The sequence below is a fragment of the Carcharhinus amblyrhynchos genome, chromosome 4 (genome assembly GCF_965287045.1).
Source record: "Carcharhinus amblyrhynchos chromosome 4, sCarAmb.v2.hapA, whole genome shotgun sequence".
NCBI classification, from domain to species: domain Eukaryota; kingdom Metazoa; phylum Chordata; class Chondrichthyes; order Carcharhiniformes; family Carcharhinidae; genus Carcharhinus; species Carcharhinus amblyrhynchos.
The window spans coordinates 96,087,111-96,152,276 of NC_137327.1; the positions used below are offsets into that span (position 1 = coordinate 96,087,111).

Sequence of the window (65,166 nt, forward strand, 5' to 3'; positions counted from 1 at the left end):
TAATCCCCTCTCTTATCAAAAACCCATCAACCCGCGTTTTAAAAATACCCAGCAGTTTAACGTCTGCAGCTACGAATTGAAACAGCCACTGAGTCCGGTTAACAAAATGAAGCCTAATTCGACCTCAAAAGCTCCCTCCATTTAAATGGGGTGTTTTTCTGATCACAAATTTCACTTTGACTGTTGTTTACAACTGTTTAACATTCTAATCCACACTGATATGATGATTGTTGTTGGTATCGCAATTTATATACATGTTACATAAACCCTGATCTTCCACAATTTGCCAACCTGGCCAGTCCCTGTCGCCATGGTTACTGCTCCTCTCAGATCCGCTTTACAACACTCCGCCTGCGCCGGGGAGACTTTGCGACGGTCCGCCGTTAACCGGAAGTGCCACTTGACGGCAGTGACGTTGCCCGGGATCCATGTGGAGGAGCTGAGAGATGGCGGGGAAGATGGAGCTGGGGAAGGAGAAGGGGCTGAGCAGGTGAGGAGGAGCATGTCCCTGTACCCGGGCTCGGTGTGCGCTGACAGCCGCAGGTCACAGCCATTAAAACTGAAAAACTCGGTGAAGCCACATCACCCGGTGATTCAGACGGACTGAGGAGGCCAAAGCGTGCTGCAGAATGGCTCCACTTTCTGGGATAGAAGTCGGACGCTTCATTTAGTTAGTTTATTCATCAGTTACAAGTAGGCTTACATTAACACTGCAATGAAGTTACTGTGAAAGTCCCCTCGGCGCCACACTCCGGTGCTTGTTTGGGTACACTGAGGGAGAATTTAGCATGGCCAATTCCCCTAACCAGCACATCTTTTGGATTGTGGGAGGAAACAGGAGGACTGGAGGAAACCCATGGGGAGAATGTGCAAACTCTGCGCAGATAGTGACCCAAGCCAGGAATCAGATCTGGGTCCCTGGTGCTGTGAGCTGGTAGTGCTAACAGCTGCTGCCCTGTGCCACTGTGCTCCCTTGTGCCTATGTGCTGGCTACTCCTTTATCTGTGAAATCACTGACTGTGATTATCTTCACAAAGAAAATTACACCTGCTGCAGCCTGGGAACAGAATCTGATTCTCCAACCCCACAATCAAAAAGTTAACCTTCCTTTCTGACTCTTGGTGAAGGGACAGGCTGTCCCGAAAGCTTGCGGCGTTAGCTACAAATAAACCTGTTTGGACTTTGAACTGGTGTTGTGGGATTTCTTTGTGTTTTATCTCAGTCCAACGCTGGCATCTCCACATCATTTCTGATTCTTGACAGAGTCAATGTTTAGTTTAAAAGTTTGTTTATTAGTATCACAAGTAGGTATTAATACAGGTAGGTATTACAGTATTAATACTGTAATGAAGTTACTGTGAAAAATCTCCTAGTCACCACACTCCAGTGCCTGATCGGGCACAGAAGTAAAGTACTGCAGATGCTGGAATCTGAAACAAAATCAGCAAATACTGGAAAATCATAGCAGGTCTGACAGCATGTGTGGGGAGAGAATAGAGCCAAAGTTTTGAGTCTAGATGACCGTTCATCAGAGTTGGAGAATTTAGCATGGTAAGAAGTCTCACAACACCAGGTTAAAGTCCAACAGGTTTATTTGGTAGCAAAAGCCACTAGCTTTCAGAATTTAGCATGGCCAGTGCACCTAACCAGCATGACTGTTTAACTGTGGGAAAAAACTGGAACATCTGCAGGAAGCCTACATAGACACAGAGAATGTGCAGACTCTGCGCAGTGATCCAAACTGGTAATCAAACCTGGGTCTCTGGCCCTGTGAGACAGCAATCCCAGGCACTCTGCCCCTTTATCTACAGCAGTTTCATTGTATTTTCCCAGATTTTGAAAAACATATTTTTGAGAGAGTTAAGTGAATAAATAGGCTGGCATATGTTTAGTACTGCTGTCTCACAGCACTGGGGACCTGGGTTCAATTCCAGCCTTGGGTCACTGTGTGGAGTTTGCATGTTCTCCCTTTGTCTATGTGGTTTTCCTCCCGTAGTTCAAAAATGTGTTGGTTAGATTGATTGGCCATGTTAATTTGCCCCTTTTTGTCAGGGGTGGGGGAGCTAGTGATGGTAAATATTGGTGTTACGGGAGTAGGAATTGTGGTCAGTGTAGGCTCAGTGAGTTGAATGGCCTCTTCTGCACTGTAGGGATTCGACGAACAAGTTGCCACAGTCAGCCCAGGAGTGGGGACAGGACTGACAAGATACTCTATTTTGAGATCGGTCCTGTGTTCACCTACTGCCTGCATGCATGTGTTATATTCCAATTGTGAGATCCAAAAGTAGTACAGTCTCCTGTATTGTACAATTCTGTGTTTAACTTCCATCTATCGTTTCACTTAAAAAAGAAAGTAAGATATTGTGATTTCGTTTAGGGTTGCTACCTGTCTGCTTTCAAATAGGATAATATGGTTTTTGAATAGGCAATTCAGAACATTCTCAATGCTATATCGACAGTAAAGGTCTGTTTATGAAATAGTAGTTGGTATTGCATTTATTTCTGTGGGTCTTCTGTTTTACAGAAAATAAATGGCAGTTGTTGCAACAGTTTTGGCCTACTTAAATCTCTTGAACTCTAATTGTGAATTATGTTGTGGATCATTTGCTGTGTTTTTCTTTAAGATGCTAAGCATACATCTGCGAAGCAATATGAAATGGACTTGTTGAGGGTGCTGTCCCTTTGATAAGCAAGCCAGTGTATGTTAACATCATATTGCACAATTGGGTGAAGTGCAGGTGTTCTTTGTGTGCTCTCATTAAGATTGTTCCTTCAATAATTACCACCAGAAAACAAGCCTTCAAGTTATTTGCCGGGACAGAATTGCTGTATTTCTTGCTTTTATGGTAAAAAGTATCAGCCATGGTGCCTCTAGTGTGGAAAATATTTTGTTACTGGCTTATTGAAGATTTCAAACTAAATTGATTACTAACGACTGCTTATAGAATAAACTCATCGTAAGATGTGTGTTATTTACATGCTTATACTACTGTATTTCTGCCCGTTAGTTGAGTTCACCCATTCAAAAGTCTAGAACGTTCAAGGTGCACCCTATTAACTATTGTAATTAATATACCACAATAGCAGGACTGAGTATATGAGAATGACAAGGCGGTACCTGTCTTTCACTGTCATTCATTCACCTGATCACTTCATGAACTTCTGCCTCCATAATGATTGCGTTCTTTTCATTATATACGTGCAGTCAGATTAATAGTGAATACCCTCAGATACCAGCAGAAGCAGTTTTGCTGTGTTATCTAGTTCCCTTGCTGTATTGTCGGCTTGATTTGATGACCAGTTGCAGCACCTAAACTACTGTGCTGCACTTGTAATTCTTTGATTACTGCCTGGGTGGGAAAACCAAAGCTCACAGATTTTCCTGTGTTTCTTTCAATCTTCCTTTAGTAAAGATAGGAGAATAGATGTATAGCACTTGAGTATCCAGAGGTCAAGGCAAGGGATTTCTTGCAAGTCATGGAGTTGTTTAAGTAGATATGGGGGAAATGGTGACATAGTGGTATTACCACTAGAGATCTAGGGTAATGCATGGGACTAGTTTGAATTTGGTGGCTTTTTAAGTCATTAAAAGTCTACAGGTAGCCGTGAAAGAGTTCTTGATTCTGGTGGGAAATCTGCTGGACTGGCCTACGTGTGACCCTCTGAAATGATCTAGCAATCCAACCAAGGCACAGGAAATGACAACAACAATCCCAGCCCTGCAAAGTCCTCCTTATTAACATCAATTGGAAGAGCTGTCACAAGGACTAGTCCAGCAACAACCTGACATATGTTCTCACAGTCATATCTTGCAAATAATGTCTCATCACCATGTCTGAGTATATCCTGTACGACTGATAGGACAGATCCAGTAGAGGTGGCAGCACAGTAGCACACAGTTGGGAGGTATTTGTCCAGAGAGTACTTAATTTTGATTCCGTGAAGTCACATCAAACATGAACAAGGAAATTTCCTGCTGCATGATGGCACAGTGGTTGGCACTATTGCCTCAAAGCTCCCAGGATCCGGGTTCAATTCTGGCTTTGGGTGACTGTCTGCATGGAGTTTGCAGTTTTTCCCTGTGTTTGTGTGGGTCTCCTTCGGGTGCTGTGGTTTCCTCCCATAGTCCAAAGATGTGCAGGTTAGGTGGATTAGCTATGCTAAAATTGCCCCTTAGGTTAGATGGATTAATTATGAGAAAGATGTGGTGTTATGGGACCAGAGCAGAGAGGGCCTGGATAAGATGCTGTGTCAGAGTCAGTGTAGCCCAGATGGGCCATATGGACTCTTCTGCGCTGTAAAGATTCTATGATTTCGCCCCCACCCTCTTCAGCTGGTGATTCACTGCCATGTTGAACACCACTTAGAGAAAACACTGAGGGTGGTAAGGGTACTTTGCGTTGGGGCTTCTGTGTTCATCGCCAAAGGTGACTAGGTTGGACCACCATAGACTGAGCTGGCTGAGTCCTGAAGGACTGCTAGACTGGGCAGATGATGAGGGAAAAACATATTTGCTCTCATCCTCATCAACCTGCTTGTTGCATATGTATCTGTGACAGTATTGGTAGGATTGACTACTGCACAGTTCTTGTGGAGGCAAAGTCTCATCTTCACGTTGAGGACGATCTCCATTGTTGTGTGGCACTAATACAGTGCTAAATGGGAATGATTTCAAACATATCTAGTAACTCAGGACTGAGCATCCATGAGGCGCTATGGGACAACAGCAAAATCCTCAACTCCCACAAACGCAGGATTCAATGAAAATTCAGGAGCGCATGCTAGGAGCAACACCAGACAAACACAAAAAAAAGCGTCAACAAGATGAAGGTACAACACAGGACGACTTGCATACCAGACAGCATAAGCAGCGTACAATAAGAGCTGAGCAATTTCTCAACTAACAGATCAGATCTAATCTCTACAGTCCTGCCACATCCAGTTGTGAATGGTGATGGACAATTAAACAACTCACTGGATGAGGAGGCTCCACAAATAACTCCAAGTCCAACACATCAGTGTAAAAAATAAGGCTGAATTGTTCACAGCTATCTTTAGCCAGAAGTGCCGAGTGGATTATCTACCTCGGCCTCCCCTGGAGGGACCCAGCATTCTAGATGCGAGTCTTCAGCCAATTTGATTCACTCCAAGTGATATCAAGAAATGGCTAAAGGTACTGGATACTGCAAAGACTTTGGACCCTGACAATGTTCACACAACGGTGCTGAAGACATGCTTCAGAGCTTGCTACGTCCCTGGCCAAGTTGTTCCAGTACAGATACAACATTGGTATCCACCCGGCAATTTTACAAATTGTCCAGGTATATCCCACACACAAGAAACAGAACAAATCCAACCTGGCCAATTACCACTATTCAGTCTACTCGCAATCAGTAAAGTGGTGGAAGAGGTCATCAACAGTGCTATCAAGCAGCACTTGCTTAGCAACAACCTGCTCAATGCTGCTCAGTTATGAATTTTGCCAGGGTCACTCATCTTATGATCTAATTTGCTCTGGCTCAAACTTGGACAAAAGAGCTAAACACCAGAGTTGAGAGCAACGTTTGACTGAGTATGGCAAAACTGGAGTCAGTGGGAATCGGGGAAATTGGTTGAAGTCATACCTTGCACAAAGGAAGATGGTTGTGGTATTTGGAAATCAATCACTATTCCACAACATCACTCAGAAGTTGCCCTCAGCCCAACCACGTTCAGCTGCTACTTCATAAAAGATGTTCTTCCGTCATAGGGTGAGAAGTGGAGATGTTCCCTGATGATTGCAAATTATTCACCATTCACAGCTCTTCAGATGCTGTCGGAATGCAACAGGACCTGGATGAAATCCAGGTATGTGCTGACAAGTGGCAAGTAACATTTGCACCACACAGGTGTCAAGCAATGACCACCTCCAATAAGAGAGAACGTAACTGTCAGCCCTTAATATTCAATGGCATTACCACCACTGAATCCCTCACTACCAACATCCTGGACATTACCATTGACCAGAAACTGAACTAGCCCTATAAATACTGTGGTTGCAAGAGGTCAGTGGCTAGAAATCCTGTGGTGACTAACTTGCCTCCTGATTTCCCAAAGCCTGTCCACCATCTACAAGGCATAAGTCAGGAGTGTGATGGAATACTCTCTGCTTGACTGGATCAATGCAGCTCCAAGAACACACAAGTTTGACACTATCCAGGGCAAGTAGCCTGCTTGATTGCTGACCCTGCCACAAACATTCACTTCCTCCACTTCCAGCAAACAGTGGTAGCTGTGTGTACCATCTTCTAAACCCACAATTGCTATCATCTAGGAGAAAGGAAGCAGAACGTCATTACTTGGAAGTTCCCCTCCAAGTCACTCACCATCCTTACCATTTCATCACTGTTGCCTGGTCAAAATCCTGGAACTCGCTCCCTAACAGCTCTGTAGCTATAGGGACTGCAGCACTTCAAGAAAGCAGCTCACCACCATGTTTTTTGGCAGTTAGAGATGGGCAATAAATGCTGGCCTAGCCAGTGACACCCACATTCTGTAAAAAGATTTTTAAAAATTGGGCAATAAAAGGTGAATCATTGGTCTGTTTAGGAGAGTGACAGGTGGCTCTGTGCTCAGGAATATTTTCCCCTATTTTGCATTGCCATCCAGTGTTGTTCTTTATTAGATGTTGCAATTCTGTCAATTATGTCAGACTCTGCTGTCACCTGAACACGTTTATGTGCAAATTATATTTATTCTGCAGCAAACAGTGGAGGATTTGTCTCAGCCACACTTTTATAATGTAGGATATTTATTAGAGGTGGCCTGTTCAGGATAGCACTATTGTATGTTTTGCTGGTTTGTCTGCGTTAGCTTCGAGCTGCGTTTGTAGTACAACAAAATGACTGCCAACTTTCAATGTTTGTTCCTTCAAAATGGTGTTTCCCTGCCTCTGGAAGTAGTACCATAGTGTAACAAAAGTGGGGTCAGAAATGAAGTCCTCTTCTTGGTCTGCTTACATTCAAAACTTCTCAGTTGATTGGCATAAGTTCAATTGCCTTTTTCAACTAATTTAATTGAGCTCGGTCAATGTTACCCAGCTTTTGTCCGAACAGTCAGTTCTTTCACAAAATAATATTGCTTTGGATTATTTAAATCTGTGTGAATTGTGGCTGACCTTGTATATTTCTGATTTTCAGTGATTTACTTTCCTTTGGAATGGAAGAAGAGGATTTATTTCAGACTGAACATACCTTGACTGTCAGTGAGGATGAGGTAACATCTTGTTTCTTGCAAGCTGTTCTTTTAGAATAATTGCTTTTGTTATTTCAAAGCAAAGAAATTGTGCCCCAAAGATCCTATTCATGCTAGGAGCTTCAGAAATCTGGACAGTAAAGCTCATATAACTCATTTCCATTTATGTTCCTGTTTATTACTCATGAGTTTGCCTTGTTGAATTTTGTGAGCCTGGAGGTGTGGGAAGAACTGTTCTTAGTGCTGTTCCCTCACTGGTGGTAAACCATAAATCAGAACAAGATCTGTCAACATCAGCAACTTGATAATGCAGGTTGATAGGTGCCTTGTTTTCTCAATAATCATAAAAATATTCTACAACAAGGTCTCCAGATCACCGAATTAGATAAATCAGGAATTAATGAACATGATACATTTTCTGATGGAAATCCCTAAATACTCAGAAGACCTGCAAAAGCAGCAGATATTAGTCCTATCTGTTATTAAATGTCTTTATTATGCAGTTATTGAATAACTTGATGTGCATGTTTATCAAAAATTGAAACGAAAATCTCATCTTGCTGTTTCTCTTTCAGTAGTTGTTACTGGCTCTAGGCTAAGGGGTATTTGGGTTTAGGTTCAGATTAGTATATTTTGACAAAGCTTTGATGAGCACAGAATTAAATGATGCAAAGCTTAGATTCCAAAAGCTTGAACATTTTCAAAAGGCATTGAATCCATAGAAACAATCGAGTGATTATTTTAGGTGAGACAAAAATAATTTACAATGAATCTTCCGCAACACCTTTCGTCTTCTCAAGTTATTTATGTCTGAAAAAAAACAGAAATGGGATTGAGCTGTACTGAATGAGTCATAGATTATGTAATAGTAATGACAATTCCTGGTGGACAAAAATGCCTCAGATTAGAGCGATTGAAATACTTGAATCTGCACCTGTAGTATTGGCTATTTAATCTATTATTAGAATCTTGTTTTTGTGGAGACATTGATTCATTTTTAAAATTTTCCATTTTGCAGAATGAAAGTGATGATGAGAGGAAACACCAAAAATTGCTGGAGGCGATTGGTTCCCTCGGCGACAAGAAAAAGTAATGATATCCATGGTCTTAACAAGGCACAGTGAGAAATGACATGGATTTTTGTGTATATCACATGGAGCAGTGTTTTTAAATTGCTAAACAATTACTGGTCCCAACAGGCAACCAGCAATTATATTTATGGTTGGGAAGCATTTTGTGAGAAAAATATTACATACAATTGTTAATTAATTGTGCACAAATTAATCTTTTGCAGTAGGATTGCAGAGTTTTAAAGTGTATTTTGAAATACCGAGGAATGCATTTGCATAATTCCCTTTCATAATGTTTAGATAGGGAATAATTATCTTGTTCTGTATGTCTGCTTTTACATTATAATTAATATATGAACAATTATCCAAATTTATCCTTTCTCTGAGTAGTGCTTTCTGAATCCAGGTAAACACTTCCTTACTATAATGAACAATTATACTATGTTTCTCATTTTCAGGAAGAAATTGGCAGAGAGGACAGAGGCCAGCTTGCAGGTGTCAGAATTCGCTGTCAGTTCAGAAGGTACAAGACTTCAGACAATTTCTGTACAAATAACCCATAAAGTCAGGATGAATATACGTAACATTGGTCTTGTATGATGCACTCTAACTTCTGTTTTTCTTTGTTGATCTCCTTTGTCTGTCTTTCAGTCATTTTCCTTACTTGTCCAACAGCTTTCCTTAGCTTCGATCAATAACAAAATATCGATACATTCTTCTATAATCCACTTTTTCCCTTAAGGCCTTGCTGTACATGAGCATTCTTTAGTACGGAAGCCATTACAAAAGCTGCTCCAGTTCCCTAGGATGTAGGTGAGACTGGCCTAGATTTATTAACCTATCAATTTTGTGAAGTCAAGTTGAATAAGGGCGGCACAGTGCTGCCTCACAGCACCAGGCACCCGGGTTCGATTCCTGGCTTGGGTCGCTGTGCGGGGTCTGAATGGGTTTGCTCTGGGTGCTCCAGTTTCCTCCCACAGTCCAAAAGATGTGCTACTTAGGTGCATTGGCCATGCTAAATTCTCCCTCAGTGTACCTGAATAGGTGCTAGAGTATGGCAACAAGAGGATTTTCACAGTAACCTCATTGTAATACTAATGTAAGCCTACCTTTGACTAACAAATAAACTTTATTTTTAAGAATATACAGAATTTTCATTATACACTTGCCTCTTTGTACAAATGTGATGAGAACATTGGTGTCAACATATCATGGCCAGATTTTTACTTCCTCTGATAAGGTTATGCATCTCAATCTGCATTTGACTACATTTGCCACAAGAAATCATTTACATATCAATTTATAGAGCAGCACAGTGGTTTGCACTACTGCCTCATAGTGCCAGGGATGCAGATTCAATTTCAGCTTTGGATGGCTGTCTGTGTGGAACTTGCACATTCTCCCTTTGTCTGCATGGGTTTCCTCTGGGTGATCCGGCTTGCTCCCACAGCGCAAAGATTTGTGGGTTAGGTTGATTGGCCAAGTTAAATTGCTCCTTAGTATCAGGGAGATTAGCAGACTAAAAACATAGTGTTATTGGGGTAGGGCCTGGGTGGGGTTGTTGTCGGTGCAGGCTCAATGACCTCTTTCTGCACTATCTAGATTCTGCGATTTTAAATCATAACTTTGGAATATTATGCTTCATCGATGTTGGCAGCCCCACTTATTAGCTAGATCTAAAAGTTATTGGCCTTCATTCTGCAGTCTGTGATAAATGGACACTCCACGATTCATTACACTTCAACTTGACCACTAACAAGGGCAACACTTTGAGGTTTTGCTGTGGAACTTAATTGGCAACCCAAACAGTGTGGTGCCCTTTTCAGAGGGCCTGGAATTTGTGAACAGGGCAAGCTGCTGTGCAGTTAGTTAAATCAGATTTAAGACTCCTTGCTGAGGCATGCAGAGTCAGAATTAAGTGTAGATTTGTTCATTCTCTGTGCTAATACAATGGCAAACCACGTACAGGAAGCAAAACAAAAAGAAAGAATGATAGGATGAACATCCATTTCTGTAAAACTTAATTTTTAAGTGCCAAGGAGATTGTTTGTTTGTGCCTGATTAAGGCTTAACATGACCGAATAGACAAGCCATAAGTTTTTTGGTGTGTTCAGTGGGCGTGTATCAGAAAAACATCACAACATCATGCCATTGTTTGTTTTTGCATACCAAGTCTCTCGATAAGATAGTATTGTGCAGCTTCTGGAGAAACAAAGCAACTTTGACAGTAGCTGCTGATTTTCAAATTTAACTGCGCAAGTGTAATAACGAGAGGTTACTGCTCAATTTGTTGTTTAGTAACAGTGGGCATTGAGTCTTAATTTTGCCTTAAACCCCAGATTATTATTTCTGAATCATGCCATTATTAACATTCTAAAATTAGCTGTTTTGATCTCAAGCCAAAATGCTCACCAAATTGATTGTTGTGATTTGTGATTTTGCTTTCTGTGGAACTGCTATTAAAACACTGTAAATTGCAGACCCCACAATAGCTCAGGTTTATCATTGAGTCGCTGAGCTATAGGAAAATCTGCCGAGTTAGCTTAATTTTTTACGTCTTTAAGTGTTGCAGTTGGCCTCAATGCCCTTGAGCTGAGGAGAAAAAGACAGCTACATTTGTTTTACCATTTGTTATCCAGATGCTGTTGGCATGGCCCAATTTATTACCCGTTTGTAGAAACCCAAGAAGATAGTAATGTGCCTTCTTTTTGAATAATTATAGTATTGTGGTGATGTTGCTCCCATTCAAGTGTTAGGTAGAGAACTTTGACCTAGCAATTGTGACAGTATATGTTCCAAGTTGACATGTGACTTGAAGATGGCATCACTGCTCTTGTTGAGTAGCTAGCATTGCCTGCTGGAGTGGAATGCTTAAGTAGCCTGCTGATGGTTGTCAAGGTGTGAAGCCAAAGAGCATCTGAAATGCTAATGCAGCAAGAAGTGCATACTCACATGAGGAGCAGGGTACAAAATTTACAACATAAGTTGTTGTAAATTGAGGAGAAGTTTTCTGTATTTTTAGAATAGAATATAAATCAATAAATGAAGCATAATGTGCTGCATCATTCCATTCTGGCTGGCTAATTGACAGGTTAGGTTAGTCAATTATTTACTGTTTAAATTTCTGTCATTGAAGATTTTTAATTGATTTAATCACCTCCCACGCTTCATTCTAGGTGCTAATGAGAAGATTGAACTATCAGATCTGCTGGGAACCATTAAACCATCCGCTTCCTCACTGAAAAAACAGCTGAAGATACTTGAGAAGACAAACAAAACCCTAGATTTACCTATCAGTAAAGAACAACGTGAAAAGGTTGACATAATGCCTGGATAGAGCGCTGGCTGTCGCATTCTGAATTGAGAGTTTTGTGTTGTAACCAGAATTGCTGACCGCTTGGACTAGAAAGAAATCAAACTACTAAATGGAAGCAAAAAATTAAAATATTTCACATAAACTGGTCTAATTGGTATATCAATGATTCCCCTCAAACTTTGTGAAAGTGAAATCATTTGAATTCTGATTCATTAATTAAAATATAACAACAAAAGTATTGATGTCGTTCAATTCCCTTTTATGATACCTTTTTCAAATTGGCTACCAGCAGGTTCCATCTAAATTTTTTAATAACGCACAGCTTACTCATTCCAATGTGTGGGCCCTTCGTTTTTTTTTTGTATGGCTGTACAGTGCATTAATTTGAAGGGATTGATTTGTGCTCAGCCCTGTGGGGGAGCCACACGGTTTAGAGGTAACATTAGCTCATAGTTTGATGTGCTGCTCAGTTCTGCTGTTGTACAGGTAGCACATCAGATCTGTTTGATGGACGTAATAAAAACTTAATGTTCTGAAATCGCAGTCAATATCTGAAAGAACAGAAAAGGTTAAAATTTCAGATTGAAGCCATTTTTCAGTTTTGATAGGCAATGTATATAGAAATTCTGATCCACAGTTTTTCATAGTAGCAATGAATGGTAATTGTCAAGTAAACTGTGTATCCTGATAAGACTGAAATAGATGCAGCTTCATGTCAATTTGTTAATAATAGTTGATTATTTGAACATTTTAAAACAGTTTATTTCTATCAAAAGATTCAAAGAACATTGGCATACGAGAAAGCTTCAAAGGAGGTTACAAAATGGAATCAGACTGTGAGACAGAACCGGAAAGCAGAGCAGCTCAAATTTCCTCTAAATGAGGAACCATTTACTGTCAAACCAATGGAACAAAGAATGGCAGGCTGGAAGGTATGATGCGGCTCATTGTACTTGGAGGATACTTTTGGGAAGAGTTAGTTCGCTGTGTTTATTACCTCGTCAAATCAAAAATGTAACTTCCCGTAGTCAGCCCTTAATAATAGACTGGGCACAGGTGGAATGGTTATCTCCCTTTCCTAACTCCAAAGTCAGCATTATACAATTCCTGTGGATGGGTACCAAGTTTTCATTCTTCTGTTGACTTCCTACTGATGCAGATCTTAAGTTAGTAGATGCAAAGTCTTTTTACACAATCCTGAGTGAAAAATCAACGTTGGTGATGCAGTCTGTGTTACTTAGAAGCACCAAAGGCTGAACTGAATTATAAGGGTCTGTGTCAGAAAACGTATCTCCTAGGAATTGTCTGGAAATGCTGGAGAAAAATTCGCTGCTGCGTGAGGCTGTGCTCTCCATGTCAGTGTCTTCTGAAATAGCATAGAATGTAATAAAATATAGAGCCAAGTATTATTCAAACCAGGAATTCAGCATGCAGGAAATTATTGCCATCAGCCGATGTCCAGTCTTTTCATGAAACTTCGTCTTTTGTATATATCCTTTCTCTGCAATAAATGCATTACAGTTGAGTACAAATACGATTTGTGGGTCAAGTTAAGGCAGCAAATGGCTGAGCCGTACAGATCAAGAAGGCTCTGGTTTTAATGTTTGATGCTGACTTTAGTTTATCTCTCTCCACAGCTAATGGACAGAATGTTACAATTGATTTCAATGGCTCAAGCTGAAAAGAGGGAACTAGTGTTTAATTTGTAATGGGTTTCCTATGACCTCTCTGTTCTTGCTGCAAAGTGCATATATAAATTTTGAGTGAAAACAGTTTTGGTCTTCTCTGTGTTACCTGTGCTGTGGAGCACCAACAAGACAGAGTATCAGAATAGCATGTATAGAGAGGTAGTCACCACAGGCTCAGACTCCACAGCCAGGATGGGAATGGGTGATCACCAGACAGAGCAAGAGGACTAAATAGACTGTATGGCTATTTCCCCTTCAAAACAGATTTCCCATTTTGGTTACTGTTGAGGAGAATGGCTTCATGGAATGTGGAGGTGGGGGGGGGGGGGAGAGGTGGCGGTATACATATATATAGGATGAGGGAACTAAACGCAATATCTCCAAATTTGCAGATGTCTCAAAGCTAGGTGAGAGGGTGAGCTGTGAGGAGGATGCAGAGATGCTTCAAGTTTGATTTTGGCAGGCTGAGTGAGTAAGCAAATGCACAGTAGATGCAATATAATATGGATAGATGTGACGTTATCCACTTTGGTAGCAAAAACAGGAAGGTAGATTATTATCTGTGGCTATAAATTGAAAGGGGGAATGTGCAACGAGATCTAGGCGTCCTTGTACACCAGTCGCTGAAGGTATGCGTGCAGTTGCAACAGGTGGTAAAGAAGGCAAATGGTACGTTGGCTGTCACAATGAGAGGATTTGAATACCGGAGCAGAAATGTCTTGCTCCAATTATTTAGGATCTTGGTGAAACTAGATAGGAGGCAGAGAGTGGGGGTCAATGGGTGCTATTCGGATTGGTGGATGGTGACTAGTGGAGTGCCCCAGGGGTCGGTGCTGGGGCCTCAGCTATTTACCATTTATATAGATGATCTGGAGGAGGGAACCGAGTGTAGGGTGTCGAAATTTGCTGATGACACCAAAATTGGTGGAAAGGCAAATTGTGCGGAGGGTGGTGAGAGTCTACAGAAGGATCTAGATAGGCTGGGCGAATGGGCCAGGAAATGGCAAATGGAATTTAATGTTGGCAAGTGTGAGGTGGTCCACTTTAGTAGGAATAATGGTAGGAAGGATTATTACTTACGTGGAGAAAAACTGCAGCAGGCAACGGTGCAGAGGGACCTCGGGGTCCTTGTGCATGAGTCGCAAAAACCCAGCTTGCAGGTGCAGCAGGTGGTCAGGAAGGCGAATGGGATGCTGGCCTTCATCGTGACGGGGATTGAATATAAAAGTAGGGAGGTCTTGCTGCAGCTGTATAGGGCATTGGTGAGGCCGCAGCTGGAGTACTGTGTGCAGTTTTGGGCGCCGTACTTACGCAAGGATATTTTGGCCTTGGAGGGAGTGCAGAGGAGGTTTACTAGGCTGATGCTGGAGTTGAGGGGGTTGAGCTGTGAGGAGAGGCTGAATAAACTAGGCTTGTACTCGTTAGAGTTTAGAAGAATATGGGGAGATCTCATTGAGACGTATAAGATGATGAATGGGATGGATAGGATAGAGGTGGAGAGACTCTTCCCGCTCAGAAAGGATAGTAGGACTAGGGGGCACAGCCTCAAGATAAAGGGGGTGCGGTTTAGAACGGAGTTGAGGAGGAACTTCTTCACTCAAAGGGTGGTGAATCTCTGGAATTTTCTGTCCGTTGAAGTGGTGGAGGCTACCTCGCTAAATATTTTTAAGACGCGGGTTGATGGGTTTTTGATAAGAGAGGGGATTAAAGGTTATGGGGAGAGGGCGGGAATGTGGAACTGAGCCACGACAGATCAGCCATGATCTTATTGAATGGCGGGGCAGGCTCGAACGGCTAGTTGGCCTACTCCTGCTCCTATTTCTTATGTTCTTATGTAACTGCACTTGGAATATTGTGTGCAGTTTTGCTCGTGTTATCTAAGAAAGGATGTTCTTGCTATAGAAGGACTGCAGCAATGGTTTACCAGACTGATTCCTGTGATAGTGGGTCTGATGTATGAGGAGAGATTGAGTCAGTTGGGCTTATATTTGTTGGAGTTCAGAAGAATGAGGGGGGGATCTCGTAGATACCAATAAAATTCTAACAGGATTAGACCTGGGTGGATACAGGAATGATGTTCCCTATGGTGGGCGAGTCCAGAGCCAGGGGTCATCATCCAAGAATAAGCAGTAAGCCCTTTAGGACCTGAGTTGAGAAATTTCTTCACCCAGAGAGTGGTGAGCCTGTGGAATTTGCTACCACAGAAAACAGTTGAGGTCAAAATATCACCTGTTTTCAAGAAGGAGTTTGATTTCATCTTCGGGCAAAAAGGATCAAAGGATATGGAGGGAAAGGTGGGATCAGCCGTGATCATACTAAATGGTGAAGTAGGCTCAAAGGACCAAATGGCCTACTCCTGCTCTGATTTTCTATGTTTCTATTTCAAATAGCCTGTTGTCACTCACTTTCTGGACTTGTGCATAAATAGCAGTCATATGAAGAATTATAAACTGTTAGCACCGTAATGAACCATTTGTCAGCATTGATATTTTACTCCTACCCTATTCTCAGGCACGATTCCCTGGTGATAGTCCTTTTTTAAGTTGCCTTCCAATTTCTTCTTATTGTTTTTAATTTTTCAGCAGTCTGTAGCAAGCAAATACACATTCTAACCATGCTAACTATGGACATGTTTCTGGCTCATTTTTTACTATCTTAAATGATCTCCATTGTGCTATCTATGGAAACAAGCCGTTATTGTTTACCTTATTGTAATAATTTTGAATAATCTTTGAGATTAAAAAAATCCTATCCTGACAAGTCTCTCCATGATTAACTTTCATCCCTGTTAAAATCCTGGTGAATTTACTTTTTCTTTCCAGTTGCTTTTACATAGCTCTTATATCCAATTATAATAACTATATGCAATTCTCCAACAGCAAACTACCCAACATATTACTTTTATATGCCATGTGAGATATAAACACAAGGATTTCAACCATCTTTTTTTTTGATATTATTTACTTACATGTCACCTTTAAACACGGCACTGTGGTTAGCACTACTGTGCTGCCTCACTGTTCCAGGGACTCTGGTATCTGGGCCTTGGGTGACTGTGTGAAGTTTGCATGTTTTCCCCGTGTCTGTGTGGGTTTCCTCCAGGTGCTCCAGTTTCCTCCCATCGTCCAAAAATGTGCAGGATGGGTCAATGGGCCATAATAAATTTTGCTCCTCTGTCCAGGAGGATTAGTATTAGGGTATATGAAAGCTTCTCTTGCCTTATTTAAAATCTTGCCATCAGAGTTTATTTCCTTTCCTTATTCTTTAATATTTTACTACTTATTTCTCTACATTTGAACAGTATTTATTAAGCTCATTGCTAATCTTCATCCTCCTGTAGTGTTTTTCATAACCCTTAATACAATCTGACACGGCTGTATTGTGTATCATCGTTCCTTCAATTCCTATGCTTGAAATTCAATTTGTATCTACACTGAATAAAGATTAACCTTAACAGCGATCCTCTGGAACGTAGCATGTTTCCAATCTGGGAACTTCATCTAACAAACTTTTTTGCTCTCTCACCTCTCATTACATCCAAGCAAATTTCTTAAATGTCACTAACGAAGTGTCATATTTACTAATACATGTGACATTACACCATTATGAGTCACTGCTTGCCGCAACACAGGAGAGAAATTGCTAAATAATCTCTGCAATGTGATTTGTCCATGATTTAGTTTGTTTATTCCAGGCACGAACACCCTTGGAACACGAGATTTTTAACTTGCTTCAGAAGAATAAGCAGCCCCTGATTTCACCTGTACTGACAGCTCGAGAACAGGCTTCCCTCCGAGCTATGAGTCTAGAGGAGGTATGCTTCACATTTAAGCATGCACGTGTTACTTTATAGAAGTTATATCAGTAACCTACATATGTTGAGTAACTGATTCAGTAGGCTACTCAGACACTGCTCTTTTGTCTTTGGAAGTTGAGTGCATATTAGTCTGATGGAGGGGATGCAAGTGTTCTCTGCTAGTTAGAAATTAACTGGGATATTTTCAATCCGATACCCAGTAGATTAGAACCACAGTATCATATTACGTTTCACGTTATTACAAAGGAAGGATAGAAGGTATGAGTAAAAGGAAATGTTACTCTGGTGCAATGGGAGGTGATCTTTAAGTTTTGCAAAGCTTACAAGAAGTTATATTCTGTATTGATATAGAGATGCTAAACAAAAGGTGCTTTACTGGAAAAATTTTCAGTGCTAACATCTCCCACCTTGAAAAGACTGAAGATTCACAAAAAGTGATTTACTTTAAATGGACCTGTCCAGATGATGTCAGTCAACTCTGACAGTACTGTATATACTTGCACCACATGGACTGCAGTCATTCAAGAAGGCAGCTCATCACCACCTTCTCCAGGGCCAATAGGGATGAACAACAAATATTGGCTCGGCCAGCATTGCCCACATCTCATGAAAGAATAAATGAATGTATGTTTTCTTGTTTTATTTAAGGCACGAGAACGTCGAGCTGAGCTGCAGAAAGCAAGGTACCTTCAGTCATATTATGAAGCTAGAGCAAGAAGAGCCAGGAGAATCAAGAGCAAAAAGTAAGACTTTCAGCATTGGAATTGACATTTTACTTGAGAAAATCTACTGTTCTGTTGACAGGATTGTGGGCTGAATCTTGCGGCAGTCCTTGTCCTAAATCCTTCAACTTGATGTTTTTGTGTCGTAACCTGGTAAAAGTGTGAGCTGGTAATGGTGCAGAAAGGGCAACGGGACATCTGGTTGGAGCTAGCAGTAAATTTGATTTGAAGATTAAGAAAGATGCTGGAATCACTGGATTGTGAATGAAGTCAAATCAGGAGCAAAAATGAGAAAGATGGGCAGAAAGATTAGATTGAGGGAAAGGAAGAGGGACAAGAAAAGCATAAATATTTGACATTGGACATTTTTAAAAATTCTCATAATTTATTACCTAAAGGAATTAAACTCTACAGTTTGCTCAATTTCTGAACTGGAGAGGTTGATTGGCATTTATTCACAATTATCATGTCATTAAAGTGATACTTATACTGTTAATTACTAGACATAACTTTTTGTCTGTAACAAAATTAATGGGCAATTAATGGGCAATTAATGTGTAATTAAGAGCCAAGTTCTTAAAACAACAGGAGGTAAGGGCAAGTTGATTCTTGTGTAATGGAAACTGGATAAATTGACCTGAAAGTTCTGGAGATGCTATCCCCTCAATTTGTCTATCTCTTGGGCAATGACACCATTCAGGGCAAAACACCCAGCTTGATTGGCATGCTACCATCTTAAACATTTAGTCCAGCACAGGGACACCATTTACAAGATGCACTCCAGCAACTTAGCAAAGTTCCTCTGACAGCATCTTCCAAATCCCTAGCCTCTGTCGCCTGAAAGAGCAAGGCAATAGGCAGAAGCAAGTTCCCCAACAATTCACTCTCCATCTCTAGTTCAAAATACTTAAAAGCACTGTGGGTGTACCCACATCACATGCACTGCAGTGGTCCAAGAAGGGAGGTCAGCTCCTTCTCAAGAGAAGTTAAGGATGAACAATGAATGTGAGTGGCGTTGTTAGGAATACTCACTTCCAAATATGGCTTAATTTAGCTAAAAAGTGTTGGTGGCATGAAAGAGTTTGGTTTAAAAATAAAGTAGAACCACTTATATATTGACCAATGTGAAGTATGTAATGGCCCTGGTATAGAGACTAATCGTGAATTTGTGTATAACGTAATCCTTTAATTGCTATGAGTGCCTATAAGTAGTTTATTACTTGGTGAACATTGAAAATTGCAGATTCCACAAAATGATGAAGAAGGTACGACAAAAGGAGATTTTGAAAGAGTTTGAAAAATTAAGGAAGACTAATCCTGAGGCAGCTCTTGAAGAACTGAAGAAAATGGAGCAAGCACGAATGGAGGTGAGAAATAACATCCCATTTAACGTACCATTATTTTTCCAACTAGTGGAACGCCACAGTACATGCATTATTGTCAATATTTAATACATCCAAAAGCCAATGAACAATTACAATACATACTTAAAGTACTTTAAAAATATACAAAATCATTCTTAATTGGCACATGTCGGAGAAACAAATTGGTTAAAAGGTGGTCAAGCCTACCAATTTTTCTGTCAAATCCCAATTTGGCAAGTTCATGGAAAACGTGCACTGTGATTTTTAGTTACAATTTGATTGTTATTATTCTAGAATTTTAGCCATTGTTTTAAGCATGCAGTGTAGTTTATAAAATCTTTCTGTCCTTTGCTGAAGGTGGTAAAGTATTTAGCCATGATACTATACTGTCAGCATGATATTTTTAAAATGAATGTTTAATGTAATTTTCTTCCTTTTGCACTCTTGATATTTACTTCACATAGGCAATGTAATAATAGTGTCCCTATTTTATGATACTCTGCAGTACGGCCAGACATATTTATCTTTTTTCTTTTCAATCTTTAAATCCATAACTTTTTCTAACAGCAAAGAGGGAATTAATCAGTCTGTTTTAATATTGCACTGTGAAATTACCTCAGTCAAAGCCATGACAGTCATGGTTCTGTTGATAGGGTTCTGTGTAAGAGGGTTGCAGTTCCAGAGACGTGAGTACAGAAAAGCAAGGCCGACTGCCTTGTGCTCCACAAGGCTGGCTGCACAGTCAGAGATGTTGTCTTTCGTATAAAATGTTAAATTCAGGACTTTATTGATTACATCAGGTGGTTGTAAAAGGTTCTAGGGCATTACATCAAAGAAGAGCAAGGTGTTTTTCCTAGTTTTTTGACCAATATTTGATCTCTGTCAACATCATACAAAGGTAATTATTTTAACATCAGGTGGCCCTTGCTGTGTGCAGATTGGCTGCTGTGTTTCCTAAAATATAGAAGTGATAATTTTTTAAGTACCTAATTAACTGTAAAATGCACTTGGACATTGAGATTATGAAAGGAGCTACATAAATGCAAGTTTTTTTTAAACAAATTTGATTCTCTGTTGGTGTAATGCATCTTTCTTTCTTCCTTAACCATTCTGCAGCCATAGACAGAGTTACTCGCTTCAATTTCCTCCCAAAGACTGTGTTATCTTGCTCAATGGAACAATCCTTGCTTAGTTTCATTCTTACCACAGCCGTATCATATGCAACTACCAACTCACACTATCACCTATGAAGTTCTCCAAAAATCTGTACTTAACTGCCATCCTCTTGCTCAGTCAATTTTTTTAGTGGTAGTGTGGGATGGTATTGAGTAAGAGAACTCGGGGTCTTTGGGTTTGATATTACTCCGTCTTCTGTCATTCCCCATTTTTTCCCACTCTGTGACCATGACTTTGATAGAAGAACTTTTCTTGCATTTCTTTCTAAAATTTTGGGCTTCTGTTTTTTTATTATGCATATTTGCAGAAATGTTCTGGAAGTGGCAATGTAATGTAATTTAGGGGTCAAGCTAAAATTCTAAGCCATTGAGGCCTCCTGAAACCTATATATACAGCATCCTGGTTGAATAACTTCATGGGAGATAGAATAGAATCCCTACAGTACAGAAGGAGGCCATTCGGCCTATGGAGTCTGCACTGACCACAGTCCCACCCAAGCCCTATTCCCGTAACCCCACATATTGAGCTTGCTAATCCCCTGACACTAGGGTCAATTTAGCATGGCCAATCAACATAGTCTACACATCTTCGTTAAAAAAGAGATGTGTGAAGAACAGCTCTTGATTGAAATGTTTTATTTTGATAGGGGGAAAAAAACAAATGCAATTTGCAATTTGCCCAATTCTTAATGACAGAACATAAAAATAGCCCCATTTCTTTTTTGAAAATAGGAGTTAATCTTCCAAAAATGGTCAACCCATATCCATCCTCATTATAATTGGATTAACAGACTTGTTAGACAGAGTTAGTCAAGTTAGAAAATTATGCGGTGTTCCAATCATTCTGTTTTAATAATAGCTGGTGGCAAAGAGAATTTTGTTGTTCAAGCATCATTCTCAAATAACATCTCCAAATGTTCTTAATGGTTGAAATGATTTGCCATGGAAGACTTTAATAACTGATGCCCATAAATGGATTTAGTACTTAGCAAGCAATGCCTTTGTAATTGATGTGTTAAATGATAAACTCATTTATCTGTTTGTTTGTCTTTTAAATAATTTGTAACTTGTCTAATTTCAACCACCATATCCAGCAAAGAACTTGCCTTGTACATTCAGTTTGTAATCAATGGATCTAAAATCTTACAAAGGAGCAAATGATGCATGGGGGTTCTTGTAGCCACAAGCAACACTGCCCATCCTGCCATAAAAGAGTCCTGAAATAGTGGCATTTCTTGATTTTACATATGAAAAGAGCAGTAGCCATTATCTGCAGGAGATGATAGAGAGATCAAATGAGGAAAATGTGAGAAGGAATGGAGCAAAAATGCGGAAAGAAAATGTGTGTCTGTGGTGAGAGATTTGAAGCAAGTAGCAGGATATAGGGTAAAATTGAGATTTAAATTACTTTCAAACTTAGCATGTTAAAAATCAGATAGCTATGTGAGGATTCAAAATTGCTTACATGATACATTTGTATTGATGAGGTGAATATCAATAAACTAGCTGTCTCAATGATACAACACCATCAACATGCAATGTCAGTAAGAGTTAATGAGCCATAAAATGGCATTGCTTCCTGTTGAACGTTTTGCAGGTTTTTGACTGAACTAATACGGTATTGACATGGATTGCAGACAACAAACATTATATTTCTGTAGTATTTAGCATGACATTAAAATTGTTTGTCATTTCTACACTTCACAATGCACTTTGCCTTGTGCAGTAACAAATGATCATGGAGACAATCTCAAAGGAGCCTATAATTGGCAAGCTAGTAGACTGCTTGCAGATAATGACACCAGTGGTATTTATGTGCCCATAGTGTTTCACATTGACACATTCATGATTTTGCTTGGCACTGGTAGAGTGTATGTTCAGTGATGCCTAAGAAAGTGTGTCATTGTTGTGTTATTGAAACCATGTCTGTTCTTTCACAAAACAAGATTTAAAAAACTGGATCAACAAGGTCTGTGGTAATATCCAATGACATAGTGAACAGACTTGAGTTTGAGAAGCGCAATCCATCAGTCCTTGAAACAATTGAGGAACATTAGAATTTGTAAAATAAAGCGATAACTCGAATGCTTTTAGGGTAGAGATTTGTTGCATCATTGTTGCACTATGCAGGTTAGAACTTACTTTGTATGTTATAGAAATCTTTGAATGGCTCGATTATTACAAAAGGTTTAATTCAGCACTATGATTTCTGAGTTGATTATTTCAGGATATTGTCTGAGATCAATGGGAATTTAGTCCTGAACTAGAAAATCATAATGTTGTGTCTGTATTTTGCATGCAATTTTATGTATGTTACAAAGCTGGATTGGTGACAGACTATGGTAACTTTTTTTCTCGTTATTAGGAACGAATGACACTTCGGCATCAAAACAGTGGAAAATGGGCTAAATCTAAAGTTATCATGGCAAAATATGACACTGAGGTGAGGTATTCGTTTGGAATTGACAGCGAATTAACTTTTGCAATCCTGCCCATCAATGCATTCCTAAGTAACAGATCTGTAAATGTTTATGCTAATGTGTGGTCTTGTGAGCAAAAGCAGAATTTGCTAGAAGTGCAAGTTTGGTCAGTAGTGAGTATATTTGCAAACAGACTTTCCTAAGCCTATAGTCAGATTCTACATGCCCTCAAGTATTGTTGCTGCAGTAAATATTTCTTGACTTTCAGTCTAGTGAGATAAAGACTGATGTTTTGCAGATTTGAGGTATTTTTATGCAAGCCTAATCCAATATTATGCATCTTATTTTGTGTGGTTTGAAACCATTCAGATTTTTCCCTTCCTTTGATCCTACATTATAAAATATGAAAACAAAGAACAGTTGATGAATAGGAAAGTACCAACTAGTCCATTAAACTTGTCCCATCTTAACCATATTCCATCCAAGCATCATGATCCCTAATGGACCTTACAACAGCCATGTAGCCTTCTTTGAGAGACAAGAATCCAGAAAAAGAAATCAGTGAAGAAAGAATACTCTCCAAATGTCCTGCACCCAACTACCAATTGCGAGCAAAATGAGTTCCAACAGAACTCATTTTGATCACAGACATGTTACTTGACATCATCCCCCTCCCCCATCTTTTGTGTAGTGATACCAGCTTCAGGCAAAAATCTAAAAAATAGGAGCAGGAGTACTCCATACAGCACCTCATGCCTACTCTGTCATTCAGTATGATGATGACTGAACATTGACCTCAATTCCACATTCCCATATTGTCCCCATGTCTCTTGATTAGCTTCGAGTCCAAAAGCCTGCCTCTCTTGGCCTTCAGTATATTCATTGAACAGCATTCAGGTGTAAATTCAGAAGTTTCACAAGCCTCTGAATGAAGACATTTTCCCCCGTCTCATTCTTAAATGGCTGTGTTCCCTAGTTACACTCTACAGCAAGAGAAACAAAACAATAGTTTCCATCTTGTCTAGCCCCATTGGAATCACCTCTGATTCTTGTAAACTCCAAAGAGAAAAAGTCCAATCTACTCACCTGTCAACAAGGGCTAGCCCTCTCATCCCAGGAATCAATCTGGATGAGCTCCGCATCTCCCATTTCCAGCAAATTCACCATCCCTTTATAAACGAGCAACTTGTTTCACAAGTAAATTGACTCTCTGCAAAAAAAAAAGTTTTTTCTGGCATTTAGCCTATATCTCAGCATTTGTATCTTTTGTGCATGTCCCTGATTCTTCCGGACCTATTATTCAAATCGTCCAGTCCCCAGAGATATAATCTAGTCCCTTCGTTAATTTAAATATCTCCACTCTTCCCAAAGTCTTAGCTTTTTAATAGTATGGAGACGCAGGTATTGTGAGCCTGCCTTTCCCACTAAAGCCTTCTAAAATAGGTCTTATTCTAGTGGTTTTCCTCTGGGCCTTTTCCTAAACTCCATCTCCCACTGTATTGGTAGACTAAAACGATCCATATTCTAGATGAGGACTGCTCAAATTCTTCTACACTAAAATAATTTTACATTGTAGGGGCCAAACAATACAGGATTCAATTTGTTTATACTGTACCAGCCCGGCAAAACTCATGTTCTGTAACATCTGGGTCCCCCTTACACTGAAAGACATTAAACATAGGTATTTGCAAGCCCAGAGTTAACCTTATTCATGTGGGTAACATGGATAAGTTTCATCTTTTAATGTCACATGTCAGATGTGGATCTTTCTAAACTCAGCAAAATCTTTGTCATTTGTGAATTTAAATGGCAATTCTTTCAATGCATTATGTTCTTATCCAGATTATTAATATACTTTATAAAGAGCAACAATCCTAAATACTGATCCCCCAAGTAACTTCACAGTGATCAGTATTTACACAGAACCAAGATCATTGATAAATGCCCTCTACCTACAAGAATGGACTTTATTCAATTTTTAACCCAAGATTTTTTCTTTAATCCCATGTGGTCATATCTTATATAGGCTGATTTTATGGCAGTCTGTAAAATTAAATATTGCTTCAAATAAGTGTTTTTTAAAGAGGAAGGAAACCCCAATGGGGTATCAATTATTTCGGTATTCCTCCTGTTAATAATCTGGAGCCATTTTACTAGCTGAATACCCAAAGTCACAAACCTCCATTGGAATTATTGTGGCACCCTGGGGAAACAAAGGGCTCCTCCCCATTGCTTACATGACTGATTTCCATTTGAGTACATAAATGTAGCGTTGTGTATGCTAAAATAAAAACAAAGTACTGTGGATGCCAGGAATCTGAAATAAAAACAGAAAATGCTGGATAAACTCAGCAGGTTTAGCAGCATCTATAGAGAGAGAGAAAAACAGAGTCTGAGTCCAGAAAAAGAATCACAGGGACTCGAAGCATCAACTCTTCCTCCTCTTTCCATAGATGCTGCCAAACCTGCTGAGTTTGTCTCGCATTTTCTGTTTTTGTAAAATCTAAAATTGTATGTTTGTTTATCAATAGACTTTTCTTCCCCGTAATTTAGTTTCCTTTTGACTGTGTCCAAAACTGAAAGTTCAGCATCTTGATGTATGATGATGAAAATAGAATGATGCATGCATTCAATGGTGAAATCATGTTGACCTTTATTGTGAATAATAACATTTTCACATCAAATGAAAATTGATGGAAGTGCAATACATGGATTAACATTGAAAATTGAATGCTGAGTTTTACAGTTGCTTCTCATCTATGTGGTGGACATTTTTTTCTAAAACATGTTAAAACAGTCTAAAACATTTCAGTGTGTGATTTTGAGTAAATATTCCTATTTTCTGAACTCTCTTTGGTGACATTTTAATTTATTATAGTAGAATGCAAGTATAAGTTAGCTATTTGGAGTATAGCAACACATCAACAGAAACAGATTTTATTTAATTCATTCTGTCATTTTTGTCTACTTTGTCTAGGCTCGCAATGCAATCCAGAAGCAGCTGGAGAAGAACAAAATGCTTACAACAAAAGTATTAGTTCCATCAGAGAGTGAGGATGAAGTTGAAGCTGAAATGGACAGGGGTGATACTGTTCCAGATTTTGTGAATAACATTGAAACAAATAAGGTAGCTAATCCTTGGATGTTGGGAAGATTGAATACTGATGCAAAGAGTTCTGAAGCACAAGAAGGGGAGATTGCTACTCCTGTCAAAATTGATGGAAATGAAGAATCAGATGAAGGGGAGAAACTATCAGAAGATGAGGCACAGCTGCAGGCATTTGAGGAACGGCGGAGAATTCGTAAAGAACGTGATGGTGAACTGGCCGGATCATCTGTTATTGTAGATCAGAGCAAGGCTGAAGAAAATGTGAAAAATTTTGATGGAGGAAAGAAAAGCACTGTCCCTGATGACCAAGGTGAAAAAAAGGAGCATCTTGAAGAAGATCTGAATGAGTTTAATCATCTTTTTCAGAAATTGATTCAGAGTAAATCCGAATCTACATCAAGAAACATTAAGAAAACTGGACAGAAAAGTAAAAGGGTGAGAACTGAGAAAAACGAGGATGATGCAACGGTATCAGAGGAGCAAGAAGAACCAATCCTCAATGAACAATTAGAACGCAGAAGGACAATGGAAGAATATGACACTTTGGGTCAGGATGAAGGCATTGACGTTGGTGCAGTCTCAACCTTAGATACAACACAGATCATTGGCAATACAGTAGAATCAGCAAATAAATCTAATCCTAAAACTGAAGTAAAAAAGAAGCAGCTCATCAATCCTAAGGATGTGTTGATGGTTGCATCCAAAAGCATCGAATTGCCTTTGGTTCCAACAGCAATAAGGGAGGAGGTAAGGTAATTAATGATGGGTTTTATTGAGTTTAATTCACATATCTAATTGATTTTTGACAGGTATAAGTCAGATTATTCAGCCACCCGTTGATCATTTGCCAGTTCTGTTTGGCATGTGATCTGATGAATATTATCGGAACAAGGCAATCAATAGTTCTAAGCTTACTGTATTGAATCAGTATTAACAAATTTAAAACCATTGTACACTAATTGGTCACCTTGCTGTGCCTTACCTATGTCCCTCATGCATGAGAATGAACCTGAAAGCACCATTATTAAGAATTTCTCTACCTTTCTAAAAATTAAGATCTCCTTCAGTGTTTGAAGGTGTATGATTAATATTGCTGGATATGGCATTCCCTTGATACTGGGGCAGATCTGTCCAAACATTCCTGTGTTTCCATAAGCTACAGCTAGCTAATAGAGAAATTCATTTGAATCATGTATTTGATAACAATATTAAAATAACACCCCAATGAATGTTAGTTTTGAAATGGTTGTATTTTCCAATAACTCTTATCTAATGGATTATATTCTAGTTTTCATCTTATTTCTTAACTCTGTTAGTTTTGATTCCATTGGTGAAAAGGCTGGAATACAGTGTGCAGTTCAAATTTGTCTCATCTTCTTATGCAGCTAAATTCACTGGGGTTACTTTTCAATACGGAACTAGTTTAGCTTTTACAGCTCTCTTAATGTTAAAAATTTGAGATCTACTTGTTATCTGGTATCAAGGATAGGCCGAATCCAAATTATTCATCTATGTTTGATCATTTTCACATCATATATATAATATGTATAATAAGGCAAATTAAATCTACAATTTGCTGTCAGTTTGAATTTGATTGAAAGACTTTGTTCTATTCTAAACAGGATTTCTGCTGTGGGTGTATTTCTGATTCTGTACTTTTACTTATATCTTGCCCATTTTTACATAAATGTTCAACTGATCAAGTTCAATTACTGCCTAATATCTTCTCATTTTTTAGAAATGTACATTTCTAGGGAGCTGATGATTAATGTTGATTCAGTTCCATGAAGCAACTGTTAAGGGCAAACTTTTTTTTGCAAATCAGGTTTCGAAGTAGAATAATATCCTAATGTTATAAGACCAGAAGACATATATGCAGAAGTAGGCTAATCAGCCCATTAAGTCTGCTCCACCATTGTGAGATCATGACTGATCTGATATCCCCTCTGTCCACTTTCCTGCTTTATCCCCATAATCCTTTATTGCAGTTTTCTACAGTCTGTCTGTATAAATAATATTCAGCTCCTTTATTCTTCCTATCAAAGTGCATAACTTTACATTTTCCTACAATATATTACATCTGCTAAATACTCACTTCACCTGTTTATATTCCTGTCTGCGTCAACCCTGCCACTTGCCTTCCCTATTTTTGTGCCATCCACAAACTTGGCAATAGTATATTAGTTTCCTTCGCCCAAGTCATTAATATATATAATAAATAATTGTGATCTCAGCATTGACTCCTGTGGCATTCCACTAGTTACAGGTTGCCATCCTAAAAATGCCCCTCTTATTCTAACTCTGTCCTCTTTTAGTTAGCTCAACCTCTATCCATGCTGATATACCACGTCCAACATCATGGGCTCTTATCTTATTAAGTAGCTTTTTGCATGATGTCGGATAGGAAACTTTTTGGAAATCTAAGTATGTTATATCTACTAGTTCCCCTTAACTTATCCTCATTAGAATCATAGAATAGAATAATAGAATCATAGAATCCCAACAGTACAGAGGGAGGCCATTTGGCCCATCGAGCCTGTACCAACGACAATCCCACCCAGATCCCCCTGACCCCAGAGTCTATTTAGCATGGCCAGTCAACCTAACCTGCACATCTTTGGACTGTAGGAGAAAACCGGAGCACCCAGAAGAATCCCACGCAGGCACGGGAGAAAGTGCAAACTCCACACAGACAGTGACCAATGCCGTAATCGAATATGGGTCTTAGGTTCGTTGTCTAAACAGCGAGTGGGAGCTACTGTAAACCCTGCTGGAGTGAAAGATTCCAGGTGGAGAGGTGCTAGGGGGCCCAGAGATTTCAGTCCTGAGCTCACTAACACCACTTAAATTAAGCGCAGCATAATTTATTTAGCTCCCTGCCAATTCCCAGTATAACTTCCTGAACCAAATAGAGTTGTAAAATTGAGGATGAAATTTGGAGAATTATAATAACCAAACATTATCTAACCAGAAAAATGAATCCAGGAGCATTCTTAATATGGACATTGGGAGTCTCTTTGCAACCTGGTTCCATATTTGTTACAGTGTACTGCAAACTTTTCAAACAGGAAGGGCTGGAAAAACTCCATAGATCTATCTGGCAGCATCTATGGAGAGAGAAATAGGATTAGCCAAGTCTAAAATGGTTCTTTTTGGAGAGAGGTAGAAAAATGATGCTATTGAAAAAAGGGGGATGAGGTAGAGCAAAGAGAAAGTTAGGGATAGATTAGATTCTGGAAGAGATGTAATAACAAAGATGACATGGAACAAAGGGAGTGGTAATTGTTGTAGTTTTAAAAAAAATGGTCCAGGGAATCTATAATAAAGCACAGCCCTGGAGAAGGCAAAAATATGAAAACAATATATTGACTAGCACTTGGCAAAAACAAATAAAAATTGAGGACAGAGTTCATATCCAAAATAGTTGAACTCAAATGTTGATGGCAGAAAGCTGTAAAATGCCTTACCTGAAAATGAAGTGCTGTACAAAATGTTCTTAGATAAGACTCCTAATTTGTCACTTGAAACTATGCACAATTCAAATGAGCACATTTTGAACATTTCACTTACCATCATTATACTTCATTAAAGGAACAGTGTAGAGAAATGATATGCAGATAACCAGGTAATGGAAGAAATGACCTGATCAAAAACAAATTGAAAAAAATGGAATTTAATAATGGTATTGTAGAATTGTAATTGTAAATTGAACTGAAATTAATTGTTTTAATTAAAATTGGAGAAATTGGACAGAATTTTTTCCGTCCTGTCCGCCACAGGAATCATAGCAGGCAGGGGCAAACCATGCAAAGGTCAGTTGAGTTCGGGTGGGATTTTCTGGTCTTGGAGTGAGCGTGGCTAGAAAGTTCTGCCCATTGTATCTGAACGCACAGGCATATCAGTTTTCTGTAACAGATGTGGTAACTGTACCTTTGCCGTAAACCACAATAAAGATGTTTTGAGCATAAATTTGACATGTTGATCAAGTTAAGTACAAATGATATGGTCCAAGTGCTGTTTGAAGCCTGTCACACTTCCACATCTGAGCCCTTTGATAGACTTTTGGATCTTTGGGCCTCAATTGATGAACTGTCTAGTTATGGAATACTGTATTGTCTAAACTAGAATTCAGTGCTTTTTTTCCCTTTCCCACCAAACGTATTGGGGGGGGGGGGTGCATGTACTTACTGAGCAGAGTTGCTACAAAGCATTACTGACTGTGAAGGGACCCTTAACACCAAAACTGTTTAGTTAAACTCTCAGAAGAGAGTTCTTCTTTCTTTGGAAAGGTGTCTTGCTTCCACATAGTAACTGTTGATAGTGCACAATTGGAATTAAGAGCTTAGAACTATGTAAGCACTCATCAATGTTACGCAGTTGTACATTATGCTGCAGAAGTTTCCTTGAGCAAGATGACATTTGTGGTTGTGGCCTTCATCAAGAAATCACTGAACAACACTGATAAAGAACAACAGGATATGTTGTTAAGATTGTATTGTAAAATGCATTAAATGTACATAGCACATCAAATTAAGATGTAAAATGCACCAGGAAAATATAGACTTTAATACATAGCATTTGACAGTGGTCCTCCATCCTTTAGATAATTTTCAATTTATTCTTACTTATTAGAATGAGGAACAGGAGGACCAACGTATGGTCATCCAGGAGGCCTTTGCATCAGATGATGTCATTGATGATTTCATAAAAGACAAGAAGAAGCAAATTAATGCTGGCAAACCAAAAGACATCGACTTAGCTTTGCCAGGGTGGGGTGAGTGGGGCGGAAAAGATCTCAAACCAAGTGCAAAGAAGAGAAGAAGGTAAGTCTTTTGGAAGAATGACCATGATGCGTACCGGCCACTGGTAAGTTAGAACTGTCAATCTGAGTCTTTTTCAGCTATGAAGAAGTATTTAATATTCACTTCAGTTGGAACAGAAACTAATTCTCAGCTGATAGCTTTAACTGAACATTGTATTTAATATCTGTCAAGAAAATGGACTGAGGGTTACAGAGATCATTTTGGTCATAACAGATTTAGGAGTAGTACACAGATCAATGGTATGGGCTGGAAGGCATGAAGGGATGGCTTAATAGGACAATTTTTTTGTTGTTTATATAGAACTGTTAGTGTAGACAGTAAAGTGGCCTATGCTTCTGGAAAAAAACATCTGCTGTGGAAGATACTCATTTGCAGCTAGAAGACTATTGACCATTCCAAATCTCTTGAAAACCAAACAGAGAAGTTAATTTTTTAATTTATTCATTTTTATGGGATGTGAATGTCACTGGTTCGGCCAGCATTTATTTCCATCCCTAACTGTCCTCCATTTCAGAGAGCACAGAGTCAACCACATTATTGTAGTTCTGGAGTCACATGTAGGCCAGACCAGGTAAGGATGGCAGATTTCCTTCTCTAAAGGGCATCAGTGAACCAGATAGGTTTTTACAATTGACAACAGTTTCACGGTCACAATAGACTTTTAATTCGATTTGTATTGAATTCAGATTTCACCATCTATCATGGGATTTGAACCTGAGACCCTAGAGGATTACTCTGGGTATCTGGATTACTAGTCCAGTTACGGTATCATTATACTACTGCCTTCCCAAAACACCAGTGAGTTAAATGGGTGATCACCACAATTTCTGATTCTTCTCAATATGTAATCTCCTGTTAAGCTTAACTGGCTGGAAAATCAAAGTGTCTCACTAAAACTGTATCAATATCTGTTAACTCACTGGAATATTATTCATGTAGCAATGCGCTAATTAAAGCGTCTTCTCCGATTATTGCACAATTTTCTTTTGATCAGCTTGCACAGTCTAAATTTATATAAGGATATTTATATAGGGATCTCCCCATATTCAATATTTGCAGATTCTTTGCACAGAAAATGATTCATGCACTAGAACACCTGGATCCCTCTGTACTTCACACACCTATTTAAAGTTAAAGTTTATTTATTAGTCACAAGTAAGACTTACACTAACACTGCAGTGAGGTACTGTGAAAATCTCCTAGTCGCCACATTCCGGCGCCTGCTCAGGTACATTGAGGGAGAATTTAGCATGGTCGATTCACTTAACCTGCACATGTTTGGACTCTGGGGGGAAAACCAGAGCACCTGGAGGAAACCCATGCAGACACAGAGAGAATATGCAAACGCCACACAGGCAGCGACCCAAGCTGGGAATCGAACCCAGGCCCCTGGAACTGTGAGGCAGCAGTGCTAACCACTGTGCTGCCCCCTATTTCACTCACCGAGGAAACTATTGGTTATAGGATTGAAGAGAGAGTAAAAAATTGGATTTAAAACTTGAGAAGGGAGGAGACTGAATAGCGGGTAAATGGTGGTTAGAAATGGATAGCTGTGTCCTGCTATGTACTCTATGTACTTCAATGATTTGGAAATAAAACTTAAGGAAATGTCCAAACTTGTAAAGGATGCGAAAGTGGAAGTCAAAGTAAATAATCTGATGATTAAAAGAAGCTGCCAGGAGAAAAAGATAACATGGAGTGAAGTAAAATGACAAAGAAACCTAATGTCAAAAATTGTGAGCTGGTACATTTCTTGTTCCAAAAATAATAAAACTGGCGTTTTGAAATGGGAAGAGCAGAGAGATTTTGAGAGTTCTGATATTTACAAAACAAGACTTCTGAAAGCAACACCTCAAGTGTATAAGACCATAAATTTTTGGGAATACTGGGTTTTACAGCAAGCTATATAGAATATAAAAGTTTAGATACAGGGTCAGTTTAAGACCATAATTGAAGTACTGGGGGCAGTTTTGGATGATGCAATGAAAAAAGGCTATGAAGCAATAGGCTGCAGCACAGGTTCACTCATTTACTGCTTGATATGAGGGAAAACAAATATGGAAACAATCCAGTTTCTTTTGTCTTTCTTCATTACAACAGAGTAACTTAAAAAGTGATTTGACCAAGGCATTTAAAATTATGACAGATTGGACAGGAGAGATCAAAACCAATTGTTTTCAGTGTTGTAAGATCTAGAATGATGGGACATTGCTAATAGATTTGGAGTAATACTCAAACAGAACTGATACTAGCACAAATCTAAAAATTTGAAAGAGAACATGGTATTGTTAAACTTCATATTTTGGATGCACTTTTTACAGGCGCCTGTAGAAAGTATCATCTTGCCTAGGCCTAATTGTACTCTTACCAATTTTTTTCTAGGTTCCTCATTAAAGCTGCCCCACCTCCGCCTAGGAAGGATCGACATTTGCCTAATGTTATAATCAGTGAAAAACGAGACATTAGTGTTGCAGCACACCAGGTGAGTGGGCTACCACATTGCTGAATGATCAATATGTGGTACATTCCGTGGGAGTGAATACTAATTGTGTAACACGAATATAAATTCTTTAAGGATGTTTGATGATAGACAGATCAGGATGCTGCCATTTTACTTCAGACTTGGACTTGAATCCAGGCCTGACTTGATGTTTATATTGAGTTTGTCAAGTTAAACCCAGTTTTTAGAAAAGTTAGCTACATAGCCCTAACTTCCTGCAATTCAATATATGTTACACTCGTAGAAGCCAAAATTATCGTTGCTATCAGACTATACCACCATATCTGTGTACCAGGTGATGCAGTTCAATGTTAAAAAAGAAAAGCTGGAGCAAACTAGAGGGAGTTTACTTTGGATCTAATCCATGCTATACCTGAGCAGGAAATGATTTTTAAAAATACTGGGAAAACATTCAATTTTCCAGCACCTTTATTCTTTATTAAGGACAATTCACCATGAATATAGGAGAAAGATACTTTCTTGCTAGAGGGTTTGATTTCAGGTAATGTCTTGAATGAATGTTTCAAAAGAAAGTCCAAACTTTTTTGTATGTTGTTACAACTTATCTAAGAGGTTTTTAAAAAAATGTTATTTACTGCCCCAAGCATATTCATAACCATTAGAAAAGGAACAGATTTTTATTTGAAAAGTTCTGATGGGAATGACTACAGTTTTCAAGTTTTAAAATATGGCATGAGGGAATATTAAGCTTGTGGTTTCATAGAAATTTGTCTCTCCTTTAAGAGTTTTCTTGGTGTCCATCCCTTTGACTTAATTTATCCTTACTTGGCTCATTGTCAGATTTTTCCAAACACATCTGTGAGATGCCTTAGGATATTTTTCTATGTTACAAATGCAGCATCATTGTTAATGAACACATGGTGTGAGAGTGACCTAAATTTCCAACATACTAATTAGGAGCAGGCGTAGGCCACCCGGCCTCTCAGGTTTGCTCTGACATTCATTAAGACCATGGCTGATCTGTTTGCAACCATAACTCCACATCCCCACCTACTCCAATAATCTTTCCCTATCCACATCCCCCCCCCCCCCCCCCCCCCGCCTTGTTTATCAAGAATCTATCTGCCTCTGGCTTAAAAATATTCAAAGACATTGCTTCCGCAACCTTTTGAAGAAGCAAATTCCAAAGACACTCAGTCCTTTGAGAGAAAAGAAATCTCTTTTCCTGTCTTAAATGGATGAGCTGTTATTTTTAGACAACAACCCCTTGTTCTAGATTCTCCCCTGCATGGAAACATCCTTTCTACACTTCTCCTGTCAAAATCCCTCAAGATCTTGTATGTTTCCATCAAGTCATCTCCTAATCTTCTAAACTCCAGCGGATGCAAGTCTGGCCTGTCTAACCTTTCCTCATAAGCCAGTATTAGTCTGGTAAGCCTTTCCTGAACTGCTTCCAAAACACTTATATCCTTCCTAATAAGGAGGCTAATACTGTACATAATAGTTCAGATGTGGTCTCAGCAACGCTGTATATAACTGAAGCATAACCTGCCTACTTTTGTATTCAATTCTCCTTGCAATAAACAATAACATTATATTAACTTCCCTAATTACTTGCTGCACCTGCATACCCTTTGCAATTCATGCATTAGGACCCAAATCCCTCTGCCTCTCGGAGCTCTGCAATCTCTGACCATATACATGGTTTTTTTAATTCTTCCTGTCTGCCAAAATTAACAATTTCACATTTTCCCACATTATATTTTACCGGATCTTACTTTATAGCCCCTGTAACCTTGTTATGGTCTCTTCACAACTTGCTCTCCTACCTATCTTAACCTCCTGCCATCAGAAGAATTGAAAGCTATACCTTTGATCCCTTCATGCAAGTCATGTATATAAATTGTAAAAAGTTGAGGCCTCCAATTGTTGCATCTAGAAATTTACCCATTTATGCCTACGCTCTGTGTAGCTAGCCAGTCTTCATTCCATGCCAGTGTTTTATGCTCTACACCATGAGCTTTTATTTTCCTCAATTAACTTTGATGTGGTTCCTTAAGAAATGCCTTCCGGAAATCTGTAAAGTTCTTTTATCTACAGTACTCAGTACTACTTCAAAGAACTCTAATAAATTGTTAAACCTTATGATTTCTCCCTCACAAAACCATGTTGTTGATTACCTTGATTTTTTCCAAGTGCCTTGCTGTAGTGTTTTTAATAATAGCTTCTAACATTTTCCCAATGACAGATGTAACGTTAACTGGTCTATAGTTTCCTGTCTTCTGTCTCACTTTTTGAATAAAGGAGTTACATCTGCTATTTTCCAATCAATGGAACCTTTCTCAAATCTCAGAAATTTAGCAAAATTGAAACCAATGCATCAACTATCTCACAAGCCATTTCTTTTAAGACCCCATCGATTAAGTCCATCATGACCTAGAAACTTGTCAACCCGCAGTACCAACAAATTGCTCTGTACCACCTCTTCCCGGTGATTGTAATCTCCTGAGTTCCTCCTTTCCCATTTCTGAATTTTGGTTATTTCTGGGATTGTTGCTTGTACCCTCAGTAGTGAAGACTGATGCAAAATACCTGTTCAATCCGTCTGCTAATTCCTTATTTTTCACTCCCCAGACTCACTTTCTTTGATACTAATGCTCACTTTGTTAACTCTTTAAAATATTTATAGAACCTCTTTCTATCTGTATTTATTTTTCTAGCCAGCTTTGTCTCGTACTCTATTTTTCCCCTCCTTGTAATTTTTTTAGTCATTCTTTTTTTTTATTTTCTGTTCAATCTTCTGACTTGCCATCCATCTTTGTTTTTACAAATACATAAAACGGAAAAGAGTGGCTAAAGTAAATGCTGGACCCTTACAAGATGGGAAGGGGGATTTGATAATGGGAAACAATGAAATGGCCAAGGCCTTAAACAAGTTTTTTGTGTCCTCCTTCACAGTGGAGGACACAAATAGTATACTGATAATTGATGATCGTGGGACTGTAGGGGGTGAGGACCTTAAAACAATCACTATTACTAAAGAGGTAGTGCTGGGTAGGCTAATGGGACTAAAGGTAGGCAAGCCCCCAGGTCTGGATGGAATGCATCCCAGGGTACTAAAAGAAATGGCAGAAGTAGTAGCAGATGCATTAGTTGTAATTTATCGAAATTTGCTGGACTCTGGGAAGGTGCCAGCTGATTTGAAAACAGCTAATGTACCGCCACTGTTTAAAAAAGGAGGTAGACAAAAGGCAGGTAACTACAGGACAGTTAGCTTAACATCCGTAGTTGGGAAAATGCTGGAATCTATCATTAAGGAAGAAGTAGCAGGACACCTGGAAAAGAATGATTCAATCAAGCAGACGCAGCATGGATTCATGAATGGAAAGTCATGTTTGACGAATTTACTGGAATTTTATGAAGATAAAACGAGCGCAGTTGACAGAGGGGAACTGGCGGATGTGGTATATTTAGATTTCCAGAAGGCATTCGATGAGGTGCCTCACAAAAGGTTGCTGCATAAGATAAAGTACACAGAGTTGGGGATAAAGTGTTAGCGTGGATTGAGGATTGGCTATCTAACAGAAAGCAGAGAGTCGGAATAAATGGGTGCTTTTCCAGTTGGCAATTGGTGACTAGTGGCTTGCTGCAGGGATCAGTGCTGGGGCCTCGACTGTTTATCATATACATAAACGATCTGGAAGAGGGGACCGAGTGTAGGGTAACAAAGTTTGCGGATGAGTAGGAAACAAATTGCGTCGAGGACACGGAAAGTCTGCAGAGAGATTTGGATAGGATAAGTGAGCGGGCAAGGATCTGGCAGATGGAGTATAACATTGGCAAGTGTGAGGTTATCCACTTTGGAAGGAATAATAGTAAAATGGACTATAATTTAAATGGTGAAAAATTACAACATGCTACTGTGCAGAGGGACCTGGGGGTCCTTGTGCATGAATCACAAAAACTCAGTTTGCAGGTGTAACAGGTGATCAAGAAGGCAAATGGAATGTTGGCCTTTACTGTGAGAGGGGTGGAATATAAAAACAGGGAGGTCTTGCTGCGATTGTACAAGGTCCTGATGAGGCTGCACTTAGAGTACTGTGTACAATTTTGGTCCCCTTATTTAAAAAAAGATATATTAGCTTTGGAGGGGGTGCAGAGAAGGTTCACCAGGTTGATTCCGGAGACGAGGGGGTGAGCTTATGAGGAGAGATTGAGTAGACTGGGCCTGTACTTATTGGAGTTTAGAAGGTTGAGGGGAGTTTTATAGAGACATATAAGGTAATGAAGGGGCTGGACAGGGTAGAAGCAGTGAGATAATTTCCACTTAGAATGGAAACAAGAACTAGAGGGCACAGCCTCAAAATACGGGGTAGTCAATTTAGAACAGAGTTGAGGAGGAACTCCTCCCAGAGGGTAGTGAATCTTTGGAACTCTCTGCCCCTTGAAGCAGTGGAGGCTACCTCGTTTAAATGTGTTTTAAGTCACAGGTAGATAGATTTTTGACCAATAAGGGAATTAAGAGTTATGGGGAGCAGGCGGGTAAGTGGAACTGGCAGAGTAGGCTCGAGGGGCTAGGTGGCCTACTCCTCCTATTTCTTATGCTTGTGCAATTATATGCTTTTTCGTTAAGTTTGATGCTATCTTTAACTTTAAATTAGCCATGGATATTGGGTCCTTCCCTTGGATTTTTTTCTTGTTCTAATGTATCTATTATCTGTATTCTGAAATATTCCCATAAATGTTTGTCACTTCATCTCTGGTGACCTATCCTAAATGTAAATTCCCAGTTCTCTTTAGCTAGCTCTGTTTTTATGCCCTCATAATGCTAGTCTTAGATGCACTTTTCCTTAAACTGAATGTAAAATTCACTCCTAGTATGATTGCTCATAGAATCCCATTCGGCCCATCGAGTCTGCACTGGTTACAATCCCACCAAGGCCCTATTCCCATAACCCCACATATTTACCCTGCTAATCCCCTGACACTAGGGTCAATTTAACATAGGCAATCAACCTAGCCCACGTATATTTGAAATGTAGGAGGAAACCGAAGCACCCGACGGAAACCCACGCAGGGAGAACGTGCAGACTCTGCACAGACAGTGACTCAAGCTGGGAATCAAACCCAGGGCCCTGGCGCTCTGAGGCAGCAGTGCTAACCGTGATGCCACCGTACCGCACATTATGGGACAAAGTTGGACAGGCCACGCCTGTATCAACTGGAATTTAGAATGAGATGTGATCTTATGGAAATATGTAAGATCCTGAGGGGACTTGACAGGGTAGATGCTAGAGGTACGTTTCTCCTAATGGGAGAGACTAGAACTTGGCAGGAGGAGAGGTATGATGCCAACACTTTTTAAAAAAAGGGACCTCCCACTTAAGACAAGCTGAGGACAATTCATTTTCTCTGAGGTTTGTTAGCCTGTGAAATTGTCTTCCCCAGTCACCAATAGAATCGGGGTTATTGAATATTTTTAAAGTTGGTTAGATAGATCATTTTATTGACAAGGGTATAGGGTACAGAAAGTCAAGGTTAAATCAAATCAGCCATGATCTTATTAAATTGATCTTATTAAAGGGATTGAATGGTCCACTCCTAATTTACATGTCCGTATGCATCAGTGGCCAAGCCTTCAGCAGCCAAGGTGCTAAGATCTGGAATTTCCTCTTTAGAGCTTTCCACCTCTCTACTTGGCTTTGCTCCTTTAAAACTTTTAAACTGTCATCTGCCTTAATATATCCTTATGTGGCTCACTGTTGCAATTGCTTTACAATGCTCCTGTGAGGCGCTGTAGGATTTTTTAGCATATTAAAGGTGCTATTGAAATACAAATTTATTATTTCCCTACCAAAAGTAGTTGCAGAAGCAGAATCTACAAAAGCTTTCAAAGCAGAAGCAAATGAATAATTGAAAAAGGAGAAAGTATGGGGAAGTAAGGAGAAAGGAGCAGCTGTTAAGGGTTAAGGTCTTTTATTCATTTGTGGGACATAGGTGTCACTGCCCATTCTTAGTTGCCTGAGGGCAGTCGAGAGGCAACCACATTGCTGTGGCTCTGGAGTCCGTGTAGGCCAGACCAGGCAAGGACGTCAGATTTCCTTCCCCAAAGGGCATTAGTGAATCAGATGGGTTTTACCGACAGGCAACAATGGTCTTGTGGTCATCGGTAGATTCTTAATTCCAGATTTTTTTTTATTGAATTCAAATCCACTATCTGCTGGGATTTGAACACTGGTCTCCAGAACATTAGCTGAATTTCTGGATCAGTAGTCTAGTGATAATATGATTGGGTCATTGCCTCTCCTGAATAGATTAATGAACCAACACATATGTGGCCCTGTGAATTTGCTGTAAAATTCTATAGCGCTGTGTTTTGAATCAGTTTAACTTCAAGTTTTCTTTAGGACTTTTATATGTTTGTAGTCACATATTCTACTGCAAAAATATTTTCCAATAAGATATAGCAAAGTAGGCTCAAGGGAAAGCCCTCATGACTATTTCACTTGAGTCAGTGTGCTGTTCTCAATCAAAGTCAGTTCTTTGTGCCACCTTCAAACTCTAAAATGGAATTTGTGATGAAGGATTGCAGGATTATTATCATTGTTAGGCTGTATGTGACTTTCACCTCCACAAGAGTGTTGCCACTCATCCTTCACTCCCACTTGAGAATAGTAAATAGAAATTGGACAAGTAATATCCAGATTTTTACAGCATTTTTTAAAACTAAACGTGTTGAGCATTTTATTTTTCTCTCTCTCCTTCTCCCTACTGTTCTGAAATATCACCGAATGACCCCAAAATAATTTGGTGACTCTCCTGTCACAATCTCTCCTTGGGTACCTCATCCAAATGGACATTCTTCATGTTTTTGTCTTGTCTGTGAATGCTGGCAGGTTATTCAAGTTTTGAAGGCATTATGCATTTCCTGATGCCAACACTGCACACTTTCCAGCAGAGGTTCATGAAGTAGCAATTTTCCATCCTATGCACAGAGTTCAAATGTAGCTGTCCTATCACCATTCTGACTTGCTTAATTGTTCATTAATTACTAATGCAATTTAATGGACGTTGCAATTGAAATATTTCGGATCTTACAGATTCATTCTTCACTGAGCAGCAAAACTAGTACTTTGTTAACAGGTAGGAAGCAAAGAGTTAGCATAAATGGAGCACTTTCAAGTTGGCAGGCTGTGACTAAGAAGCCTCAGCTATTTACAATTGATAGTCATGACTTAGACAAAGACACAGTAATGTATCTAAATTGCTGATAAGAACATAAGAAATAGGAGCAGGAGTAGGCCATCTAGCCCTTCGCGCCTGCCCCGCCATTCAGTAAGATCATGGCTGATCTGTCGTGGCTCAATTCCACATTCCCGCCCTCTCCCCATAACCCTTAATCCCCTCTCTTATCAAAAACCCATCAACCCGCGTCTTAAAAATATTTAGCGAGGTGGGAGTGTAAGTTGTGATGAGGACACAGGTTGCAAAGAGATATAGACATTTAACAGAGTGGGCAACAAGATGACAGATGGAGTATATTGTGGGGAAGTGTGAGATTATTCACTTTAATAATCAAAATAGAAAAGCACGGTATTTTTTAAAAGGCACAAAACTTAAATGTTGATGTTCAGAGAGACTTAGATGTATTAAGACAAGGAACATGCAGGTACAGTAAGCAATTAAGAAGATGAATGACATGTTGATCTTTATTGAAAGGATATCGAAATACAAGAATAAGGAAGTCTTGCAACAAGGCCTTGATGAGGCCTGAAGTACTGTATATTGTTTTGGTTGCCATATGTAAAGACGAATATTCTTGCATTGGAGGCAGTACAGTGCAGGTTCACAAGATTGATTCCTGAGGTGAGAGGGTTGTCCTTTGCTGAGAGACCTAACTCCCTGGAGTTTAGAACGTGAGAGGTGATCTCGCTGAAACATTCAATATTCTAAAGGAGCTTGAAAAGGTAAATGTTGGAGATTGTTTCTGCTGACTGGGAAATACAATCTCGGGTAAGGAAGGGGTTGATCACTTAGGACCAAGGTGGAGAGGTTTCTTCACTCAACGATTTGTGAATCATTGGAATTTTCCACCTCAGGCGATTGTGTCGATACTCTGGTGACTGTATTTAAGGCTGGGATACTCAAATATTTGGTCTCTCAGGGAATCCAGAGATATGGTGAGAGGGCAGGAAAGGGGAGTTGAAGCCCTAGATTTGTCATGATTGTATTGAATTGCAGAGCAGACTCAATGTTTGTATGGTCTATTGCGCCTATCTTGTGTGTTCTAGTTTCTGAGCTGCCAGGCGCTAAGACAGCCATTTTAACAAAAACATAATATTTTCATGCTCAATTCTATTTGGTTAAATGCCTCATGTTCCAACTACCTACTTAACAGAAATGGACTCTGCTACCTTGCTATTAACGCGTGAACAATAAATAATCCTGTCTGGGCACCAAACACTGAATTCTTTCTTTTGATGCAGGTGAATCAACTACCATTCCCATTTTCCCATCAGAGTCAGTTTGAGAAGAGTATCTGTGCTCCCATTGGGAAAACATGGAATACTGAGAGAGCAACGCGTAAATTGACCATGCCAAAAATTGTGACAAAAATGGGAACAATCATTGAGCCAATCTCTGAGGAGGATTTGATTCAAAATCGGAGAAGTACAGAGGCAAAAGTGAATCAGAATCTTCGTAAATGGAGAAAAATGCAACAGAAGAAACCATTTCACTAATCTCAAAAAAACATTGTTGCTTACACCAAAAAGCTCCTAACTTCTGGATTGTACAGCAGACCCTTGACCTGTAGTGTAATAATGGACGTGTCTTCTCCTTGCAGAATATATATTAATGAAATCCTCTGACCAGACCAATGTTTTGTCCCCCTCAGCTGCTGAGGTGCCCTTGGCCGAACACATTTTGTGAAATAATGAAAGTAGGCGTCAAAACTGTTGTCTCACATCACAATAAGAGTGGCTTTACAAATAGCATTTGTACGGTTCACATCTTATAAATCAGCAAGAATTGCAGCTCATTAGTCATGGCCCCTACAATTGCATGTGAACCTCTCGATTGCACTAATCCGGGGAAAACAAGGCCTTCCTGTATAGATTGGATGAGTATAAAGCATAAAATTTGGATACTGAAAAGAGCAGTATTCCTCAGCAAAAACTACTGTGGTTCCTACCATACTAGAGATAGAGGGGAACAGTTTTTAATGTCACTATCCTTCCTTAAAATCATTAATTTCTTCCCGGATTTTGCTGCTGATGCATTTCATTCAAGTGACCTTCAGTAATGTGAGGTCTTATAACAGTGACTGCTGGCAGGTTTTTAACTGTGAGGTGAGCCCAATCCTTGTAACATACTTGCATTGTCTTGTGGGAATTAGGGAGAGCTATTTGGGCTTGAGTGCAAAGCATCAGATTTAGAACAGAAAGATAACTGGGTCCTGTGGAACTATACTTTAGTATAAACATCTTCACAAGAGGGAGAATAGAGAAATCATTGGTACAGTATTCGAGTTCAAATAAACTGAATTGAGTAAATAAGACTTTGCTTTCAGCAATTAAAATGGTTGATTTTTAATTAAAATATGTTACAGAATGACACTTTTTATAACTGGCTATTGCAAGGCAAACATGAATAAAATACTGCTACTGATGAAAGCCAGTCATGTGAAAGACTATTTTGTTAAAAATAGCTTTGATGTGAGCATTTATGCAGCGCTGTCTGGTTTTGTAATCTGGTTAATTCGAACCCTGATTTCTGTTTTCTGTCTGTGCCAACAGCACCCTCTACAGGATCAGATATATCATTGTACCACTTACGTTCATCTTAAATAATTAGTCTAACATTTTTTCTCGACTGAAGAGTCCTAGGAAATGCATTGTAATATAGAAAAGTTGCGGTCAGATCCAAAGCTAAAACTGATCAATTTACTGCTCTGCAAATTGCATAGTTTTTTGGGAGGTGGAGGTTCAATGGAGAATCAGCAGTCTGTTAGTTTACCAAGTTGTCACAATGCAACAGGAATTAGCAACTGTCTGGCTTCTCACCAAAGGGATGTTCTTTGTTTGAGTGGTTGTGGTTCAATCAGCGACGGTCAGTGAACAGCATCTGCAGTGCCTCAATTTGAACATTTTCATCCTTTAAAATTTTCTGTGACTCCTTTCTCATTTGTTGTGTTATCCCCTTCAGCATTACAGCCTGTCTTGAGCTCTTTCCCTCTGACTCAAGTCTCTTGATCATCCTCTTCTCCTTCATCCCATAATCAGCAAATGTGGCTTCAGGCAGCTAGGCCCCAAAATCTGAAAGTCCCCTCTCCACTTCCCTATCATTCTTTAAGACTTTGCTTAAACACTACCTCAAATATTCAAATGAGACTCAATCTGCTTGAAAATTGAGGTTTACTGCATCCATTTTAAGGTGGTCATATTTTAAATTTCAGACCCTAAACTTAGCAAGTTGTTTTGATAATAAGTAGCTTAACCTTGCAGACGACAAAAAAATTCAATCCTTGATAGATGAAGTAAACTGTACCACCACAGAACTCAGTATCCCTGGATTATGCTTGGCAGTTATGTCCCTATGTAATTAATAATACAACAGCAGCTTCAATTTATATGGTGCTTTTAACATAAATTGTTGCCAGAAGCTTAACAGGAGCATTAGTAAAGATAATGTATCATAAAATTACATAGGGATACTAGAGTAGATGAAGGTCAGAAGGTAGATTTCAAGAAGAACCTTCAAGACAGAAAGGGTGATTGAGAGATGGGAAAGTTTTGAGCGGGAATTCCAGAGTTTAGGGTCATGGCAGCTGCAGGCATTTCACAGATGGGGGAGTGATTTAAAAATTGGGCTGCTCAGAAAACAAATTGGAGGAGAGCAGAAACCTTGGGATTGTCAGACTGGAAGAGATTTCAGATATAAGGAAGGGAGAATCCATTGAGGGGATTGAAAACAATGGTGAGAATTTAAACAAGAAAATATTACTTAATCAGGAGCTAATGTACAGGGATAGTGGGTCAATGGGACTTGGTGCAAGTTGGGACACAAGCAGCAGAGTTTTAGATGACCTCCGATTCATGGCGAGCATAAAATGGAAGGCTGATCAGAAATGCATTGGAGTGATTAAATCTAGAAAGAACATGGATCAGGATTTCTTCAGCATTTGAGCTGAGGCAAGGTTGGAATTGGATTACAGAGGTGGAAGTAAGTATTCTGAGAGTGCAAGTCTTCGGACAAATGTGAGGTAATGCATTTTGCAAGGTCTAATACAGATAGGAAATATACAGTAAATGGCAGAACTCTTGAGTATTATTGATAGGTAAAAGGATCTGGGTGTACAGGTACACAGGTCACTGAAAGTGGCAATGTAGGTGGAGAAGGTAGTCAAGAAAGCATATGGCATGCTTGCCTTCATCGGCCAGGGTATTGAGTATAAAAATTGGCAAGTCATGTTGCAGCTTTATAGAACCTTAGTTAGGCTGCACTTGAAATATAATGTTCAATTCTAGTCACCACACTACCAGAAGGATGTGGAGGCTTTGGAGAGGGTACAGAAAAGATTTACCAGATGTTGCTTGGTATGGAGGGCATTAGCTATGAGGAGAGGTTGGAGAAACTTGGTTTGTTCTCACTGGAATGACAGAGATTGAGGGGAGACCTGATAAAAATCTACAATATTATGAGAGGCATGGACAGAGTGGATAGTCAGAAGCTTTTTCCCAAGGTGGAAGAGTCAGTTAAAAGGCGGCATAGGTTTAAGGTGTGACGGGCAATGTGTAAAGATGATGTACAAGGCAGGTTTTTTACAGTGAGTAGTGGGGTGCCTGGAGCTCGTTGCCAGGGAAGATAGTGGAAGCGGATACGGTAGTGACTTTTAAGGGGTGTCTTGACATGTATATGAATAGGATGGGAAAAGAGGGATATGGTCCCCAGAAGGGTAGAGGATTTTAGTTAAGTTGGGCAGCATGGTTGGTACACGCTTGGAGGGTGGAAGGGCCTGTTCCTGTGCTGTAATTTTCTTTGTTTTGTTGTATGGTCAGAAGCTCATCTTAGTCAGAAATGTTTGTGGACAAATTGGGTTCAGACAGTTACCCAGGAGGGGGTTGGAGTCATTAGGGAATGGAGTGTAGTCTGCCAGCCCTCATTGTTCAGATTCATACATACAAAAACAATGAATTATGAAATCTGTGAACTTAAACTTCAACAAAGAGATTAACCTCAACATGGGAGAAAAATAAAGTGGATTCAGCTCATTTTATCTCTGAATATGGTACCATGTTTTTTGACACATGAATGGCTGAATTTCTATCTTCTATTACATGTGGTCAAAAGTCATAAAAATAAATGTGGGATGAGAATGACTCAGCAATTTGTACATCTGAGTGGACTTGTTCTTACATCCTGACTTTCCAATGTTGCTGTGCGAAGTCTGATCCAGAATGATTGGTAAATCACTGTCTTCTGGTGCCTGCACACATTTCTGTGTTGTTAACACGATATAAGTACCTATTGCCAATACTACCTGTCCTGGCATGCTGAGCAATGGATGACCTAGTGTTTCAGGGCCATTGGTGATAAAACCCTTTATCTTGTTCAAAGTTTGTTCCCTTCAAGTAGCCAGACAAAGTTTGAGTTTTAAATCAGCTGTTAATTATGTAAGCTATAGCAAGTATGCCAGCTGGTGGTGAGACAGAACCCTGAATACAGGTTTGTACATACAGTTATGCTTCCATATTTAATTATATGGATTTAACATATGCTAATCAAAAGTTGCATTGTATAAGAGTTATCTATATCTGCTCACAACTATTGAATATGGTTATATCATGCACAAGATACACATATTAAAGACCAGTCGCAATACATACATGCATTAATTATAATATCCAATCAATGTAAAGTTTTGAACATGCTAGTTTGCACCTGGGTTTGTCTATCAGTTATCTCTCCCATGTCCAGATGATGGACTTGATTAATTTTCTGACTACAGGCGTTTATTAGATAAACAAACCTATATTCTGGGGTTGCCTCCATTGTAATTAGGCCCTGATAATTATCTGGGTCTGCTTTAATAAAGATCTGTGGTTTTTCTCATAGCAGCTACTGTGATTTTTAAACTTGCAACTATTTACCCTTTCATCTAACTTGCAGTTGAAGTTGAACAGTTCATTTCTTGCCTGTCTAAATATTTAGCCTTATCTACATACCAGTTTTAGCCTTTTAACTGTTAGTCACCAAACGCTGAAGTCATTTCCTGAAATGTATAAGACACAGGATCTTGACGTGATGTATGTGGAGAGGGTGTTTCCTCTTGTGGGCAAATTTTGAATGAGGAGTTACTGTTTAAAAACAAAACATTACCAATTTAGAAAGAAAGGTGAGGCAAAACGTTTCTACTCAGAGTTTTTGGGACAGTCTTCCTGAACAGGTTATGGAGGCAAAGTCTTTGAATATTTTAAAGCAGAAGTGGGTAGATAGTAAACAAGGAAGCTGGTTATTGAGGGTGGGCGGGATGCAGATTTGAGGTTACTGTCAGATCATCTATGACCTTACCAAATGGCAGCACAGGCTCGAGGGTCTACTCTGGTTCCTTGTTTGTATATTTGTATATAAAACACTTAGATATAGCTAAGATGTGATTAAATGCTACTTAAACACAAGTGTTTCATTTATCTTTAATGGAACCGGTTTTTCCAGAACTGATTTTATTCAGGATGACTTTGTGACATTAGTAGCAGTAGTACTTGATTTGGTATGAATTTTTAATAGCTTTATAATAAAACTGTAACAAGGGGCTGTGTTTGGTCCAATTAATTCTTTCTTCGTCTCACAGTTGTTGGGTAACCCAACGTGTTTCCATTACCTCCAGGAGTTAGTTAACTTACAAGGCAAGTGAAATTGATGGAGAGTGAGTGTGAAATAAAAAACTGGAAATGCGTAAATCTGTTGATATCTCAACTTAGATTGGGTTGTTTAAGTTCTACAACAGCTATTCTATTTTTGTTTAATTTGAACTAATGTTCTGAGTTCAACCTTTCTGCACCACTTAATGTTTTATATCCCTCAGTGAGTTTACTTATTTTTGTCACAGGTAAGCTTATATTAACACTGCAATGAAGTTGTTGTGAAAATCCCCTAGTTGTCACACTCTGGTGCCTATTCAGGTACGCTGAGGGACAATTTAGCATGGACAATGCACCTAACCAGCACATTTTTTGGACTGAGAGGAAACTGGAGCACCCGGAGGAAACCCACGCAGATACGGGGAGAAAGTGCAGACTCTGCACAGATGGTGACCTGAGACTGAAATCGAACCTGGTCCTTGGCACTGAGAGACAGGAGTGCCAACCACTCCTAAACCAACATCATCCCAAACAATATTTTTCTCAACTCTCCCCTCTGTGCCCTTTGGGATGTGGACAGAGTGGATAGTCAGTTTTTTCCCAGGGTGGAAGAGTCAATTACTAGGGAGCATAGGTTTAAGATGTGAGGGGCAAGGTTTAAAGGAGATGTACAAGATGAGTTTTTTACACTGAGGTGCCTGGAACTTGCTGCCAGAGGAGGTAGTGGAAGCACGTGATAATGACTTGTAAGGGGTGCCTTGACAAATAGCTTCACCTGATGAAAGAGCAACACTCCTAAAGCTTGTGCTACCAAATAAACCTGTTGGACTTTAGCCTGATGTTGTGAAACTTCTTCCTATGCCTACCTCAGTCCAACGCTGGCATCTCCACATCATTATTTCACCTCCTGTAGTGTTCCTTTTATCTCAAATTTTTGTGTTTGGTAACAGCAAGTTCATGGTGTTATTCCAAATTGTTCAAATTCTGTCCTATTTAAATAATTTCATAAGCCAGAAATATTAATTCAGTTGCAGGTGAGTGATGTTCCATATCCTTGCAGGATATCTGCTTTGAATTAATCAACATATCAGCTAGACAGATACCAGCCATGAATCACACACAAGTCAATGGTTATCCAGTAGGACATTCTTAGTTTTGTGGTCATCTGAAATAAAACATGTAAACTAACTTTTATTATTGTGCACACAAAATAGAGCGCAACCCATCTAATAAGTCTCATCTAATTAGTTTCCAGAGTTATGGATCACTATGTGCAGCTTCAGTTTCTGAAACATGCTGCAAGTTAATTCTTTGTTTTGGAGGTGCATTTGAATTGTTACTAATTAAATGGCTATGGGATATTTAATTCATTAAATGTTAATTAACTCCATGGGATACTGCATTGTACAGACCAGGCGGTCCAGATTCAATTCCCAGTTTATCTAAAGTATTGTATTTGGTACCCTTTTGATTAGGGAGAGAAATTCAATGCAACATCTGTCAACAAGATCATAAGCCAGGAAAAGTCCCAGTGCTTCATAAAGGGGAAGACCCAAATAAAGAATAGATTTTCATTCATGGAAGGATAATTATCTAAAAGCTTGGTCAAGATATAGCATTTGATGGAAGGGCAAAATCAGGAAAGGAATCCTTGAATGGGGACGTCAGGACTCTGATCAACAGCAGGGAAAAGGGGAGAAGAATGGGATGCAGCAAAGGTCAGAGTTGGGGGAACTGAAGGGTGCAAATAGGATATAAGAAGGTTTCAGAAGTATGTGGGCTAAGGCAGTGGAAGAATTTGGAGTTGAGGATATTAATTTTAATGTATTGCGTAATAGTGAGCTACCATAGGTCAGAGAGGATAAGATATTGTGCAGGTAGGACTTGAAATGGAAGAGGATATAACTAGCCAAGTTTGAGATGTTAGAGTTTATAGTGCATAGTAGGCTAGCAAGGACAATCTTGGAAAAATTTTATTTGAAAGTTACTCCTTGGAATGCACATATAGGCAATTGATAAAAGAATTAATTGTGATTATGATGTCTTTCATAATCGAATAACCTTTTGAGGCACTGTTTTGGGCGAGCTGAGTGCAAGAGGTTGTGGCTTGCTTATACCCCAGCAAGAATGGTGCTTTCAAATAAATGAGAAGAGCAAAAAGAAGAAACTTTTCTTAGAACATTTCTTCTTTGCCAGGTATAAAAAAATATTGAAAATAGGGGTCAAGCCACCTCCCACCTCCAATTGGGTAATGTTTCTTTTTCCTTTCCATGTAACATAAGAAGATGGTGCATCACATATTTTAGCAGACTAATGGCTGGAACATAGGGGCCAGTCATATGATGAAATCTCCAAGAATACATTTAATCTCAGTAGATAATGCTAATCGTTCTTACTTAACTTGGCATTAAATCAGAGTGTAATAACCATATTATGTCAGTAGACAACAATTATTGAATCATTTAGAGGTAGGCAATGGCCTAGTCGTATTATCACTAGTCTATTAATCAAGCTAATGTTCTGGAGACCCGGGTTGGAATCCTGCTGCAGCAGATGGTGAAATTTGAATTCCATTAAAAAAATCTGGAATTTGGAATCTATTGATGATCACGAAACCATTGTTGGTTGTCAGAAAAGCCCATCTGGTTCACTAATGTCCTTCAGGGCAATCCTTACCTGGTCTGGCCTACGTGTGATTCCAGAGCCAATGTAGTTGACTCTCAACTGCTCTCTGAACAAGGGCAATTAGAGATGGGCAATAAAAGCTGACCAGCCAGTGATGCCCATGTCCCATGAATGAATAAAAAAAGGTCAACCTATTTGTAAGTGGGTTTTATTTTGCTGCACCAAATACACTGGTTGCCAAGGTTGATCTTCCATTTAGGATAAGTATAATCTGGTAACTTGGACTATTCTTGGTCTTTTTTGTGTTTATGAATTTTAATTTTTTTTAAGTGAGGGATGATATTGCTGGGACAAGGCTTTCCATCTTTTAGTTTGAACCTCATATATCAAATGGCACTCTGTTTCAGAGCTGAATAACCCAAGGCAGATGCAGCACGTTTAAGTCCAAATTAAGTTTTCCACTGTGTCTCAGCACTGACATCAGGAGACCATCCTCCACTGATCAGAATGAGATTTTAAAATCTAGACATTAAAAATTAGACATTTTTAAAACTGTCTAGTCTCTGCAAGACAGTTAGATTCTTGGCCTTCATGTGGTACCATCCCATGACAGCGTAACGCCAGAAATTTATCAAGTCAGAAACTGGCTGTATGGTCATGGGTCACAAAGCATAGAAAATCACCAATGCAGTGCAGTACAAAGCAATTAAGTCTAATTTAAAATTGCTTATTCTTTTCATTCCAATTCCTAGTCACAATATATAGAGAAGGTAAAATCTGAATCTGTCAGTAGTCCAAGGTGAATTGGCAAAGAAAATCAAGCTAAGTGTAAAATGGGCAGTCAATTAAATTTCATTCCCATAATCTTTGCCCCTTGAAAGAAATTGTGAATGCAAAATTACTGCTGATTACAATCCTACGGTTCACTGAGTAATTGCAATAAACCAAGAAATGTTTCTTAAGTGTACAGGGATTATTCCTGCAGATGGTAAGAAACACAGTTGGCATCTTCTGGCCTTTCACATCCCTGCTCACAGCTGTACATGTTATGAGCACCATGCCTAAATCCTTTCTCACCCAGTAGATTGGCTCCAAATTCAGAGCTTCCTGCAGTTAGAAAGACAGTATGCAAACTGTGAATTTATGTAATACTGACACTTAGTTCATGTATTCCCAAGCTTAACAATTCGACTCTCCCAAACCAGAAAGCAAATAGATAAAGGCAACACAACACAAACTGGAGGAACAACACCTCATCTTCTGAATGGGCACTTTACAGCCTTCCAGTCTGAACACTGAATTCAACAAAAATAAAAGCAAATTACTGTGAATACTGGAATCTGAAACAAAAAGAGAAAATGCTGGAAAATCTCAGCAGGCCTGGCAGCATCTGTAAGGAGAGAAAAGAACTAATGTTTCAAGTCCAGGTGACCCTTTGTCAAAGTTAAAAGACATAGAAAGTGGGAGGTATTTATACTGTAGGGTGAAGGAATAGAAGATGAGTCTAGAGACCAGTCTATGCTGAGATAGTTCTAGATTCTCCCACAATATGAAACATCAAAGAACAAAGAAAATTACAGTACAGGAACAGGCCCTTCAGCCCTCCAAACCTGCACCGAACATGCTGCCCGACTGAACTACCCTTCCGGGGGCCATATCTCTCTATTCTCATCCTATTCATGCATTTGTCAAGACCCCCTTAAAAGTCACTATCGTATCTGCTTCCAGTTCCTCCCCCAGCAGTGAGTTCCAGGTACCCACCACACTCTGTGTAAAAAACTTGCCTCGTACATCCCCTTTAAACCTTGCCCCTCGCACTTTACGCCTATGCCCCCTGATAATTGACTCTTTCGTCCTGGGAAAAAACTTCTGACTATCTATCCTGTCCATGCCCCTCATAATCTTGTAGACTTTTATCAGGTCGTCCCTCAACCTACATCGTCCAGTGAGAATAAACCAAGTTTCTCCAACCTCTCCTCATAGCTGATGCCCTCCATACCAGGCAACATCCTGGTAAATCTTTTCTGTACCCTCTCGTAAGCAACCACATCCTTTTGGTAGTATGGCAACTTGAATTGAACACTATTCCAAGTGTGGCCTAAGGTTCCAATAAAGTTGCAACATGACTTGCTAATGCCCCAGCTGATGAAGGCAGGCATACCATGTGCCTTCTTGATTACCTTCTCCATTTGTGTTGTCACTTTCAGTGACCTGAGTACCTGTACACACAGACCCCTCTACCTATTAATACCCTTAAATATATATTACATATTATAAATGTAATATACAGTTACTGCATATTTTCTATCTGTATTAGACCTTCCAAATGCATTCCCCTCACATTTGTCCAGATTAAGTCCGATCTGCCTTCTCTCCACCCAAGTCTCCAAACGATCTATATCCTGCTGTATCCTCTGACGATCTTCATGACTATCCGCAATTCCACTAACTTTTGTGTCATCTGCAAACTTAGTAATCAAACCAGTTTTACATTTCCCTCCGAATCACTTATATATGTTACAAACAGCAAAGCTCCCAGCACTGATCTCTCAGTAATGCTATTAGTCACAGCCCTCCTTTCAGAAATGTACCCTTCCACTGCTACCCTCTGTCTTTTATGACCAAGCCAATTCTGTATCCATCTTGTCAGTTCACCACTGATTCCATGCAACTTCACGTTCTGTACCAGTCTGCATGTGGGTCTTTGCCAAAGGTCTTATTGTAGACAACATCCATAAGAACATAAGAAATAGGAGCAGGAGTAGGCCATCTAGCTCTTCAAGCCTGCCCCGCCATTCAATAAGATCATGGCTGATCTAAAGTGAATCCGTTCCACTTTCCTGCTTTCTCCCCATAACCCTTAATTCCCCTGTCTATCAGAAATCTATCTACCTGTGACTTAAATATATTCAACGAGGTAGCCTCCACCACGTCAATGGGCAGAGAATTCCAGAGATTCACCACCCTTTGAGTGAAGAAGTTCCCCCTCAACTCCGTTCTAAACTGCAGCCCCCCTCCCCCCCACACCCCCCCCCCCCCCCTGTTATTTTGAGGCTGTGCCCTCTAGTTCTGCTATCCTTTCTAAGAGGGAAGAATCTCTCTGCTTCTACCCTATCTAGCCCCTTCATTATCTTGTAAGTCTCTATAAGATCCCCCCCTCAGCCTTCTAAACTCTAACGAGTACACACCCAGTCTATTCAATCTCTCTTCATAAGCTAACCCCCTCATCTCCGATATCAGCCTAGTGAACCTTCTCTGTACTCCCTCCAAGGGCAATATATCCTTTTGCAAATACAGGAACCAAAACTGCACACAGTACTCCAGTTGCGGCCTCACCAGTGCCCTGTACAGTTGCAGCAAGACCTCCCTGCTTTTATATTCTATCCCCCTCCCTATAAAGGCCAACATTCCATTTGCCTTCTTGATCACCTGCTGCACCTGCAGACTGAGTTTTTGCGATTCGTGCACAAGGTCTCTCAGGTCCCTCTGCACTGTAGCATGCTGCAGCTTTTCACCCTTTAAATAATATTCCCTCCTACTATTATTTCTACCAAAGTGGATAACCTCACATTTGCTAACGTTATACTCCATCTGCCAGGTCCTCGCCCACTCGCTCAGCCTATCCAGATCTCTCTGCAGACTTTCCGCGCCTTCCACGCAATTTGCTTTTCCACTCATCTTCGTGTCATCAGCAAATTTTGTTACCCTACACTCAGCCCCCTCCTCCAGATCATCTATATAAATGGTAAACAGTTGAGGCCCCAACACCGATCCCTGCGGCACTCCAACTAGTCACCAACTGCCAACCAGAAAAGCACCCATTGATTCCAACTCTCTGCTTCCTGTTAGATAACCAATCCTCTATCCACGCTAACACCTTACCCCCAACTCCATGCACCCTAACCTTCTGCAACAACCTTTTGTGAGGCACCTTATCAAACGCCTTCTGGAAATCTAAAAACACCACATCCACTGGTTCCCCTCTGTCTACCACACGAGTCACATCCTCATAGATTTCCAATAAATTCATTAAGCATGACTTCCCCTTCATGAATCCATGCTGCGTCTGCTTGATCAAACCCTTCTCTTCTAGGTGTCTTGCTATTTCTTCTTTGATGATGGATTCTAGCACTTTTCCAACTACGGACGTTAAGCTAACCACCTATAATTCCCTGCCTTTTGTCTGCTACCTTTTTTAAACAGCGGCGTAACATTAGCTGTTTTCCAATCTTCCGGCACTTCCCCAGAGTACAGCGAATTATCCTATCATTATCCATCAGTACCTTAAAGCTTATTGAATTGTGGACACTGTTCCCGAACTTATCCCCTATGTTGACCACCTGTCCGAGCTCATTCCTGAATACCAGGTCCAGTATGACCCCTTCCCTTGTTGGACTAACTACATACTGTTTCAAGAAGCCCACCTATTCCACATCCACCCTGTCAAAACCCCTCAAGATCTTTTATGTTTCAATCAAGTCACCTCTTGCTTTTCTAAACTCGAGTTGATACAAGCCTCGTCTATCCAACCTTTCCTCATAAGACACTGCACCCATTCCATGTATTAGTCTGTAAACCTTCTCTGAACTCCTTCCAATGCATTTATCTCCTTCCTTGAATAAGGTAGCCAATACTGTACAAATATTATAAATGTGGTCTCACTGGTGCTCTGTATAACTGAAGCACAACCTCCCTATTTTTGAATTCAATTCCACTCCACAATAAATGATAACATTTTATTGACTCTCCTAATTGCTGTACCTGCATTCTAGCCTTTTGTGATTCATTCACTCGGAATATGCTCTGCAATCTCTCACCATTTAGATAAAATGCCTTCTTTTTCCTAGACAATTTCATATTTTCCCACAGATTTCCTTTGCCCAATCTTTAAACCTATATATACTTACCCAATCTTTAAACCTATATATACGTAGTAACTTCTTTATGTCCTTTTCACAATTTACTTTCTTACCCATCTTTGTGTCATCAGCAAATTTGGAAACTGTCCCTTCAATTCCTTCATCCAAATTATTTACATAAATTGTAAAGTTTGAGATCCTAGCATTGATCGCTATGGCACACCACTCATTGCATCTTGCCAACCTGTAAATGACCCATTTATGCCTACTTTCTGATTCTTTTTAGCTAGCCAATCTTCTATCCATGCCAATATGTCACTCCCTACACCACGTGCTTTTATTTTCCGCAATAACCTTTTGATGTGCCACTTTATCAAATGCCTTCTAGAAATCTAATTGCAATACATCCACAGTTCCCCTTTATCCACAATACATGATATTTCACCTAAGAACTCCTATAAGTTGGTTAAACATGAGTTGTCTTTCACAAAATCATATTGACTCTGCTTGATTAGCTTAAACCATTCCAAGAGACCTGCGATAACTTCTTTAATAATAACTTCTAAAATTGTCCCTATGACAGATGTTAAGCTAACTGGCTTGTAGCTTCCCACTTTCTGTCTCCTTCGCTTTTTGAATAATGGAGTTAAATTTGCTATTTTCATATCTAATGGAATCTTTTGAATCTAGGGAGTTTTGAAAAATTCAAATGAATGCATCAATTATCTCACTGAACACTTCTTCTGAGACTCTAGGATGAAGCCGATCAGAATTTAAACACTTGTCAGCCCACATCTCCAACAATTTGCTCAGTATCACTTTTCTGGTGACTGTAATTTTCCTGGATTCCTCTCTCCTTTCCAGTTCCTGATTTATTGCTACTTCTAGAATATTACTTGTATCCTGAATAGTGAAGATTGGTGCAAAATACCTGTTCAATTCATCTGCCATCTCCTTGTTTCCATTATTAATTCACCAAATTCACTTTCTATAGGACCAATATTCACTTTGTTAACTTTTTTTAAAATATTTACAAAAACTCTTACTATCTTATTAGATTTCTGGCTATCTTTCTCTTGTACTCTAATTTTACCTCCTTATTAATCTTTTATTCATCCTTTGCACTTCCTTATTTTCTGTCCAATATTCTGACCTGCCACCCGACTTTACATAATTTCATGCTTTATCTTTACGTTTGATACTATCTTTAATCTTTCTAGTTAACCACACATGGCGGGTCCGTCCCTTGGACTTTCTTACTTGTTGGAATGTATCTATTCTGTGCATTCTGAAATATCCTCTTCAATGTTTATCACTGCATCTCTATTGACCTATCTCTAAATCAAATTTGCCAATTTGTTTTAGCCAGCTCTGCTTTCATGCCCTTAGAATTGCCCTTATTAAAGCTTAAAAACATGATAACAGATCCACTATTTACTTCCTCAAACGGAATGTAAAATTCAATGCTATCTAGGGGTCTGTTCACTGAGATCATTAATTACTCCCCTCTTGTTGTACAGTACCAAGTCTAGTATAGCCTGCTCCCTGTTTGACGCTAGTACATGCTGTTCCAGCAAACTATCCTGAAAACATTCAGTGAACCCATCATCTAGGCTACCTTTGCTAAACTGACTTTTCCACTCTACATACAGATTAAATTCCCCATGATTATTACTGCACCTTTCCAAACAGCTCTAATTGTTTTTCTTCAGGATTGTAGGGATCAACTCTCTTAACATCAATGATGCCCACTGCTAAAGAGTTTTCACAAAAAAGGTTGAGAGTATAATTTGCCAACCACAATCTCAAGCCTAGGCATGGATCATAATTTCTTTAACTACAAGATGATCAGGGCTTTAAACTCTTTTTTATCTGCCTCCTTCCTGACTGCTGCTTGAGATGTAGGCAGCATGTTATAGTTCAGTACATTTCTCTATTAATGAGATTTTGGAGACAATATACTGTCATGAACATGTAGTTGTGATGTTACAGATGTTGAAAAAAGCTAATCTTCCTTCCAGATGAAAACAGGACCACCACCTTGGGGAGCGAGTGAAATGAGGGCTCAAAGACAGTAACCACCACCTCACAGAGTGAGTGAAATGAGGGCCCAGAGGCAATAACCCACCTCACAGAACAAGGGGAATGAGTGCCCAGACACAATAACACTACCTCACATAGCGAGTAGAAACAGAACCAGAAACAGTAACCACCATCTCACAGAGTGAGTGGAAAGAGGGCCGAGAGCAGTAACCACTACCTCACAGAGTGCGTGAAATGAAGGCCCAGAGGCAGTGATGCCACCTCACAGAGCAAGTGGAAACAGGACCAGAGACAGTAATCACCACCTCACAGAGCGAGGGGAAAGAGGGCACAGATATAATAACCACAACTTCACAGACCGAAAGGAAAGAGGGCACAGATACAATAACCATCACCTCACAGAGCGAGGGGAAAGAGGGCACAGGTACAATAACCATCACCTCACAGAGCGAGGGGAAAGAGGGCACAGATATAATAACCATCACCTCACAGAGCGAGGGGAAAGAGGGCACAGATATAATAACCATCACCTCACAGAGCGAGGGGAAAGAGGGCACAGATATAATAACCATCACCTCACAGAGCGAGGGGAAAGAGGGCACAGGTACAATAACCATCACCTCACAGAGCGAGGGGAAAGAGGGCACAGGTACAATAACCAACACCTCACAGAGCGAGGGGAAAGAGGGCACAGGTACAATAACCAACACCTCACAGAGCGAGGGGAAAGAGGGCACAGGGGTAGTAACACCACCTCACAGAGTTATCCAATCCAGTCTGGTCTGTGGCTCCAGAGTGGAATGGCTGCATTCTGAGAGAAGTCAGTGCGACATCACAGGAAAGAAGTGATTGGTTGGTAAACATTTTGCTCATATATCTGGGTAATTGTAAGGTGTATTAGTTACACTAAAGTTTACTAAAGGTGATGAAACCTCTTTGGAGTAGCAGTGTTAATTTATTTTTCTTCACTAATAAACATAGTAAAAATATGTATCAGGACAGAAGATGTCTTCGAACTACAGAATGTAGGAGGCTTCTGGACACTTATGTGATCCAGGGCACAAACATCTGGACTGCAGATCACAGAATCATAGGAAGCCTAAAGTGCAGAAGGAGGTCATTTGGTCCATTAAGTCGCACTGACCCTCTGACAGAGCAGCTTATTCAAGTCCTCTCCCCCACCACAACCCCATAACTCCACACTTTAACAATGCCTGTTTTTACATCCTGCGGCTGTGGAGCTTCAGCTGAGTTATTGAGCTGGGGCCTGAGTTGCAGACATTACACTGCACCAGGAAAGGGGGAAAGTTACTTTGTACCAGGAGGCAATCACACCTCTTAGGACTGGCTCTTCTGATAAGTGTTCGGGGACAGGAGGGTGACTGTGAATGAGGCAGGCATGGGGATCAGAAGGTAGCAGTAGGGAAGCCTCAACCTGTGCAATTGTCCAACAGGTTCAAGGTTCCTACGCATTTCTCCTGCTCTTCCAGTATATTCAGTCTGAACAATGTAAATGTAGAACCATAGAGTCAGAATCCTACAGTACAGAAAGAAGGCCATTCAGCCCATTGAGTCTGCACTGATTACAATCCCACCCAGCCCCTATCCTCATAATGCCATACATTTACCCTAGCTGGTCCCTCTGATACTGAAGGGCAATCCACTTAACCTGCACATCTTTGGAGTGTGGGAGGAAACCTGATCACCCGGAGGAAACCCGCATAGACAAGGCAGAATGTGCAAACTCTGCACAGACAGTGATCCAAGCTGGGAGTTGAACCCGGGTCCCTGGCCTTATGAGGCAGCAGTGCTAACCACTGTGTCACTGTGATCTATAATATCACAATATATATAAATATATATTTTAAAGAGGTGTTTAACACAACCTGCAAATTATTTTTCATTCCCAATTGTTTAGGCCTTTCTGTGCCACATGTGGAGAATATGCGCAAGAATCTGATTCCTGCTGTCAACCAATAGCTAGCAGCTAGTTGGCACATTGATTGAATCACACCTTCACTTGCTTTTCTCTTTCCTCATCGTCTGGCTGACAGTGAGAGCTTGTTTGGTAGGGGGTCACAGAGGTGAATATACATCCTATCACACTGGCGCAGCACACTGGTATCCAGAAACTTGACGAGGCAGGGGATGAATTTGGATTTTTTTTTAAGTTCTGATCATTTAACAATTGACTGTAATGTTTGTGTATGCACAGCTGATGAGTCTGTCTCCAGCCACTGTTTGCACAGTTTTATACGTAAAGAATGATCTTTCTGTCAAGTTCCAGGGGACAGCAACAGATTGTGTCTTGAGAAAAAAGGACAAAAAATTGGGAGGGGAAGTAGATGGAAGCGTTAATGTGCCCCTTTAAGAAAAAAGTTATTAGAGGGCCTGATCAAGCTGTTAATTTCATAAAATCAGGCAATAGTAACACTATGCTTAAGCTTGAAAGAAAAGTAAATTGCTGATCAGAATTACTATATATAACAATTTTTGACAGATCCGATCCATCATTTGTAATATCAATAGGTGACCAACTCTACACATGCTATATAATAAAACGGCAGGTGGCAAACTGACCCTTGTTATTTGAAATGGCAGCAGATGCCAGATCTGTTCCATGGCATGTAACAGCATCAGGTGGAACAGAACCGAGCATCGATTTTTAATAAGATCAGCAAATAACAGATGCAATGTTGGTTCATGACAGACCCAGCTCAACGTTATTTAATAATGTCAATGGATGATGAATCTTCTTACCCATAATATTTAATGATAGAGTAGCTACATTGGTATACTTATGGTATACAACAATATTGAAGGTTACAGTATCAACTCAACATATACATCAGTGAGAGACTGAACTGGCCCGCGGTACATAATAAAATCATGAATTAAGCTGTTTTATTTTGAAGCAGGCAACAGATCTGGTGTTAATGAAAAATGCCCCAGTGATTTTAAAATAAGTCAAAGGTTGATATTTCCAGTGGGTATAATTTATTAAAACAAACCATCTATTTTCTTTTTTTAATGACATAATCCCTTAAGGAAAGTTTAAAAAGATGGATTTTTTTTATTTCATTTCATTTATTGTCACAATGAAAAGTATTGTTTCTTGCCTGCTATACAGTATGCTATACAAAGCATACTGTTCATTGAGTACATGGGGAGAAGGAAAGGAGAGGGTGTATAATGTCGGGTGAAGAGAAAGATTAATAAAACATTGTGGGTCTATTCAAAAGCCTGAAGACAGCAGGGAAGAAGATATTCTTATGTTGGTTGCTACATGATCTCAGACTTTTGTATCTTTTTCCTGATGGGAGAAGGTGGAAGAGAGAATGTCTGGGGTGTGTGGGATCCTTAACTATGCTGGCTGTTTTACCGAGGCAGCAGGAAGTGTAGACGGAGTCAATGGATAGGAGGCTGAAAGTGTGCCTCTACAAAAATATCACTTCTATGTCATTAAAGAGCTGGTGTATGTGAAATGCTGAAAATGGTAATGTATTTGTTTTTCTTGTTTTGAATTACTTATATCCCAATGATTGGGATTTTGTATTTTCTTAGATTCAATCTGGAGTAAATTTCATGAACTTCTTTTCACTACTCTCAAAATCTATCCCACTAAAATGTCCAGTGGATTCGAGTTCTAATGTTCCACTTTATCACTTTGTCAAACTGTGGTACTTTAAAAAGATGTCCTACTGATGGTCAAGTGAGAATGGCAGTATTTGGTCTTGGAAGGGGCCTTTCAGACAGGAAAGTCTATTTTACTGTCAGACCTTTCTGTCATGTCTGCCTGCCTGCAAGAAGTATTGTCCCTTGCCGAGTGAATATGGCCTCTTGGTAACAGACACTCTCCCTCCTCCTCTTTTCTAGAACATAAGAACATAAGAAATAGGAGCAGGAGTAGGCCATCTAGCCCTTCGAGCCTGCCCCGCCATTCAATAAGATCATGGCTGATCTGTCGTGGCTCAGTTCCACTTTCCGGCCCTCTCCCCATAACCCTTAATCCCCTCTCTTATCAAAAACCCATCAACCCGCTTCTTGAAAATATTTAGCGAGGCAGCCGCCACCACTTCAACGGGTAGAGAATTCCAGAGATTCACCACCCTTTGAGTGAAGAAGTTCCTCCTCAACTCCGTTCTAAAACGCCCCCCCTTTATCTTGAGGCTGTGCCCCCTAGTCCTACTGTCTTTTTTGAGCGGGAAGAGTCTCTCCACCTCTATCCTATCCATCCCATTCATCATCTTATACGTCTCAATGAGATCTCCCCTCATTCTTCTAAACTCTAACGAGTACAAGCCTAGTTTATTCAGCCTCTCCTCATAGCTCAACCCCCTCAACTCCGGTATCAGCCTAGTAAACCTCCTCTGCACTCCCTCCAAGGCCAAAATATCTTTGCGCAGGTGCGGCGCCCAAAACTGCACACAGTACTCCAGCTGCGGCCTCACCAATGCCCTATACAGCTGCAGCAAGACCTCCCTACTTTTATATTCAATCCCCTTCGCTATGAAGGCCAGCATCCCATTCGCCTTCCTGACCACCTGCTGCACCTGCAAGCTGGGTTTTTGCGACTCATGCACAAGGACCCCGAGGTCCCTCTGCACCGTCGCCTGCTGCAGTTTTTCGCCACGTAAGTAATAGTCCTTCCTACCATTCTTCCTACCAAAGTGGACCACCTCACACTTGCCAACATTAAATTCCATTTGCCATTTCCTGGCCCATTCGCCCAGCCTATCTAGATCCTTCTGCAGACTCTCCACACCCTCCGCACAATTTGCCGTTCCCCCAATCTTGGTGTCATCCGCAAATTTTGACACCCTACACTCGGTTCCCTCCTCCAGATCATCTATATAAATGGTAAAAAGCTGAGGCCCCAGCACCAACCCCTGGGGCACTCCACTAGTCACCATCCGCCAATCCGAATAGCACCCGTTGACCCCCACTCTCTGCCTCCTATTTGACAACCAATCCTCTATCCACGCTAACACCCTACCCCCAACTCCATGTCCCCCGACCTTCTGCAATAACCTCTTATGAGGTACTTTGTCAAACGCCTTCTGAAAATCCAGAAAGACCACATCCACCGGCTCTCCTCTATCCACCGCCCTAGACACATCCTCATAGAACTCCAGTAAATTTGTCAGACACGACTTCCCTTTAATGAAATCGTGCTGTGTCTGCTCTATCAAGCAATTCCCTTCAAGATGCCTCGCAATTTCCTCTTTAATGACGGATTCTAACATTTTACCTACCACAGACGTTAAACTAGCCGGCCTATAATTCCCTGCCTTTTGCCTGGCACCCTTCTTAAACAACGGCGTAACATTAGCCGTTTTGCAATCTTCTGGCACTTCCCCGGAATCCAGCGATGTCTGGAAAATAACCACCAAGGCATCCACTATAACCTCCGCCATTTCTTTCAGAACCCTCGGATGCATTCCATCCGGTCCTGGGGACTTGTCCACAATCAGCCCCCTCCAGTCTGTCGAGCACCGCCTCTCTAGTAACAGTAATGTCATTAAGACCCTCCAGTCCTACCACCTTTCCATCGCTAACACCCGGCAAATTATTCACGTCCTCCTCCGTGAAGACAAAAACAAAAAAGTTATTCAATACCTTAGCCATATCCCCATCCCCTACCACTAGGTCCCCTTTCTCATCCTCTAAAGGACCAACGTTCACCCTAGCCAGCCTCTTCCTTTTTATATATTTATAAAAACTCTTGCTATCCTTTTTTATATTAAGCGCTAGCCCAGCTTCATAGTTTCTCCTACCCTCCTTTATCAACTTCTTTGTCAATCTTTGTTGACATTTAAACCTCTCCCAATCCTCTTCTCGCCCACTACTCTTAGCTACTCTAAATTCCTCCGCTTTTAATTTAACACTTTCCTTCACCTCCTTCGTTATCCACGGCTTATTACCTCTCCTCCTACAGTCCTTTTTGACCATCGGAATAAATTTCTGCTGAGCACCAAGAAAGATCTCCTTAAAGATCCTCCACTGCTCCTCAGCAGACCCTCCCTCCAATGCACTCCCCCAGTCCACATTCGCCAATTCTTCTCTCATCCTACCGTACTCCCCTCTATTCAAACAAAGGACGCATGTCCGGGAACCCACTTTCTCCTCCTCCATCTGCACCAGAAACTCCACCATACAATGATCACTCTCTCCAAAAGGACCCTTCACCGCAAGGTCCCTAATTCTACCCGCCTCATTACATAGCACCAGATCCAAGATAGCTCGCTCCCTCGTCGGCTCCAACACACACTGTTCAAGGAAATTATCCCGGCAGCATTCCAAGAACTCCTCCTCGAGCCCACCATGTCCAACATGGGTCGACCAATCAATACGCAGATTGAAATCCCCCATAACTACGGCCGTCCCATTCCTGCACGCCGCACTTATTTGCGCGTTAACAGCCCGCCCCACCTCCAGATCATTATTCGGGGGCCTATAGACGACACTCACCAGCGTCTTCCTCCCTTTGCTGTTCCTAATCTCCACCCACAACGATTCCACGTTCTGCTCCTTGGCTCCAATATCATCCCTTGCTACCACCTTGATGCTATCCTTAATCAGCAGAGCTACGCCCCCCCCTCTTTCCTCCTGCCTATCCTTCCTAAACACTTGATACCCTTGGACATTCAGCTCCCAGTCCCTGTCACCTTGCAGCCACGTCTCTGTAATGGCCACCAGATCATATCCATTTGTGTTGATCTGCACCACCAGCTCATCCACTTTATTCCGAATGCTTCGTGCATTCAGATACAGCGCTTTCATCCCAGCTTTCACCTGGACCCTATTTGCCTTAACGCCACCAACCATACTCACGCCCCCTACTCCCTCTATTATTGGGACATCCCCGGCCTCTTCCCTTACCTGTACCCTCTCCTTAACTTTAGACCTCGTAAGGTCACCTACCCTCGCACCCTCCCCCCCCCTAATTAGTTTAAAGCCCTGTCTACAGTCCTCTTTACTCGATTCGCCAGCACTCTGGTCCCAGCACGGTTCAGACCAACCCCATCCCGCCCGAACAGGTCCCACCTACCCCAATACTGGTACCAATGCCCCATAAATTCAAACCCATTCCTCCCACACCAATCTCTGAGCCACTTCCTTAATCCTGTCAACCCTACGCCCGTCTGCATACGGTTCAGGCAGTAGTCCAGAGATAACCACCTTGTCGGTTCTACTTTTTAATTCCATTCCCAGCTTCTCATACTCCCTCCCCAGATCCTCAGTCCACACTTTGCCTATGTCGTTGGCACCCACATGTACCACAACGACCGGATTCTCACCCTCCCACTCCAGGTTCCTCTGCAGCCCAGCTGCGACATCCCGTACCCGAGCACCAGGCAGACAACACACCCTTCTGTGGACTTTGTCATTGTGACAAAGGACAGTGTCAATACCCTTCACCCTACTATCCCCAATCACTACTACGTTCCTTTTCCCCCTCTCTTTGCCTATGTCCTGCTGCATCACTGTACCGTGTGCAATTTGCTCACCAACCTCACCTGCCTCGTCCTCTTCCAGACTGGCAGCAAGAACCTCAAACCTGTTTTGCAGATTAAAAGGCTGAGGCCTCTGCTCCTCACCCCCCTTCCTCTTCCCAGCAGCCCCCTCTTGTCCCTGACCCTTAGAGTTAGCCAGACTAGGGGGAGTGGATGTCACTTGCACCCCATTGACAATGGCACCCTCTCTCCGCCTGATGAGCCTCAGTGTCTGTAGCTCAGAGGCCAGCTCATCCACCTTGAGCTGGAGCTCCTCCAGCAACCTGCACTTACTACAGACATGGTCACTGGGGAGGACCCTGGGGCCCACCAGTTCCCACATCATACAGAAACCACACATCACATGCCCCTCCATTATTCACTGTAGTAGGTTTGAGAAAAATTTTTTTTCCTTGTTTTTTCAAACAAACTCACCTGGCCTTTTTTCCTTCCAGCCCTTTTTGATATTAAGCCCTATTAACTCACTCTGCCTCCCTCTCACTCCGCTGCCCGCTCAGACGCTGCCCGCTGTCTACACCAGACCTCCTTTTAAACCTGGCGCTGATTTAAAGCAGGCTGGTCCACAACTCCTTCTAAACACTCCCTCAGAATTCTTAAAGCAGTAAATACAATAAAATAAATGCTTTAAACAGTTCTACAAAGAACAAAGTGCTTTAAACTTATTTTAAACAGGTTTTTAACAGGTAAAATCTTAGCTCTCTCTCTGCTCCTTCACTCGTCTGCTCCAGCAAACTCTTTCAGCCTCCTCTGTGTTGCCTTTGCTCACTTTCCTACCACATCCATGTGAGAGAATGTGGCCTAACTAAAACCCATAAAGTCAGAAACAATGCCTTCACCACATGTGGCGCCACTCCCTATCAATTTGACCAATTTAAGTAGCAGCAGAAAATGCAGAGCATTTCTGCAAACTCAGGCAGAGCTGGTAGAACTTAAAGAATAGATGATGACTTTGAATAGCTCTTGTTAGGGTGGAGGAAGTGGTGCTGCCTGCAGCTGAATGCATGTTCCAATTGTAAGTTTAAGTGAGGGCATTAGTTGGAGCAGTGAGGTTAGAAATGGCAG

The 65,166-nt window shown here is 40.4% G+C and overlaps 1 protein-coding gene across 1 annotated transcript; it reads left to right on the forward strand.

The window, feature by feature from the left end:
- Nucleotides 1-413: 413 nt before the first annotated feature.
- Nucleotides 414-46,788, forward strand: LOC145342223 (U3 small nucleolar RNA-associated protein 14 homolog A). The gene is made up of 14 exons (XM_080187596.1): nucleotides 414-490; nucleotides 7,179-7,254; nucleotides 8,252-8,322; nucleotides 8,762-8,826; nucleotides 11,480-11,619; nucleotides 12,396-12,551; nucleotides 17,002-17,121; nucleotides 17,773-17,867; nucleotides 19,090-19,213; nucleotides 22,751-22,828; nucleotides 25,783-26,661; nucleotides 30,547-30,737; nucleotides 33,120-33,219; nucleotides 41,685-46,788. Exons 1-14 carry the CDS (start codon nucleotides 447-449, stop codon nucleotides 41,937-41,939), a joined length of 2,394 nt encoding a protein of 797 aa, XP_080043722.1. The 5' UTR covers nucleotides 414-446; the 3' UTR covers nucleotides 41,940-46,788.
- The last annotated feature ends 18,378 nt before the right edge of the window (nucleotides 46,789-65,166 follow it).

Coding starts and splice junctions, on each gene's coding strand:
- LOC145342223 (XM_080187596.1), top strand. CDS start 447: ATGGCGGGGAAGATGGAGCTGGGGAAGGAGAAGGGGCTGAGCAG. Junction 12,552..17,001: donor AAAGAATGGCAGGCTGGAAG/GTATGATGCGGC, acceptor TGTTTATTCCAG/GCACGAACACCCTTGGAACA. Junction 30,738..33,119: donor AGTGCAAAGAAGAGAAGAAG/GTAAGTCTTTTG, acceptor ATTTTTTTCTAG/GTTCCTCATTAAAGCTGCCC.